This window comes from Tyto alba, unplaced genomic scaffold, assembly GCF_018691265.1.
Source record: "Tyto alba isolate M040663 unplaced genomic scaffold, T.alba_DEE_v4.0 Super-Scaffold_34, whole genome shotgun sequence".
Classification (NCBI taxonomy): Eukaryota; Metazoa; Chordata; class Aves; order Strigiformes; family Tytonidae; genus Tyto; species Tyto alba.
In genome coordinates this window covers 3761936-3834024 of record NW_024881309.1, presented here as the reverse complement: position 1 = coordinate 3834024, position 72089 = coordinate 3761936, and the positions used below count along the sequence as shown (strand labels likewise).

Sequence of the window (72089 nt, the reverse complement as noted above, 5' to 3'; positions counted from 1 at the left end):
GAAATCATGTTCTTCTCATTGAAGCCAGTCTCTGGGGGAAGAGACAACAGACTGAATATGAAATGAAAACAGACTTTCTTCAGATGTGGCAGATGCAGCTTCCAGTTCTTGCTGGAAATTGAAGCTATTTTGGAACATCATTCTTTATTTATGACATTTATTATTTATTGCCTTTATCTTGCATGTGCAGAACAAGCCGATCTTCTACAAATGCACCTCACCCCAGTGAGCTCTGGGTGGCAGCAGCACACAACACAGGAGCATTGGCCCCAGTGCTGCAGGTGTAAATTCGCATCCTTTGCCTGAGCACCGGGACAGGTACCCCAGCATGAGCCCAGCTGAGACAGCGTCGCCTTGTCCCTGCGATTCCCGATGGTTTGACACCTCCCAAACAACCTTTCTACCACTGTGAGAAATGGCATCTGAAGAGGCAATGGAGAGACAATTTTTCCCCTGCTGTGCCAAGCTACTGTAGGAACACCACCACTCATTAACTTTATACAGACATTATCCAAAGCAGTCACTTATAGCGCAAGGGAGCATGTACCCAGCCCTCATACCTGCATTTCACAGACATGATTGTTCAAAAAAAAGAGATTCTCAAGCCACCTCTAAAAGGACAAGCTCCAAGTTTCAGCTTTCGACCACGTCACCCTTGCCTAACCTGTCAAATAAAACTGAACACGAACGTGCAGGGGGCTTGTACTGTAATCACACAGCTTATTGCTCAAAGGCAATATGCTCTGCTTTAGTATCCTCCGTTCCTCAAGGCAGCTGAACCAAATATGACTAATGTATATTTCTTTGTGTGTGTGTGTGCTTTCCACGCATGTCTTTCAAACATAGTTCAACAACTATTTCTGGGAAGGCTTATTTAACATTGGATTATAAGTAGTCAGCAGTCTTCTATCTAGCTCTGGTCACAAACACCAGGTAACGAAAACTGAGTAAGAAGTTAAATAACAGTAACGTCTCCAGTGAGGATAAATTCCTGTTACACTGTGATAAAGTTTATGTCAAAGCTCTCCAATATACTTAGGTTGCTTTAAGGTAAAGCCCACTCTCCACAAAAATATTTAAGTTCTGCTCTTATGTAATGGTCAAAATTTTGACTTTAAAAAATGAATCCATCTCTCCTTGCTTGAAACACTTTAATGAGAAGTGACCTTTTAAGAGTGCTTTAAATCTTCCTCGGTAATGTGAAACCCAGGAGCACACTGGGAAGTTGAGAAGAAGCTTATCTAAAATCAGTTGTACTTGCTTAGTTTCCAAAATGCAGTTGGATCTAAGGTGTCACACAAGTAGGACTGGAAGGGCCCATGGTACCTTTTTTTTTTTTAATTTTTCTTTTTTTTTTTTTTTTTTTTATTGAACAGAACTGATTCACTTGTCTCTAAAGCTGAGGGCACAAATATCACTTTCAGAGTGACTCATCTTGGATTAAATGGAAATGTTGCTACAGACCTGAGTAGGTATCATCTTTTGTTTGGCAGGATTTCTACAGATAATGCTCAAAATTCTTAAGAAAAGCTTTGAGAGAGTATCTCTTGCGTCTCCCTTCTCCTCCCACATCCTTCCTCTCTCCTGACTACTCTATTCTTAGTAGTCACAGAACATTTCCTGGTGCTCCCTTTTTACTCTTTCAGCCTTGTGATAGGTAACACTTGTAGAATTAACTGTCAGAAATTTTGAGATAGGTAAGAGTGAGGTGTGAATGCAAATGTGCTTTTGTGAAAGCACCAGAAAAAACAGTAAGCAAGGGTTAAAAAACTGGCATCCTTTGAGAAATAAGGATACAATCGAGTGCAATTATGCTGGCAAACATCAAGGACAGTATTTTCTGCATCAAGAACACAACACAGACAAATTGTCAGCAGAAGACCTGTGCTTCTTATTGAAGGACAGGAGGATGGCAAAAAAGGAGAATTTTATGTACCGTACCTCTTTCCTGCTACCCTAACAGGAAAAGAGGGTGCAGCTGTAAGGTACCCAAAATGAGGAAATAGGAGACAATTGCCTAAGATGTAGGGAGGGTAAAGTAAACAAGATTCTTCTTGCCATAATAACTGGTGACTTCAAAAGGGTATTAAAAGGCCTATTCAAAACCCAATTAATTGTCACCATTCCAGAGGAACACAGCAGATGTAATGGAGACACAGTAGCTGGCATCCTTTGTTCTCCTTGCCACCGCAAGTAATCCTGCCCGGATTACTGGGACTTGTACATATCGGTGGGTTTGACTATGCAGGTATGAGAATGTGAATAGATAGATACAACTGAGAAAAGTTAAGTACAACAGAAGTCTCTTTTCCCTTCCATAAGGTCTTCCACTGAATTTTTTCAGACATGAATTCCTACACACTTACTTGGGTTGAGTGCTTTGATGACGCAAATATAGTCATTGGCTTGTAACAACTGAACGGCATTACTCAGCAATGTGAAACCTGGCATAGCATAGACCGACAGACTTCAGCAATAAATCGTTATCTTAAGTGCTTCTAAAAAATGTTTAGAGAAAAGAAAGCAGGGAACTGACTTTTTTCACTCTTTAATCACTTCTGCATCTTACTCTCCACTTCTCCTCTGTTTGTCGTGGTACGTATATGAAAGGAAAGGTGCAGTCTGGAGCACTTTTCAGAAGTCTCAAAATACTTCAGAGGCTAAATTTTAGTTTTGCAAAACTGTTCTTCTCTGAAGTGCTTGAGTATCATTGAAATTCCCAAATGACAACAGTTTTGAAGGGTTACGTTTCTGATAGTGTGGTGTGACGGAGAAGCCTAAAATTCTACTGTCACTTTGGGGAAAGAGAAGGATGATGTGGCCTCTAAATCACTCATAAATGTTCCCGCTCTTCCCTCCTCCCCAGCCATTACAACTTGGCTTGTGCTTCCTCGGCATTTGGGCACTGTATTCCCATGGACTCTCTGAAGAACCTGAACTGCAAAGCTTTACTGAGGTGTCTGAGCCCACGCAGCAGACTGAGTGCAGAGTGCAGTTAAAGACCCTGATGCTACCTTTAACCTCACCGACTTGGGTACCAACAGAAACCAAAACCGCAGGGAGCTTGGAGAACAATCTCTGCTGCTCTTCACTTCAGAGCCACCCCTTGTACCTGCCTCTGGATTTCATTACCCATTCCAGCACTGGCACACCCCAGAGTCCATCCCCAGCCCTGACAATAGCATTGTTAATAACTCGGGTAATAGCTTTGCTCTTCTGTTTTCCACCTGGTGAAAAAGATCTAATAATATTTATGTAGCTTTTCAAAATGCTTGGGCAAGCTCATGCAATTTATCACAAAGGCACATTTACTAAAGTACTAATTTAAGCAGCTCAGCATGAGCATTCTGGTGTTACAGCAAAAGCAAGCATGTCTTTAAAAGGTGCAGTGTGGTAACAAAGGCTCATATTTGGGGTCTCCTGGGTAAAACAATGAGTTAGGTCCTCAGCTGATTGCTCTCGGCTAAAAAATCTGGTCCCATGGGTGAGGAGTTCCAAAGCGCTCACAGAAAATTATCATAGGACAAGGGATTAAATATACATTCTGGAATAGAAGAAAATCCCTGTTTATTCTTTTTCATCCTAGAAATTAGAGCTTTCTGCAGCAAGATGATCAACATCTTCTCTGTGTACACGTGCGTGGAAACCTACTTGTCTCTGTGCACCGACGAGTGTATGTGCGTGTTTCTCCATATGTCCCCAAAGCTCCTTTACATTATATCTCCTATAACCCAGTATGGCAGTGGCTGTTAGCAATGCAGAACTGAGGACGTATTTACTGTAAATCATGGCCACTGTATTATTTCCTCTTACAGAGCGGAGCAAAAAGGCTTAGCTTGTATGGGAAGCGGAACGCCGTGTGAATGAGTAAGTGAGCGAATGTGTGTTCATGTATACCTGCATTGTGTGTGAGCAAGAAGTTGGAAGGAAATGTTCAGGAAGTGCATCCCAGCCAAAAATGGATTTCAAAGTGCAAAGCTGCCTTATTTGCACAGCAACTTCTGTTACCATACAGGCAGGGGTATCTCTGGGCAGTATTTATGAGGACAAGTCAGCAAGCACAGGCTACTGAACTGCAAAACTCTTTCATGGCTGCACCCTCTACACTCATTCCACCTGTTCCCTAAACTTTTGGAAGTATAAAGTCACCAGGTTTATTTTAAAAAGGGCACAGTACTGGGGGTTAAATGAAGTTTAAGAGTTTAACAGAAAGAATGACACTGACCTCTATAGCAAGATTTTAATTTCCTGCCAGAACCTTTTGAAGGAAATATGAATCTAATGAGACTAATGAGTGTAAATAACAGGGATGTGGCAGAGATCTCATAGCCTGAATTTTTTTGGCAAATGCTGGTATTGTAGAAATTTGCTTTCATGGCATTCATCAACAGGACACATTTTCTGAAATGTGCTAAATAGATTTAAACTTTTTACAATAACCTATTCTAAGGATCAGATTTGCTCTAATTCAAACTGGGAGATACACAGCAGCTGTGGACATATTGTAAGCTATGTTCCATGCCTGGAATAATTTCCCATCAAATTGCATTCAAACAGGGCAATTTACTGAATAAATTGCAGAATAAACGGACTTGTTTGGATAAGCTGTTATCTTGGCAGTTGTCTTAGTGACCTGGCTCTCGACTTCTTCCTCCCATCAGAAGCTGGCTGCCAGTCCAAGGGGTTTTTGTCCATGAGAATTGATGGGAAAGCCTACCCTGCGGTGAAAGAGATGTCTCTAGAACAGCTAGAGCTCTGGTGAGCTCCATGTCCTGCCTGTCCCTTGTCCCATGCCACCTTCAGACAGCTTCGGAGGGAACTGTAAGGGGTGCCTGCCAGTACCCCGCAGGCTCGTGGGCAGGGACGGCCTCGCAGGTCCGGGAGGGCACGCTGCACATCCCCTGGGGTGCCAGTTCCAGCTTCACAGGAGGACAAGAGGTGAAAAGGATCCACAGCGCAAGACAAGCCGCAATCTGCAGGTGCTATTTCTGCCCTAACTGGCGTAAAAAAGGACACGGAACAGAGGGTGTTCCTGCTTTGTTTATGGGGTAGGCTGCCATCTAAATGTCACCACAAGCACAAGGTTTTCTCACACGCACCACAGAAAAGCTTTTGTTTGAATTTTGCAGCTATTAATGGAGATATTGTACACAGCATTTTCCATTGTGCGTTAGAGTACCATTCCAAGAAGAGGGCTATCCTTCTCTCAGAATAAAGGTGGGTTGCCAGGGTACAAGATTATATGGAATTAGGCAGTGACACCACCAAAAATCGTATTATGTGAGATTAAAAGATGACTAGCCCTGGGCTCTCCCCCACCCCTGAATGTTCTTGCTTGGTCAAAGAATGATGGCATAGAAAACTCTCAATTCAACTTGGAACTGGTCACTTGAAGCAGCAATGTCCTGTGATCTCTGGTTTGAACCAGACGGACACTGCTTCAGGAGCTGTCTACCACACCAAACTCCCTCTCTTAGCAGTAATGTTAAAACCTCCAAAAAGTAAAAACAGAGACTTTTAGAGACCCATATGTGAACTACATATCTGGCTTTCACAGAAAGAAATGACAGGATGGGTACTTAAACCTCCAAGGATCTTCTCACAATATGAATAAATATTACCCGGGGAAGATCCCATCTTTGCCACAATTCCCTTGGCTTTACGTGCTCCAGCTTCTCTGGCCTGACCCCTCTTCAGGTGTCGAGCCGGACTCAGCGCTATCCGCTGTGCGACGTGGCTGAGGAGCAGCTCCTCAAACCTTGGCCCGCTCTTAGCTCAGTCAAAACAATCTCCTCGCAGGATCCCAAATGCCGCAGCCCTCATTTCCCAGGGATTACAAGAACAAAAACTTGATGGCAAGTTCTCATGGACACTGACAGCCACAGTGGTTAAACACCCAGAGTGACTTTCGCCAACAAAGTTCCATTGCATATGGTAGAATATAAAAAAGACTTATGAAAACAAAGAAGTGGATTTTTTTCTTTTGAAATGCAATATAAATTAAAGGGCATACTGATTAAGTAAGGTCATAGCAGTTATTTATGTAGCAGAGTAAGAATCCATTGCAATTCAATAAAATATATAATTTCATTTTATGTTTTTTTTCACATTTATTAATTTTCCTACTGGACTCACCCTAGAATCTTTTGTCAAACTGGGTGCCTTTAACATAAGTAAACATTATAAGGTATTTTTATTAAATTTTTTACTCTGTTCTATAGCCGACAAAAGTTCTTAAAAGTTACAGTGTTCATTTAGTAGAATACTTACGCAATTGTATTCCCAAACATTTTATTCCTGAAATCTTGTAATGTTTCTTTCTCATGAATTTTGTTTTACTACTTCATGGCACTAGTGAGATTGGAAATACTGCAAAATCAGCCTTCCTTGGGGCATTCTGGCACTTTTCGTACAGAACTGACCAATGCCAGGATGCTCAGAAGAAAACAAGAATTAAAAAAAAAAAAAAAAAAAGTTTCCCTGAAGTTTTATGAAACTTTTTTTTTTTAAAAAAAAAAGGTCTGGCTCTAGATCAGTATCTTAACAAGCTTCCAAGGTTACTGTGCCCTTCCCAAATTTTTACGATTGAAAACAAAAAGAGAAAAAAAGTACATTATTTTTCCTAGTCATCAGATCAGAGCTCAAAAATATCTACCAGACTTATTTTAAGAAAGGAACTTGGAAATGTTTAACCAAACCCACTAGAGAAATTGCCACACACACACAAAAGCAGTGATTACATGGGGTATTTACTTAAAAATTTTGTAATCTCATCTGTGCCTATGCACGTTCTCCTCCTCTCTTATCGACATGCAGACACACAAATCAAGACTCTAAATGTTAACATAATGAAGACAGCAGATACATAGCAGAATTTAAGGGTTTTTTTGTTTTGTTTTAATATTTCTTCCTCCATTTGTGCACATGAGTCAAAGCCCATAGTTCTACACCTGAAGACCATGATACCAACACAAACAATCCGTGGGCTGCATGTGGAAGACGAGTGCTGGATGTTCATCCTTGGCAGCACGAATCTGTTAAATTTCTGAGTTTAGGGACGGGGTGCCTCTAGCTGGCAGCACACAGGGAGCAGGTATAACTCTTGTGCAAAATGCATGAGTTACTCTCCCATTATTTCTTTAAATTGGTGCCAAATTTAAACCCATCACCCCGTTTGAATGGAGTTGGGGCAGTGAAAAGGGACTTGCTGAGGTCTTATCTCTCATTTATATCAATGCTCCTATGCCTGTATTTGAACAGTATTAGCAAACACTTAAGTATCTCTGCCACTATTTGTTAACCTGAGTAATTGCTAACAGCACATTAATGTAGTGCAGGGATTTGGGGAATCTTTACCGATACTATCAGTGCTGTCAGAGCCTCAAATAAATGAGGTGAGGAAGAGTGGTAGCTTATAAGAAGTCCAAAAAACCAAAGCCAGGAGCTGTAATAATACAAGGAAAGACCACAACAAGAGCCACTCTATGGCAACTGCCTATCAGCATCAACCGTGGAACTACTGCCATTGTGCATACAAAATACTTCATCCAGTGCTGCTGAGCTCTGCTAGCCTGGAGTACACATTACTCTGTTTGCTATCTTCTTTACAAAATATTTTACTCAGTCTGTTCTTTAAAAATAGTTTTCATTGTTTTCTCAGGATTGAAACAGCAACAATAACAGGAAAGTGTGGATTAGCAGCTCAAAAATAGTCAGCTAATAAATGTACACTATTCTGTAAGATTGACTAACTTTCAATTAAATGCTTTTGGAAGTTTGTTTTACTTGATTTAATTTTCAGAATTTTACCTTTTGCAGGTAATAATTTGAAAGGACCTTTTCTATTTAATGTACCTGTGTACGTTTGGGTTGGCACTCAGTAAACGTACTCTTTAAACAGGATGGTTAAAAACTCCTCCTGTACAAACGTAATTTTAAAGCAGTCTTTACTTTGCCTGCAATTAAAACACTCAAACAGGCCAAAAGTCACACGGAAACCAGGAAAAGATGGTAAATAAGTTTTGGCCGAATGACATCAATTAAAGCCTGGCCATGTTCCAGCTTAGAAAGAAAAATAAATGCCAGTCAGTAAATTTTGAATTAGCTAACGTTTACACGCTGAGTATGGACAGGTTAGGGCAACGGACGAACCTGTTGTCTCTGTTTGGACATGCGGTTGTGGAGAGTGAACACAGGGGTTGGCCAACCTGCCAGGCTCCAGCCACCAAAAGTGTCATTCACAGGGTTGGCTCCTGTCTCTTGTAGCCCTCCTGTATCTCATGTCTTGGCAGCTTTAGAGCAACCACATCCCTACTATACGGCAGGTGCAGTTTTTCTTCCCGGTACCAGATTCCTTCATCCCCCCTCACCAGTTTGTCCTACTTTGTGGGTAAAATCCTGATGCAGGAAAATATACCTAGAGCAAGAGGCACAGCTTAGAGCAGGATGAAACTAGCAGGCACTCTGCATGGGAATCACAGCCAGTTCCCTATCATATGACTTGATGGGGCAGGTACATACCTGGGACAGACGAAACTTGAGAGGTCTGGTGTTTGTCTCATAGCCTCACTTTTTTTCTGGCTGATTTGGATCTGGAAATATTCCACCGTATGGCCACAGGCTTATCTGATCGAAGACAACAGTGCGTGGAGTGAGTAAACAGCCACACTGGGCCTTGCCTTTGTTCCTTCTCCTCTATGCTGAGTGCCTGTCCTTCTCACAGGGCATGTGGAAGGTGGCAGGAGAAACATGATCCGCACAAAATGAGCTCCTGATCACAAGATGAGGGGAGCTGGTAGGCAGGGATCACTTTTTACTGAATTGTATTTTGGGTCTGGGAACTCTCCTTTTAGAACGGATGCCTCCATGACCAAATCATTGAAGCTCTGCTCATTTATACCCAGTCAAGGACTATTTGCAATTTTTTTTTTTTTTTTTTTATTTTTTTATTTTAACTTTAGAAATAGCTCACTCGGAGCTGCTCAGAACCAACACAGCATCATTAGTGGAGGCTGTAGGCTACTTTGCTGCAGAAGACACTTGAGACTTAGAAGATCTGAAATCAGTTCTTTCTGCCACTACAGACTTCCTGTGAGACCTTGAGTTCCTAGTCTCAAACTCTCCAAAGTACTATATCTGTAAGTCAGGATTAAATACATGCTTTAATTCACCTTTTGTCTTTTGACGGCTTGCAGCCTCCTCGGAAAAGGGAATGGCTCAGATCAGGACTCATGTTTGCCAACTCCAAGCATTGAAAACCATCAGCCAGGCCTAAAAAAATAACAAAGAGACCAGGAGATTATTTTTAAAAATAGTAATGCATTTGGAGTTTTTTTATTTGCTTTCTCAGTTTTACATTGCTCATGTTCATGTTTTCAAGCATTTCTCTAGATCCCCGAGACCTAGAAAACTGCCTTTTTAAAAATTAAAATAATAACAACAACAACAACTGAAAGCAGAGACTACGAACTATTCACATGACTCCAGGCATCAAGGCTTTAGGGAAAGCAACAAATGTCCTGAGACTCATCATAAAACCATGGGAATTGGCAAGCTGTACCTCATGTCTACAAGGACGAGGCCCCAGCAAACAGAGCCATTTATAATTTCTATCTTGCCATTGTTAAAAGTGGCCCTCCCTTCTCAGAAGAAAGAAGCATCCTCACATATCACAGGGGGCTTCTGGCGCTGTCCCTACCACTTGCACTGTATATACACCGAGCAGCAATTAGTTTCAGTCTCCAGCTGTGTGGTCCCTGTAGTTTGTCATGGCTCCAGTGGAGTAATTACAGCATAAATATCATTGAAAGGCACATTTGACTGTTCAATACCAGGATTGGAAGCAATACCCTTCACACATCCCACTAGCAATTCAAAGGGACCAAAAATCCTCAACAGTACAGCATTTCAGATACATCATTAACATGCTTGTACCTAAGAAAAGGTTCAGGTACTGCCTGAGAGCAGCTGAAGTACGTAGAGCAGTTTAGAGAAGTAAAATGAGATGATCTGGGTAAGTGCAAAGGCACAATAGATATCCAACTTTAAGAAAACAATGTAGTTCAATCCACTGATCTATCCTATTACACTGATTGGGGGTTGCCTGTTGGCAGCAATACCAAACAAGCACCTTTTTAATGAAGACAACATGAGAAATAATGAAACATATGCAAGTATTGCAAACCCCTGTAGCCAAAGTATCCACAGATGCTCCAGCTCATCAGTGGGTTGTTTTTTTTTTTTTTTTTCTTTTTGCTTTCGTTTTAGTTGCTCACATCAAAATAATATGAAAAACCAGATGACCAGCATCTTGCCCTGAGTGTAAATACCATCCATATTCTCTCTCAAGGTGTGATAGCTCATTGCGAGCTCAGTTTCATACAAACCCACAGATACATGTCTGGTCCAGAAGGTTGTCACCAGACTGGATGGGGAAATATTAACCTTACTGTTAAAGTATTTAAGACCTACTCATGAAAAGCATTATATAAAAGCTAGGTATTATTAGACTGTCGAGGTCTGATTCTTATTAATAAGAAATGGGTGTAAGATGATCTTAAGTGCATTAGCAGCTGCTCAGTGGCCCTTCGATCTTGAAAGGATGGTGTCACAGAATATCTGGGGTCACTCACAGACATGTCTGTTGCTTCAGAGACAGGATTTACTAAAGCCACAAATAATTATAGAAGGCTGCAGTTGAGAGGGAGTGGGTAGAGACCATCTCTGAGAAGTCAGCCTTTCCAAAGGCTCCAGAGGAATAGCACAAAGCCACTCCTGTAGTTCTCCTGGGTTGAGACTCATGAGTAGCTGGAAGCAAAAGGAGGAAGCGGTTAACATAGGAAACAAAAGGCAAATGTTACTTTGGGATACATGCATCACAGCAAGCATTCCTACGAGGAAGTCAGCAGAAGATGGCATGCAACTTAGCCAGTGGCAGTTCCTTCTCACTAGCCTCCCTCCTCAGTGGTCTTAAGAGCATGCACATATGACTAAGTTATTGCAAGGTAATGTAAGGAGTAAACCTGTAGCTCGCCACCTCCTCAGCTACCTCAGCACACGTGCTTCATCTCCGTGTGAAAGAGTGTGCTTGTTCACTGCAGGTCGAGGTGTCTTTCACCGTACGCTAACACATGACCGTAGGTTTTACTGCAGAGTACCTGCCATGCGCTTATTTCTGCACAGCTCTTCTTTTTGTGTGGATTAAGCGGGTTGAGAAATGGCTTCAGCTACCCTGCATTCGTGTGAAGTGTGTACACATTGAATTGCTCACTGTTAATGTTGCTAAGATCATGGAGACCAGGCTAACTTCAGAGAGGTCATTAATGTGTTTGATTTTTGACTGCTTTGTATCTTTTGAAGATAGTTCTCTTAGCCACCAGGAGAATACAAAATCTGCATGTTGGAAGTCAGAGCAGTCTAAAGGTGTTTTGGGGGAGTTCTTTGACAGGATCAAGGCCTTAAAAAACAAAAGGCAGTTACTGAAAATGAACAGTAAAACACACATCTTTTGAGGCAGTAGACTGGGCCAAAAACTCTTAGTCTAGAGACAGAGGAGCTGCAGTTGTTGTAAAAGCCCAGGCTATTTGTAGTACATTATATGTATCACATAAGGATGTTGAATAGCGTAAAGAAACGACCGTTCTGCTAGACATGGCACCCTGACGTAGGCACAATCATACCCGTACCTGGACGACTTGTTTTCCTCAAGTGGAAGGCACCTTCACTCTGCTGGTCCAGAGCAGAGCTTGGCTGGTGGGTAGCCCTGTCCACACTGGGAGCTCTTTGTCAGCAACTACATCAAGTTTCCTAAGCCAGGAAAAATCTCCTGCTGCAGAGGTAGCTCAGGTTGGACAGTTACTTCTTTGTTCATGTTCTTGCCTCAAGCACAGAGGTAAGATGACTCAATAAAATGTTCTCTATGTACTCGATGTGTGTGGGAAGCAACTGGAGTCCATCAGACTGGAGACACTAGGACAGATCATCCAGGCAAAATAGTTCTGCTTCCCCTTCCTTGTTTGCCAGAAGAAAGCTGCGTGCCTTGCCAGCTCTCTCCAAATTCCCCACGAAGGGAAGGAGTTGAGCTGAAAGGCCTGATTGTGGCAAAGCCGGCAGGAGAGCAGGCAGGGCAGGCAGGTGCGAGACCTTCCATGGGCAATGCAGGGGTGAAGGAGGGAGAGGATGAGCAGAGATGAGCTCCAGTTCGTGGAGGTCTAAGGTGTGGACGCATTCCTTGTCATGCACACACACTGCCTTGCACAGCTCCGACACAGACTAGTAGGTCTACCCAGAGCCTTGGGTGGTGTCTCCTCCCTCCTAAAATCCAGCTCCAAGAGTTGAGCCATTCTTTGCCCTCGTGCCTAGCAAGCAGAGCCCCAGGTGGATGCCAGCCAGCAGAGAGTTGTGCTAGATAACACGTCGTGGCAGGCAGGATTCCTCCATCCCTTGGCAAAATCGAGCCAGACCTCACGTACTACAACTATAAACAATGCAATAAGTAACACCTTGAATAAAAGGAACTAAGACCACAGTGCTTAATTCACAATGATCTGCATTGTCACCCATGCTGCTCAGATGGAGAACATTAAACAGCTTGTACGTGTGCACACAATTGCACAACACATGGCTCGGACAGAAATGGGGTTGCATGCGTTTTCTGAGAAGTCTTAACCTTTAAAAAAATCACCTTAATCTTGTTTAAGAAGTTATGAGAAGTTCTTGAGAAATATAGAGAGGTCCTGTACCTTCAGTTAACTACCTGCAGTCTGCATTAGTTTGCTACTGTATACACTACATTACATTGGTGCAGGAGAATTAAGCAAAATGCAGTTAACAATGAGGGATACAAAAGGAAGATGAAGTAACCATTTTTTTGTCCTATGTTTTGAATAAAAGGGAAGGAAAGAAGGAAGCAACATAATTATAACGTACCATATATGTCTATGTTCTTCTCCAAGGCAAAACTGGTGACAGAGATGAAAAAGTTTGTAATGAGGTTTCATTAGTCAGAATCAGATGACAGTCTGTGATCCAATTAGAGCCACAGGAAAAAAACTCTGCTGGTGCTTACTAAGTTAGTTTCAATCACAGTTTAGGTGGAAACATTTTACTTTATATTAAACCCTGGCAATACAAACATAGCCAAATGCTGCACATAAGCTGAGGAGCCGGTAACTAATAGCTAGAAGAGAAGTAACTTTTCCAAACACTCTGAATAGGTCTAAATCAGCCATCTGATTATACCCTTTCAACAGAAACCCGGAAAATAAGGACGAAACATTGTAGACTGGTAGCTGAGGAAGGAAAAGAAGGATAATTCACTTTGGGAATGTGTGAGACAACAGAGTCAAGCACAAGAAAAAGATTTATGTAAAGAGTAGGTTTTAAAGAGGAACTGTAGAGCTGATCCAAGGGCCCTGGAAGGCAATAGAAGGTTTTCTGTTGACTTCAATGGCTTTTGGATCAGCTCTGGAAATGGAGGGGAAGGGCCTGGGGCTGGCACAGAGAGGCAGGCTGTGGGGAGACTGGAATGCAGCTGTGAATACACGGAGGAAGCAAAGCGGAGCGTAGGGCTGGAACACAGATGCAAAAGCCACGGGGTTTTGTTTATATGTCAGAGAAAAATAACCTGCAGGCTGGCTTGGGTTGAAGCTTGGGGAAAAGAAAATGGAGGAAGGCGAAAGGCAGGTTACTATCTGAGCTGAACCAAGAGACCCATGGTCGGTCTGGTGGCAGCTGTGTGTGAAATACCACATTCTTTGCCTGAACATGCTCCCAGGAGGAACGGGTAGGACACTGTGCTAAGAGGCTGAGCTGTTTGCTGAAGCTGTCCCAGGGTTAGGTGGGGGGAAGCAGAAGGGAACAAACGGAGATACATGGAAGAACAAAATTATCTCAGTCAACCACTTATCTCTGTCTGTAGTAGTTATATGGTTGTCCTTACTGGTGTGGCTGAACCTATATCTATTGCAGTGCAGGGGAAACAGATATCTACATTGTTTATACACTCCTGAAAATTCCTGTTAGCTGTGTTAACACCTTTGCAAACCTGGTTCAAAGTGAACTTTAGGACAAGGCGGAAGCAGAGAAGCGATTCGACCCCTGTTTTTTCCAGAGCTCAGTCTAGTGCCCCAGCATAAAACCATCATTTTACTTTTAATACTCAATTTAATCTCACATGAGCACGATTTGTGCAGACTCTCAGTATAGGGATGAATTTGAACCTTTTCTGCTTCCTTCGTTTAATTAAGCAGATAGCACTTGAGTTAAAAATACCAATATTCTAGTTACTAAATGTTGAGACAAATTTGTCAGCCGATTATTGTCCCCCATGAATATGAAAACTGCTCACTTAGACATTGCACAATTGTTAAGGGGTTTCAAAAAGTCGGAAGCAGATTTCCTGTCAGCTGAGACCTCGCAGATACCTCTTTGACCACCTCCGGGGGAAGAAGCTACAATCAGACTATTACGGAATCGCTGAAGCAAGAGCAGAAACATCAAATGCTTCTCAATTCACAAAAGGAAATTACAACCAATTCTCTTTCAAGTCTACCCAAGACCTTCACCACATCACATTCCCTTCTTAATGCCAGCTCTTTGTTGGGATGTTGTGTCTATTCATAAAGTAACCCTCCTTTATATACTGTTCGAAAGCACAGCTTATTAAGAACATTAGTTTAGGAGATTGGTGGGGTCAGTACATGGTTTTCAAGTGCGTCACGCAGAGAGAATGAGCTGAGATAAATGCTTGGATAGCAGCCACTCATTTTCAAAACCAGTTGTTCACAGTTATTTTTCTTAATTATTTTTGTAAGGCAAAAATGTGGTCCAAGAACGCGCTGCTTATTTCCATTCTATCTTTCAGACTAAGCTTTATCTTTACAGAACTAAAAAGACACCGACAGAAATTAAATTGCACAGCTCCTCTCTCAGATGCTTGCTGTGATCAAAATGAATACCTTGGCAGGAGTATGTCCAAATCCTTCACAACGATGCTTCATGAATTCTTTGCCTGAAGCGCTCTTTCATAACCTGGGATGGTGACACGGTTTGATGTGGTATGTGACTTCTCTTACACAAATTAAGCTCACTCTGTCTCCAAGCTTCAGTGTCCCAAAGAAGTTGCTACCAAAAAGCATTCCTGTCCCAGGAGTGTCAGGTTGCAGCCGTGTCCTGGGAAGGCTCAGCTCCCAAGGCACTCGGAGGAGATAGAAGGTCCATCTAGATCGGTGTCCTTTGTCAGAGCACAGTGCTAGATAAAATTCGGGTTGTTATAACAGCAGGTGGAAGACTAATATCAGCCTGAGTTACGATAGTGTTGCTGCAGCTCACCACAGCTCCTGGGTTCCAGCCCTACAGCGGAGAAGAGATCTGAGGGTAGTTACGAGGACTGTGGCAGACAGATGCCCTTTTCCTCTCTCAGGCCCCCTTCCTACCTAAATCCTGCTCCAGGGGCTCTCAAGCACTTGCAGAGACTGCTCAAACCCAACATTACTCATGAAGAACAGTGTTTGCACTAGCACATCTCGGAGTAGGCTTGGAGGCCAGACAATGTGTCTGGTCTGCATTTACTCCTGTGGAGGAGTATATTCTACACTTCCATATCCCCTGTGAAAATGTTGTGCCGCTGCCAAAGCAGAGCATACCCTTCAACAGACCAGAATAAATGATCCATAACACAAATGCTGAAGGAAGACCCAAGTGCTAAACGGCCAGAAAAGTTGCACAAAGGGTTTGTATGGACACCCAGCCCAGCATCGGAGTGACTGAAGCCAAAGTAACGTGCCTGGGGTGCAACACTGGCACAGGGGGTGACAGAAGTTATTCTGCACTCAGCCTCCATTTCCTATACCCCTGCAAACTGATGTGAAGCTCTCCTGCTTCGGTTCAGCAGCACTTTACATCCATTTTAAAATCACTTTGCCTCACTGTAAATGGCCAAGCAAAATAAAGACGCACAGATGATCAGGCTCTTGTCTTAGAATCAAGTTTTACTATTAAACTGCCAGTTCTATACCCAAGCTGATTATTGCAATCAGCACGGCACATACATTGTTATTAATTAGAACCATTCTATCCTTCAAGAAAGCTCAAAGCCCATTTGTTGGTAGTTCCCAATCTGTCTCAGAATGTCCGGAGATTTAGCAAAGTCTAAGAGGAGAGTTTGCATTTACAACTTCAGATTTCAAGGTTCAAAAAATCAGAACTTTTCAACACACACTTGAGACAGAAATAGTTATCCAATAGCAATTATATTAGAAGTGTGAACTTCTGTTAGTTGTGGCAGTAAAAATATTGATGTAGATTTACATATATTTAATTATTTATGAATTAATGTTATAAATTAAAATATATAATACTATGTAATGGGTATTGCTAATATAAATTTATATTCATATAGTGAGGTACAGAGCACGATCCATTCTAGTTCTATGTACTCTGTAATACCTATTCTAACATATGAAAATTTAAACTCCTATAAAGTGATTCTATATTGCTAGCTGTGGCCCTAAGAAGCACATAGTACTATTTTATTACAACTGGCTAAGTCAATGTGATGGGTTTCTAGCAGAGATTTTTAGATTATTATTTGAGAGATCTCACCTTGTTTGCTCACTTGTCTGCATCCCATTTTATCCAGACATTATCACATGAAACTCAAGCAAACATTACTAATATAGATAGAAGGGGCAGAAAAGGACCTACTCAGTGTTGATACTATAGATATGATTCACAGATACAGAATTACATGTACCTTTACTGGTGCTCTAAGCCCTTCCCTTCCGTTGAGATTAAATGGTAAGCAGCAAGAGCTGAAACACATCTTTAACACCAGCCCTGAGTACCTGTTTTACCCTAAACCTCTTGAAAACTTTCCCATTCCTTGAGCCACCAGTGGTACCCACTGCTTCTACTGTAGCTTTAAACCAGCCAGACTATAAAAAGACAAGATTAGGATCACTCCAATCTCCCTATTTACTTATTTATTTATTCATTTATTTATATTTTTCCTGATGAACAGTTCTAGGGAACCTATTTCAAAGAAGTAATCAATACATCACAATTCGTGTGACATTAACTAACCAGCAGGAACTTCCGCTTGCTGTAACACTCTGTGACTTGAAAGTTGTGCAACACCTTTAGTAAACACTTCCTCATATAGGAGCAAGAATAAAGCTGAACAACTCACTCCATCTTATTCACTGCACAAGAGAGGACTGCTCAAAGCAGAGACAGCCTGGGACCCAGCTTTCCCAGACCACGGAGACCACTGCTAGACAAGTGCAACTGAGATGACTCACATACTTCTTGTTTCTATTGTTTTGCTACATTTTCTCCAACAAGGTATGGCTTTTTTTTTTTTTTTTTTTAATCCTTTATCAGTGGTTGCTATGGATAACTTTGCACAGCATTTATAAAATTTTAATTATTAACATGGAGATAATACTGAAGGACAGCAAATTGAAGCCATTGAAAATAATGGTATTGCTGAAGTTAGAACGACTGCTTTTTTTCTCCTTCTGTTCAAAGCAATTATCTAAAATTATCTAGTTAGAGAATTATTTACTTGTGTGAGAACTAGCCATAGATTGCTTAAAGACCCAGAACTGGTTAGTTCTGTGAGCCAGTTAAGAAAGTACTTCGCCTGCAAATGAGCAGACAATTTATCCAATTGGGACAACTTATTAAACTGACAGCGTTTTGGCCGTAAAAGAAAAGACTTATTTGAATTCAAATGATGACATTATCTTAATTAAAATAGTTAGCACCCTTATTATCTGTGTGATACTTCAGGTTATGAGTATTCACATGACTTAAGCTTAACAGACCACACTTTTTTCCATGTGCATTGTTTCTTTCTATTCATGTCAACAGGGAACAGCTTTTTTTCAGAGCCTGGCGTGCACAAGCATGTACAGGTTTTATACACATAATTAGACATGTAATTTGTATTCAGGCAGGTATCTTTACAATTTCATTAGTTGCACAGAATATCTGAAAACATGTACAGTACTAATGCTTAAGGTATTATATATTTTGTTTCTTGACAAAACCAAGCCTTCATTGTCAATGAAATCCTCACCAATGATTTTTCTTCCTAGTATAGGCTCTTGGAAAAATACATCATTATTTGTTCCTTATTAGCACTTTTTCTAGCTGTTGTACGAGGACCAAGGAATTTCTTTCCTCCTTAAAGCAACTGACTCAAGACAATGCCTGAAGCAAGACAAAGACAATATACTGAGTTGATTAAAAAATCTACCTCTAAGGAACTACTCGTTCCAGACAAAGCTAACACATTTTCCTCAAAACGCTGCTGGTATCTGCAAATACTGAAAATACTGCAGGAAAAGGACAAGTTTTGTTCTGAGCCTCAATTCAAATCTAGCCTAAACTTGAACCATCTGGGCTACAGTTGGCCTTGTAAAAAGAGTCTGCAACAGGTATGGGGTAGATAAAATTAGAACCCAGAACTCTCTTCTGAGAGGCCTAAAATATTATGGTTATCATTATGTAAGAACATGCTTTAAGCTCATGGAAAGACTAAGTCTGCAAAGTAAAAGGTTTTTAAAAAGTAAATGTAAATAGTTGCTTAAAAAAACCCCATAAAACATAATTGTAAATTACAGTAACAAACTTGCACTTGGTATTTGCTAACAGCATGTGCATGGATAGTTACTTTGTACTTTGTAATGGCTCAGCTGATGTAAGACAACTTTTTAGGACTTACTACCATTATACCATCATGCCTTTCTCTACAGCCCTCAGCTTTGTCAAGATACAACCAAGTTTATTCTGTAATTATTTTTGGAAAGGGTTTAATCAAATAAACCAGTTATGAAGAATTAATCTGTTTATTTTACTGGAACAATTTGCATGAGGATGTGCTCTGTTGTTCCAGATACAGAAAATTACAGTAATTGGATGCCCCACTCTTGTAAAAATCTGGCCTTGAGGCAGACAATTAAAATGGGAGTTGCACTCTCCCTTTGTTGTTTGTGGTTTGTTTTTTTTTGTTTTTTTTTTTTTTTTTTTCAAATACAGGCTCTTGTGCTTAGTGCTGAGCCCTCAAGAATTTGCCCATTCAGGTGAAATGACCTTTTGTAGGAGATTAAAGATCTTAGGAGGCATATAAAACCTGCTGTTGTCTTGTTGGAAACTAAGACATTTCTTGTACGACCCTGTTTTCTCAAACGCTGTACATCAGTTGCTATTATTAACTTCAAATGATGCAGTGAGTGCTGACCACCCCTGCAAGTCATGCCACAAATTAGATTTTGTCAAGATTCACTGAGACTCAGAAGCAGAAAGCAAAAAGAAACACTTCTCATCAGCACTGTGTTTCCTCAACAAGTTCTTTTATAGCCACTACAGACACAACACACCTTAGAAGTGAGACCGCTAAAAAGGGTTATGTGAGTTAAGGAATCATCCGAATTCCTTACCACCTTCAAAATTTTCCTGCTTTACTGCCTATCACCTATTATTTTTGCCTAGCCTCATTCAAACGCCTTCTGCTGTCACAAGTACGTAACCACCCTCAGTCGTGATTGAATAGGTGAGAGTGTATCTATTACAGTACTGTGACAAGTATTTATGTGAGAAGACCAGCTGAAAGCTTTCTAAAGGAGAAGTCTAGGCTTGGTCCAGACTTGTGGTGAACTGTATGAGTTTACTTGCTTATCTAGAGGCAGTCTTAACTTCTATGTCATCATGTGATAAGGTTAGGAGATCACTAATTTTACAGAACCATATAACTTAATTTGTGTCATCTACAAAATGTGAAGGCAAGGCTGGTCTAGCATGTTGGTACTTGGAACCACTGACCGGTGCTGGGGAAAGAAATACAAAGCAAATTGCACAAAATATTTTGAACACTTGAAGTAGGCAGGTATGTCAACTCATCTGAAATCCAGACTGTAACAAACCTCAAGTTAGGTCACATCGTGACGGTGACTGCTTAGCAGACCAGATGAGCTCATGCCAGAGCAGAGAACACATAAGAAACAAGTGGTGTGACAAACGAATAACTATACAGCCCACAAGAATTGGTCTTGACAGACATGAAATATAGTATTTAATAAGTTAATACTGTGTTTTCATAAATATACATCTGTTTCTCCCTAGGGAGCATGAGCAAGAAATTACCTGGAGTTGAGCAATATGAAATAGTTTATCCACGGAAATTGCACACAGTACATAAAAGAGATGCAGAAACAAACAAAGAGGTATTAAAAGAGATAACATTTTTTTTTTCTGGGAGATGGGGAAAGTTATCTGGAATCAGAATAGCCTTGGTTTTCAAGGGTAAGAGACTTTGGAGCCAGACACTTGATCTTGCAAAATGAAATGAAAAAGAAAACCTGGTAGAGCGATCCCATGTGTAATAAAGACGGGCTGTGAGGTGGGCTCAGTGTGCAGAGCAGTACCTGTCTGCCATCGGTGGGTCTTTTGTACCTGTATCTCTGCAGGGATGTGGGTTTTGATACTACTTGGATTTTGAATGACCTATGGACATTTTAATTTGAAGTAAATTAAATAAAATGCTTTAAATTAAGCATGTTTCTACATACTTTAAAAGTTATGAAAATATTTGAATTTAATCATCCACTTCAGCACTTTCCTGAATATGCATGGTATGTGGTTATGATTGTATAAATACTTCTGCAAAGTTAAATTTGTTTCTCTAATTAAAAAATATGAAACAGAGTGATCTGCTGCTTATTCTCTAACTGCCAGAGTACTTATTTTTGATGGGAAGAGAAGGAAAAGAATGCAATTGGCAACTCAGTAACAGGCAGCTCATAGTGAGGCCAGAAATTGCAACGGTCCATATTCTAACACTTAAATCTCTCTACAGACAAAATACGATGACACAATGGAGTACAGAATCAAAGCCAATGGAGAGGAAGTCATACTGCACCTACAAAAAAATAAGTAGGTTCAGTTCAATTTTTCCCTTAAGCATTGTTCCTTACTGTAAGTGGCTCGGTAGGACATTCAGAATACTATGAAACAGGATTTAGGCTCCTGTAAGACAGAGGTAAATGCAACCTTGCAACTCGAATGAAAGGAATAAGAAAGCATCCTGTCACTATTTTGCTAATGTGAAATAACTACACATGCATATGACATTACTATGGTGGATTGACTTGCCTATACTGCTAACTGCTCTCCATTTATTTCCTAAATGTCTAAATCCACTGAATGTTCAATGTTTTCACGTTATTTCACAAGTTTTCTGTGTTCATGGATAGTCTCTGGGTTATATTTATTTGTTCCATGCTTGTAGAAACTACAGAGAAGAACAAGAGAAATATCCATTAAATGGGGCTGTGTTGGCTCTGTATGCTTTTCAAAAGTGGAAAATATTAGTAAGAAAGGTAATAATCCTTAATAATTTGGCTTCTAGCACTCACTACCTTAGCACTACTGCTTTTGGACTTTGAGTAGCCTAATATGTACTGGCATTCACAAAATGTTTTATGGAAATTGAAAATGAGGAGAGCTCATCTCCTTGGCTGAAGAGATTAACAGCATTTAAACAGGCCATGCAGAGGGTACAGAGAAGCAGTGGGCTTTGTTACAGGACAAAGCATACAAAGAAAAGTCCAAAACTGTGCAGAGCAACACAAAATAAAGTACAGCTGTGATTTCCTGCTTGCTGGCCCTACCATAATATTTAACATGGGATCAAACAAATCTGCTTTAATAGGTACTTTTCTAATGGCTGTGTAAACACAATAGTACTATAATCAGTACATGTTAAATATAGTCTATAATTAACTGTTTGCCCCAGTTTTAATCTAATCTAAATATTTGGAGGGGAGAAGGGAAATTATGTTGTACTAAATCTCACTCTTTAAAAAGCCATGGGACTGTGGCAGTTTGGGGTAGTTGCCCAAACTGAAATGAATGTAGACTTGTTTTGCTGATAGCTTTAGTAAGACTACACTCTGGGCTTAAAGTTAAGCACCTGCTCTGTGCTCTGCTGCACAGGAGCCTGAGCGCACAGAGCCTTGCAGCGTTTGCCCTTCCGTGGCAGATCACAAATGTGTATGCTAACAAGAAACCCAAAGGCACCTTTCCCAGAGGCGGCAGAAATACAGGAATTTATTTCATAGTCACATCGTCCTCCTCAGAAGGTTCAGGAACACGTATGTGTACAAAAACAGAGTTTTATTTAGACAAAAAAGAAAAATCAAGTTTGATTGAATGATTACAGCATGAGAACTTGCGCTAGCAAAGTTCTAAGAAAGCTGTGAGCAAAAGAATTGGACAAATCTATGTTAGTGTGATCTCCACATAGAATCTCTGACCATGTGCACATGTGTACAACATACATGTACGCACGGGCACATGGGAAACAGATGAGGCAGCTTTTCCATTGACCCAGATCTTTGCTAAATATCATCAGCGGGGATGAAATGGGAAGAGAACAGAACAGTACCATTTCCCACACGCTGTGGAGTGGTGGAAATGTCTACACAAATTGGAGGACAAAAGAGGATCAATACTGCATATGTAATTATACATTTGCTTTCAGATCTACTAGGAGATTAGTTTACACCAAATGAAATAAGTAGACTTTAATTGCTTTCTTATTTTAGAAATGTCCCTTTGTTTGAGTAAAGATTATGAACAAGCAGAATTCCCCACCCAGCAGTTTTGTTTCCCTAGATTTTCGATACTAATAATAACCTGAGTAATCATTTGAATTCCCCACATAATTTGCATGTTATGCAATTGCCTCATTTCTAGATGACTACTATTTGTTTTGAATAATAATTGCACTTGACTCTTTGCAGGCATCTGCTAGCTAGAGACTATACTGAAACAGTTTATTCTGATGACGGTCAACAAATAACAACAAGTCCTCAAATCAAGGTAATAAAAAAAGGTTTTCTTCCCCCATACTTGCAGTCTTGAGCAGGTCTGTGTGAGATTCATAGGTCTATGAAATAATAGCATATATCAGATAGAGAGAAAAGATTTTAAATCAAGGTTCTAAGCACTGTACTTTAGAATGCCTCTGAAGGGATAGGGAAGATGTGACTGGTAACTTTGGCAGAGCTACACTGACGTGCACCCACTGACAATTAGACACACAGTTTGTCTTTTGAAAAGACGACCACTCTTCACCTGAGTGGCTGGTGAAGACATTACCTGAGCTGAATTTCTCACTTCAGTCAGGAAAGGGAGCAGAGCCAGGGCAATTCCACTGCTTTCTACCTCCCGACTTTGCCCTCCTGACTTTGCTCATGCTGCGCAATTCCATGACTTGCTCTTCCACCCTAATCGCAGTGAGATCATAGATTCTGATAAAGACACATTTCCTCACTGGCTCACATTACCACCCACGCTCACAGCAAATGCACTGCAGGTTCTGCCAGGTGGTTTCTCTGAGCCATGACGAATCAGTTATTCAGATCCAGACACAGAGGAAGTCACTATAGAAGTGGGTTTTTTTTTTAATTAGCTGTGCACCAGTGGGTCTTATCCTCAACAGAGCTTTCACCTGAAGCTTTTTGTCCAATGTCATGCTATGAGTTTTAACACATGTAATTTGGAATACAAAGCCTAATATTCTTTGTCATGGAGCAATTAGCAGGAACAGGAAGATCTTGAGTGAAATAAATGTGCATAAAGAATTCAGAGTTGTTTTTCTTTGTGGAAAAAGATGCCATTTCTGATTGCTCCAGTTACTTTCGCTCCCTGTGTGGATCCTGTGAAAAGCAAATAGCACCTACGACTAGTTAAAGACAATCTCAAACAGGCCTACCTGTGCAGCTTGCTGAGTAAGGAATTCCTACATTGTGGATAGTTTGTTATGATCTCAGGAGTTGTTTCTCTTCCATCCTCAAAAGATGGAGACTAATTTTCCACTCTATTCTCTAGTTATTTTCACTCTAATAAAGTTAGCACGTTGTGATGGAAGCAAGACAAATAAATGGTAAAGTGAAACCAAACGTCTCTGAGCAAACCAAAGGCACGGTCCATGCAGGTTTGAATACTACCCAGCAGACTGTGTTATAGGTCTCTCTTAAGAAATCTCTTAAGGTAAATGCTATGGGTAAAATTTTCCACAATACCTCAGTGACTTTGAAGTCTCTTTGAACGCAGAAGTGTTCATTAGACCTTAGATCCTTAAGTCAATTAAGTCATGAAAATTTTTCCCCTAATCATACGTTTTAATATAACACATACATTTTAATCTCATTGAAGTTAATGCATTTAATTGTTGGGTTAATATTAAAGGGTGTTTCCTTGAAATTTGGCCACAATAAAATAATTCGTTATGGACCTTAATTCAGCAGAGCACATCAGTATATGCTTAATTTTGAGCACTGAGTATGCATATTCCTGTTTTCATGTACTGTTATGTACCAACCAGAACCCACCATGGTTGGATTTGTCACAATCTGGGTCACTGTGTTGAAGGATAACAGTAACAGTACCATAGCAAACATGGAAACAGTCACCAGCTTTTTTCGTGTTAAGAATCCCCTCTAACAGGACACTTCCTCAGCCAGCATAGTTTGTGGCAGCTTGTAGCTAGTGCAGTTTGTCTTCTGAAATCACTGGACCTAGGCCAATTCACTGCAGTCAATAAGACATGGCCTGATTTGACAATGTATTTTTCTTTCCAAACAGGATCACTGTTATTATGAAGGCTACATTCAGAATGATGTTGATTCCATGGCAAGCATCAGTGCTTGCAAAGGTCTAAGGTAAGGTGGAGGTTTGGTTCCCAAAGGGTACCAATGGCAGAATATGCATACTCTATGAGGATAAATTTTCCAATATAAAAATAATCAGGATGTAAATAAGTGGTGTTATCTTTTATTCATGCTTACAAGGAAACTAGTTTACCAATAAAAGGGGAAAAGGAGAAATAAAGTTACCTTTCTACTTCAGTTTCAGAGTTTACAGATTGGAATCTAAAGAAACATCTATATCAATAAATTTCTATGACTAATTCCATATTAGATCCAGTCATAAATCATAGCATTTGACAGTGCTTACAGTAAACGCTTAGGGTGGATGCTTCTAAGCTGTAGGAAGCTCCACTGACACTTCAAGAGAGGGTTAAGTTATTTTCAGTGCTACAGGAGTTACAGGGTCGGGAAGCTGAAGCTTTTGAATAAAAAGCTCAGTTAAAAGAATTGGCTTGTTTCTAATCACTGAATACACAGTGGTATAAGATAAGAAGGCAAGAGGATGGCTCTTGAGTCTGAGAAACTGTAGCAGAACATTTTCCCAATGGTTAGTGGAGTTTCGCCAAAACCCAGACTGTCTTTGTGAACACTTTTTGCATATCTTGTTGAGTTCACTTGTTAACACTGAACAATTACTTCGACATTTACTGCTCAAAATGATTCAAAACTCTTAATTCCCTTCAATATTTTAGCTTTTCATCTCAATTAAAGTTTAAAACATATCGTTGAATTCCCCACTGAACTGAAATTCACTTTTGAATCACCTCTGTTAGCACAAATCCATGAAATTTAAATCTAATTCACTCCTAAACCAGTTTCTTTTTGACGGACAGTCTCCTACTCTCAGTCAGTGACTTCACTGATTAGCCAAATCTTCTAATTGACTCAGCAGCTTTGATTTCTGCTTTTAAATTGTTGTGCACTCTGCCTGCATGATGCTAAACTATTCCATTGCATCAGTGTGTGCAATGGTCTGTACGCTTGGGCTAAATGCTGTTGGAGATGATGTTGTTATCTTGACTCAGTTCTGTGGATTCAAAAGTTCACAGTCTAACTAATTTTCTTAGTGGATATTTTGAGACCCGTGGTCAGAAGTACCTCATTGAACCCTTGGGAACTTCAGACAGAGATGAACATGCAGTCTATAAGTATGAGAAACTCAAACAAAAGTCCATAAAAACCTGTGGACTAATCAATAACACCTGGGAAGAGGATTCAAATGACCCCATCAATGACATCTTCAAATCCAGCAACAGCCCAGAAGTAAGTACATAGTTAAGTAACGGTCCAGTAAGTAGTACATGTCAGAAATGAAATTGCAGCCTTTGATTAGCACAAGTCCTACTTTGTCTGGTGGCACCCCCAGAAAAGAATTGATCGCAAACAGTGAAACATAATTAGACCTTAAAGAACTAGTGCAAAATCTCACAGATCTGAGATTTCAGAATCAGTACCTGAGTTAAGCCCTCCTGCACGTACCAATGTGCATCTTTAAACATCTAAATACTTCTTAATATCTAGCCTACCTTTCATCATTTTAAAACAAGGCAGTCTCATTCTAAATGACTCGACTAAAGAAATACCATTGTAACTAATACATGAGTATGAAATTGCAAAAGTTTAGACTGAAACAGAACTTAAAAGTTATTTAAATGTATTTTTTTTCTTTAGATGAAAGCATATCTGAAAGCAAAAAAGTATCTGGAAGTTTACATAGTCGCAGACAATACTTTGGTGAGTATTGAAACAATTTTTTCTCATTTAACCAGATAGGGGTGAGCTTTCCAAAGTACTACTCTTATCCCTGGCCTCCTACTACAATTACAGAGCTACAGTATGTTTTACCACTGACTTTGGCTAGGAATAGGATTTCCTAATGTCGACTGATTTAGAAAATCTCAGTTGGAGATGATGAGAATTCAGAAAACACCGTACAGTGTCTGTCCTCTTCTGCACCCTAAACATAGATACACATTTGAAAAGGGCCAGACCTTGAAACACATTGTCTGATAAAATAGTACATCAAAAAGTCAATAATAAGTAGACTAGGCATGGTGTGGTTTGCAATGCAATCTTCCATGGTATATTTATTTTCTGACAAATCACTTCTTTCCCTCTCCTTTTCCTAACATACTATATTCACTTCTTTAGTATAAGAAGTATGAAGAAGATGTTAAAACTGTAAGACAAAGGATATTTGGAATAGTCAATTATATCAACAAGGTAAGAGCAAACACAGCAAAATGAAATTGAAATAGAAGTGATTTATAAGTTTTTTCTTTTGCAAACTTCATGAATTGTCATTATTACATCTAGGAAAGAATGAAAACTGAACCTCATTGTAATTTTTGAAACAAATTTAACACATCTGTTCATATTATCATGTTCTTTGCCTTGAGATATGAGATTTCTGTAAAGGAAGATTTTTACTGTATGTTCTTAACACTTGTTAACATGGATGGAAATTGTTCAAAAAGAATGAAGTGATTCTCAATTCGTGATTTCTTTTGCAAGTAAAATTTCTTCTACAATATTGCTGGAATAGTCAAGTATTTAAAAGCCATTTTTATAATTGTTTTAAATGCGGAGGAAAATAACACTTCATGTTTTGTTTGTTGTTTTGTTGCAACTTCAAAGTACAGAAAAGCTTAAATTTGGACTGGAGTAGACTACATTGCAAATGACAAAAGTGAACCAATTACCAGGACAATTGCTTGTTTCAGAAGTCTTGGTAACTACTTCATTTTTACAGCAACACTGTTTCTCTGCTGCAGGTTTATAAGGCCATAAATATCTACGTGGCTTTAGTTGGCCTAGAGATCTGGACGGATGGTGATAAATGCCTTCTGAGTCCCGCTGCAGGATTTACTCTGGACAGTTTCTCAAAGTGGCGTCTATCAGATTTATTAAAGAGGAAAAGAAACGACAATGCTCAGCTAATCACGTATGTATCATTTTGTTTCCTATTTTCATTTCCAAATACATTCAAGGGATTCGTTCTTTACAAACTGGTCACCAACCAGTCAGAGACACTGTCTATACTGAACTGGATTTCATGCTTTCCAATACTGGGTTGTACTGATTCTAGGATAGAGACATAAATGCAGGCTCTCTTCTCTTGCTTTTATTTCTTCATGGAGTGGAATTATCTGCTAGGACACAGTATCTAATCTTTCTATCTGAATCCCTGCAAAAACAGGCAATGTAACCTTCTGATACCTCTCAGCCTCTCCTTTGCTCTGCTTTGGTCCCGGAACAGTTGAGTGTCCTGAAGACTACTGCATGATCTAACAACCGAAGAGCCATGACATGAAGTTTAATGGCTGGGAAATGCCCGTTGCCAAACTAAACCAGCACTCACTTCACTCTTCTGGCTCCTGTTCAATGGCCCTGATTCATTCAAACACTTTGCTACATTTAGAGCACTTCATCAAGCTCTTTACACGCAAACAGATGCTTTAAGTCTGATGAACTGCAACGTAATTTAAGTAAAAATTTAAAATTAAAAGTGTATTCAATTGTTTTTTGACTTGCCATGATCTTTAGCATGGCCTCAAATATTGTATGAAATCAAGGGTGCAAACCAGAGCTGGAAATGAGTACATGCTTAAAGCCTTCAGCACGGTTATTAAAGCAGATGGATTCAGATCTGCCTCCTGGTCACACCACTGCATTTTACTGTGCCTTTCTTCTCCCTTACAGAGGCTATGACTTCGAGGGGACAACGATTGGATTAGCCTTTCTAAAAGCCATATGCAGTGATACACATTCTGCAGGTATTATTCAGGTCTGATTTATTTTATTTTTTAAAGGCTTTTCTATGTTTTTTACTCAACCAGCAAAGAATGTTTATGAAAATTTTTGGGTGTACCACACTTTCAGTTCTCTGTCTGGTTCATATAATTATTTTATTAGACTAGAAATTCACAGTCAGAGATTTTATTTTAAATGAAGTGCAGAGTGTAAAGAAGGCAGACACAAAGCGTGGTATCTGTGTTAGCTAAATGCCAACATCAAACTGACAGCTGTATTTGGAGTACCAGGCCCCAACAGAGTCAAAGGAGAGAAATCAGTGATTTTATGCCTCTATCTTAAGGTTCCCCATTTTGAACAGGGAATTGGTTCTGAGTGCCGTAATGTATATCGTCAGTTTAGCCACTTAATTATAGCTGCCTAAACTACTGTACTTAAACTTCAGCCTAAACAGGAACACAGATCCAAAGCTTTACCGAAAACATCGTGAATTCAACAGCTGCACCCAGCTTCAGAGGCTGGGCTTGTTGGTAAGAGGAATAAATTCCAGCTTTCCCACACCGTAGGGAAATCCTAGGACGACTGTAGATCCAGAGTGCTTTTTGAGGTGGGGGGATGTATTTTGTAACAGCGTGATTTGCAATGCCATGCTGGAAGAATATGACCAGTAGACCGTGTCTCATGCTTTATGAGTTTCCATTACTACCCACTATTTCTACACCTGGATTTCACTCTGAAGAGCAGGATTTCTCCTTTCCTCCCTCCCACCAAGCAACACAAACCACCAGGCTAAGAGCAAAGATGGGAGCACAGCATCTGCCTTTCCTTTTGCACGCACAACGCTGTACACAATAGTTACTTTGGTGTAATGAGTAATAATTATATTGCACCCACGTAATTACCCTAAGCACAGAGACAGCTATCCAGAGAGAGGATTAAGAGTTTCAGATGTTCAGTTCCCCTTAACATTCGGTTGTTACTTGGCAGCCTAACTTCATGTTTATTTAAAAACTAATTATAGCAATTTACTCATGTTCGTTAGTGGTATTATCTCATTGCTATTATAATATAAGCCAGTATAAACTTTGGAATATATGCATGGATGGATTGAACAACATATTAATCCTTAGGTAGCAGTGAGGATAATTTCACTAGAAGAAAAATGGTCCTAGTTCTTAGCCACATGGCCTCTCTGCTGTTCCTACTTGTTCTAAAATACTCGTAGAAATAATAGCCTGCTCTCATCTCTACAGGATCATAACAGAAACGAAATTGCAGTTGCAGCTACCATGGCACATGAGATGGGACACAACCTTGGCATGAGTCATGACACCAAAGCCTGCACGTGTAATGCTGAAGTTTGTATCATGACAGATACTGTCAGGTAGGAGTTTGGATAAAAAAGGCAAGGGCATTAATGCATGGGGCAGTTAAAGATGGTCTTTGAATATGCTGTCAGGGTCCAAAATGGAGTAGAAATTATTTGTGTTCTCTGAGATAATTCCATTCAAATTAAACAAAAAGAAGAGAAAAATGAAGAAATTCCAGGCACCTGTAAGATATTCCCAGACAGATACACACACCCCCCAGAGCATCACACCCCCCAAAAATCATCCCAAACCAACACAAACAAAAACCTTATTCACTTTTGGACATTAGCTTTGCATGTGTGGTGGTGGCCTTCACATTAAACCATCAATAGTTTCTTCCTTACAATGACGACAATATGTAACTGGTGTGGTATCTCAGATGAAAGAGCTTCCCCAAGATTTACATAAAGTATAGTTTTGTTTTCTACCCTGAAAATGTCTCCTGTGAAAACTACACAAAGTGCTTGCACCTTCCAGAAACACCCATTAGAGAGGAATTTAGTTCAATTTTCATCTCTAGTTGAACACCCTGAGCCTCTGCCGAACAACCCAATGGAAAACTCCTAATGCCTGAATAGTGTAGACCAGGCTTAAAACTTTGGGATGAGGGATTTATTATATACAGTGTTTACATTTAGTACATTTTTTTTTTCTGATGTTTGTTTCCACTTTTTTTTTTTTTTTTTTTGATCTGCTATAGACAGGAGATAGCCATTGTATTTATTAATATACGTATTTGGAAAAATGGTTGCAAACAATAGTTCGGGGGATGGTCACTTGTTTAATTTCTCTTGTGAAGGGTGTTGCTTCTCCTTGCCTATACTCACCCTGATGTAAATCCTCCTGTTTTCTCAATATAGTTCTATCATCCCCAAGAAATTCAGCTCTTGCAGCCTCCAAAGTTTTGAGAAATACATGTTGAGTGACATGCCAAAATGCTTAACAAACATCCCAGATATAAGTAGCATCATAGCACCTCCAACCTGTGGAAATGGCTTTGTGGAAAAAGGAGAGGAATGCGACTGTGGTACTCCTGAGGTATCTGCATAACCGGGAATAAAATAATACTTGGAAGAAGCAAAGAGTTTTATTCGGGCTTTACAGTAGCTGGTTTCTGTTAGTGTCTGAGGTGGCCAGTTCAAAGCTAGCTGAAATATCTCTGTAGAAACTGTGGTCATCAAATTGCTGATCTGCAATGTAGACACCCCTATAAAGTGCATGCGAGATGGTGGGAGAGACGACTGCATGGTTTGTCATGCTGTGCTGACAGAGGAACTGAAAATGGGGAAAAGCCACGCATGAAAAACCATCCCAGCAGAAATAAGCAAGTTCCCTGCACAACTTCTGTCAGTGCTTTTGCAAACAAACGCACTTTGTATTCTTTATGCGCTCACTCACAATGGCTGGCATGGCTTCTAGTGAAAATGGCTTTCAGAAAAGCGAAGTGCAGGTCCAAGACATCCTTCCCTCCCTCAGTAACCAAGTGCAGGACGGTTTGTTAAGAATGCAGTAGAGAGGGGACCGAACCCTGCAGCAGTGTACCAGAGCTCTGACGGCCGATTCTGTCACAGGAATGCACAAATGACTGCTGCGACCCCGAGACGTGCAAACTGACAGCGGGTTCCACATGTGCACACGGAGAGTGCTGTGAAAACTGCCAAGTAAGGCTCCTCTTAATCTCTAGCTTCTCAGATTTTCTGGGGTATATATTGTTTTTCCTTTGAGAAACCAGTAATACACTTTTCAAAAGGACCAAGCCTCTTTACTTGTAATTACCGACGCAGCACTGTCATGACAAGTGCGCTTTGTCCATCCCAAACCACACCACAACTATCAATTCACTCAATCTTTCAACATCCTAGTGAAATGAGCATTTTGATTACTCATTTTCTCCTGGAAAGAAAAGCTGGGGCACAACCAGGCAAAAATCTTGTCAACTGACAAAATCTACTTTAAATTAAGTACAGATCTGGCCTCTCCTGCAACTTATACAGTGAGGATGGGATTAGCCTCCCCTACCTTTAGCTCTTCAGTTCAATGTGATTTTTTAAATGGCACAGAAGAGCGGTGTGTTAAGTGTGGCATTGCTTTTCCCCCACGTCAGTATAAAAAATCAGGAGCTATTTGCCGAGCAGTTAAGCATGACTGTGACCTGGCTGAGATGTGCACGGGCTTCTCTGCGAATTGCCCAGCGGATCGATTCCGTGTGAACGGACACCCCTGCAACTACGGCGAAGGCTATTGCTACATGGGAGACTGTCCCACCCGAGAAAACCAGTGCAAAGCTGCTTTTGGACCACGTGAGTACAAGTTGGCATTGAAAAGATAAGATTGCCTAGGACAAAGGAGAGAGACAGAGGTAAGCTTTGTCTGCTAACAAATCATCAAAGACCTTCTGTTAATCAGGAACAGGATATCTATATAAATGACTTCTAGTTTCTAGCATACAGTTTATAATTTTTATATTTACACTGTAAGTGATTATAATCATGTGAGCTGAAGCTCAGAGCATACAAGGAAATGCATTTATAGAGAAATGGGAAGTGGTAAATGTGTTTCTCATTTGCACAGTTCTTTTAAGATGACTTTGAAATGGAGCTGGGTGAGTATTCTTTGCTTGATAACAAGAGGAAATATATGTATTTCAAATTAATGTCCAAATTTAGTATGCCTTTATGTTTCTGAAGGTGCGTGGTGGCTCACCTTCTTCTCAGTCCTAAACCATCTCCAGACCTGGCTATGCCCCTTCTCTTCAGCAAGGTCTATTGGTTTGTACTGGAATAGAGAGAGAACACACAGGATAGGTTCTGCTGTGTGTACACAGCAATATTGCAGAATTAATGCATGAAGTGCCAGAGAGAGTCATTTAAGCCCATGGGTAACTTCACTGGGAAAGGCCATTTCCTAAACAAGTAAAGGAGAATGAATATTATTAGTTCTTAGAGGCAAAGAACCTAAACTAATCCCACCGCATTTTCCTCTTTCACAGAGGCTACTGAAGGTGCAGCTTCCTGTTACCGGATGAATGAGAAAGGGGTATATTATGGGTACTGCAAAAAAGAAAAAGGTAGTCACGTCCCATGTAAAAAAAGGTATGCACTGTGTTACAGAATTTTCTGGGATTTGGGAAGAGAGACCATTCCTGTTCAAAGACAGATACAAAGAGCGCCTTATTTTAGATGGCGCGTATGTTGATGTGTCCCTTCTTGTTCAGTTGAAATATTGTGGGAAAGTCAATTGTAAGAAAACTAGTTTCTAAATCATGAGATCAGTCTGTGAAATAGCAAGTGTGTGCACATATATGTGCAAGCCTGTTTGTGAGGATGACTGTGTGTGTGTGCATGCATGTGCAGTTAAGTACAGGGAAGGGATTTTTGCATAGGGAACTTGAACCTCAGAAGTTGAAGACAGGTCAGTTAAATTTCTGGAAGTTACTGTGGGCTCCCTAGTAAGCTGAAGAGGAATTAAGAACCTGCCAGCTTCTACTCACAAACCAACCTGAAAACATCAGAAACCAAAATTCCTTTCTGCAACTTTTTCTCCGGAGTTCCTGTACACAACAAATTCAAGCTGGAGGAAAGACCAAACAGATCGTTTTGTTGTGCCATGCTGTTGTTCTAGCAGCTCTTGTTCTCCTTCCAGAGATATAATGTGCGGAAAGTTGTTCTGTACTGGGGGGAAGGAGATGCCTCGGGATGGGAGCCTGGTGACTTTTGAGTCCTGCAAAGCAAGTTTTCCTAGAAATGGAGAAGTAGACCCAGGAATGATTCTCAATGGAACCAAGTGTGGGAATGGCATGGTTAGTAGAGAATAGCTTTTCTCATTTTTTCCCTTCTTTTGGTCTTGCTGTCTTATATCATTAGCTCTTACCAGACAAGAAAGTTTTTGAACAGGGAAGATTGAAGAGGATAGTAATCTTCTGCTGATCTGATTTGCCATACTTTCTGCCTTACACCTATCACAAATCAGTAGTAAAGCAAACAGGAACTGCTATCATCCAATTTTCTTGTGCTTGAACACTGTCTTACCATTTTTTACTGACACAAATATACGTGGCAATGGAAACACACCCTCGTATGAAGAGTTAAAAGATCATACATGTATTACTATTTTTAATTATTTCCATAATGGATGTGCCAGGCATCACCGAGTGCTATTTCTAATTTCTCTACTATATTTTTCTACTTGGCGGGGAGAGAGAAGGATGAAGGATTCAAGAGGAGTGGAAAGCAGTGATGTCCGTACACCTTTGTCACCCCTCTTTGCTATAAAATGCCTACAGGTCGAATGAAAAATTATATCCACATATCAAACTCCTAATGTAGGTTTAAGTGATTTGCAGACCTGTTCCTATGCCTCCTTTGACTCTTCATCATTTTACACAATAATGTGAAAACTCTGCATGTTCTGAAAGCAGTAAATCACTTTGTTAACATTTGCCCTGTACATTGCAGGTGTGCAGCAATGGAGAATGTGTCTATGCTGAAGATGTCTTTAGATCAGCCAACTGCTCTGCCAAGTGTACTGGACATGCTGTAAGATACAAGCATTTGATGCTATTAACTTAAAAAAAAAATGCATATCATCTACAGCCCCTATTGATGACAGTGTTTGGGACAGGAATTTGCAAAAACTGTGGAGTCAGCAGCTTCCTATATTTTTATGAAAACAAATCTAACCTGATATAGCATCTATATTTTTGCTAAAGAGATGACAGGAGATGGAGACAGATTCCTCATCTGGCCCTGTCTCTGAGACACAGTATCACAGGTCATCTTCTGTTTTGGGAAAAAAATTGTGCTCACCTTATTTGAGCATTCAGAGACCTACAGATGTAAAGACTAACTCTGCTCCTTTGTGCCTTGTACTGAAGCTTTCACCGCAGAAACACCTGCAAAAGGTTCATGATAGCAATCAGGCCTGTCCTTTACTGTACAAAACTGCTACTCTCGGTGCTAAATTTTAATCCAAGAGAAATGAGAGGGGGTTTACAGACCTAGCTTCAATAAGCTTATCACATTCAGAGCCACGGAAAATTTATGGCATCGCAGCTTCGCTCATATTTCCAACCTGAGGATATTGCTGGCTCTGTTTTGCTATTCCCGGCTTTGTTTTGCTGTTCCCTAGGTGTGCGACCACGAGTTGCAATGCCAGTGTGAAGAAGGCTGGGCACCACCAACCTGCGACAGCGCGTCAGCCGTTACCAGTAAGTGCTGTACGGCCCCTCACCGGGCACTGGCAGGTACCAGTGAGTGCTGTACGGCCCTGCACCGGGCACTGGCAGGTACCAGTCAGTGCTGTACGGCCCCGCACCGGGCACTGGCAGGTACCAGTCAGTGCTGTACGGCCCCGCACCGGGCACTGGCAGGTACCAGTCAGTGCTGTACGGCCCCGCACCGGGCACTGGCAGGTACCAGTCAGTGCTGTATGGCCCCGCACCGGGCACTGGCAGGTACCAGTGAGTGCTGTACGGCCCCGCACCGGGCACTGGCAGGTACCAGTCAGTGCTGTACGGCCCCGCACCGGGCACTGGCAGGTACCAGTGAGTGCTGTACGGCCCCGCACCGGGCACTGGCAGGTACCAGTGAGTGCTGTACGGCTCCGCACCGGGCACTGGCAGGTACCAGTGAGTGCTGTACGGCTCCGCACCGGGCACTGGCAGGTACCGGTCAGTGCTGTACGGCCCCGCACCGGGCACTGGCAGGTACCAGTGAGTGCTGTACGGCTCCGCACCGGGCACTGGCAGGTACCAGTCAGTGCTGTACGGCTCCGCACCGGGCACTGGCAGGTACCAGTCAGTGCTGTACGGCCCCGCACCGGGCACTGGCAGGTACCAGTGAGTGCTGTACGGCCCCTCACCGGGCACTGACAGGTACCAGTCAGTGCTGTACGGCCCCGCACCGGGCACTGGCATCCGCTGGCTGCTGCAGGCTGCCCGAGCTCCACTCGAACAGCCCTGACTTGCTCTGGGTCCCAGACTGTTGCAAATATTGCATATCTAGGGCTCTGATTTCTGCACATAGTTGAGTCGCTGGAGCTGGTATGAATGACTGGAGCAAGCTATTTTTCTTTCTAAGTTGACAGAAGTGATACACCCCGGAGTTTATTTCGAGTAGCAGGCTGCTGCTTCCTCCATCCAGGGATGAGCACACCGTATTAGCTCACTGTCAAATTTGAGTGGAGGCAAGCTCCCAGAGGTTTTTACTGTGAGGGAGGTGGGCAAGTTCTGTTCTTTACCACCTGCATGGAGATGGGTTTTAACTGATCTACCTCTGAGGGAAAACACTTTGTGTACAGATTTCCACGTGTTTGGGGGAAAAAAATTTTAAGCCTTTGTTATTAAATACTTTTGTCTTCTCTCCATACTCACTAGAGCACCATCATCTCTCAACATTGTGGCTTGGTTGAGGCTTCAGAATAGCTTTGCTGAAGGAAAATTATGAAGCCTTTACTTGTATACAATGCCAAAGGCCTGCACCCAGTTTTGGGTAACACCCTTTGAGAAAGAGGAGAGGAATGACAATTAAATGATCTTTGAGGATGGATGGAAAGGGCTAGGTTTGTTTAGCCCAAGGACAACTCAGGCAATAACCACAGTCTTCAAATATGGCAAAAAAGGCAGGAATACATTCCTTTCCATCACCATTTGTGGCAGGAGAAGCAGCCATAAAGCTTGAGCAATAGCGAGGACAAATAGGTCTAGACCTTGTGAAAAAAATTACTTTGCCAATGGTTGTGATGGGAAACTGCTTAGTAATAGGGGATCTTTTAAGAAATAACAACTTGTGTTCTCTCTCCCTGACAGGCTTCGCTATTGTTGCCAGTGTGCTGGTTGTCCTCGCTGTCACAGCAATTGCAGCAGTGTTACTTGTCCACTTCCGAGTATTCAAGAAGAGGTAAAATGCTTACCCCCATTGAGGAAAAAAACACTAAAGCCGAGAAATTACTGGATAGATTTTCAAAGAGGGTGGAGGGAATTAGACTCTGGAAAGCCAAGGAAGTTGGTCCATGACCTTTGTTGAGCTGTTTCAGAAAACCCATAGTTGGAAGAGGACTGAAGACTTGAAACTCTAGCTTTCAAGATTAATTCTAAATAATTAAAATAAGGGGGAGAAATAAAGAAATAGAGAAAGGACATGGCTATGTAACACATCAATAAGAGTAAAGCAGGCATTCAACTTCAGCAAGTTTTTTTTTTTTACTTCAGTCAGGGTAAGATTTACAGTTTTATGTAATATTTGCATAGCAGCCAGACCAGAAGGGGACCTGGAGCCACAAACCAAATCTTTGTGGATCAAGAACAAAGACGCAGAGAATACCCTATCCTAGCAGCACCAGCCCAGAAGGTAAGAGCAGGGAGGTGCTGGGACAGCTGTAGTCTCCCTGGGACTGTAACCAAGGGGTGGAAACATCAGTACTCATCAGCCAGAGTACTACACTTCCCTGAGAGTTTCCAAACACTTATCTGGGGCTGAGAGGACAGTGCTGCAAATCCGGGCATGGGGAGGAAGTGGGGAAAGCACATGGTAATAACCCTCTGAGTAATCTGTCTGCAGTAAAGGGGCATACAAATATAATGCACAGAAAAGCTCTGATTTAACCGTTTCCTGTTTTCAGATGAATGATAAGAAACTTCTCCTCCCTGTACCTCCACTGCAGGAGAACAAACCACAGCTCCAGAGCGTAAGTACTTCTAGGGAATTTCTTTGCTTTTATGTTGGCTTTGGGGAAGAGAACACAGACCAGTTCATGCCATGGTGGAGACCCGCAATGACAATCTGATCCCAGGGCTGGGGAATTCACTGCGCTCCGGATGAGGCCCTGTGTGCTTTCTCAGGACCAGATAGCATAAAGCATCCCTGCTTCTGAACTGAATGCATCCTTTCACTCCTATTAATGCACTTTATATACAGAACACAAGCCTGTATGTTCCTACAGGAACATATAGTATATAGGGTCGATATGTTTTATATTCTCTTATTTTACAGCCAGCCTTAAAGCCAAAAGGTCCCCCACCTCCTATTCCTTCTACCAAACCAACCTCTTCGCACACAGGAGTGATTTTTGTAAGTACAACCCTGCAACTTTTCACATCTTACATGAGTTGCAAATGACTATCAGATGCCAATCGGTATTTTCAGTTTCTGATGATGAATAAAAAAAAAAAAAAATCACAGAGATTCAAAGCACATATTATTTAAGGTAGGAGTCACCTTTTTTGCCACGTAATCCTAAACAGCACAAGATACTCTTAATCTGTGCCAAGGAGTCCTGTAAACCATCACAAGCACATCTCACTGGCAATAGTACATGGAGTCCAAACCAACAGGGATTTCAGGTGTAAACACAAAGCAAACAATGAGCTACTACAGATGTCTGCAACAATGGAGATGTGGTAGTCTCTGAAGATGCCACCTGTGAGGTGATGTTCATTAATGTGCATGCATATATATATATATTTTTTTTGAATTCTTAAAAAAAAATTTGGGAACCAGCCATTAATAAACCCAATGCGCCCTACATAAACGAAAATGCCTCCCTCAAATATTTACCCTCTCGGCATTTAAACCCCCTGCCCACCTGATACAAGGGTGTAGAAATCATCTTCACACTAGCAACATAATTACGTGGTACTGCCTTCATAAAGCATGATGGATCAGGACTAAATAAAAAAAAAAAATAACACCCCCCCCCCCCCCCATATCAACTTGATTATAAAACCACATTTAAATCCTCCTCCTGTCTTTAGGAATGCTTTTCTCAACATGCACCTTGAGCATGTGATCACCTTTAGCTTCCTAAACAGTCTATTTGAGCATGGATATTTGATACAGATGAATTTAATCATTGAGAATAGCTCAGCGGTCTTTTGAAACAGGAGATCTATACCCCTTGTGTATTTGTATTATTGTGCTTTCTTCTATGTGGGCAGATTAATCTAACTCACCCCGAGCATTTCTGCTAGAAAAATGCTGTAGTAAATACATGAGATAAGAGGAGCAGCAGCTGAGATCCGTGGAGGTTCTGCAGCTGCTCAGACAGGAAAGCCTAATGACGTTTAAACTACATTTTTGTCCTAGGCACCAGAGAGAAAGCCCGCTCATCTCCCAGTTCCCAAAGGCAAACCTCCACCTCCACCAAAGGTAACTTGAGTTCAAATGTGAATAGCAACTCTCCTGGGATGTAATTTGTTGAAACTGCATTTGCTTAACTTTCTTTTTCGTGCAGGCTTTAAAACCTCCAGTTAATCCCAGAGTGTGAAGCTTCTGAAGTAGGGCTGATCGAGACACCTGAAATTTTCAGGGACAATTTGTTTGTCCCTTGATTCCTCCACTTTTGTCAAAGGCAACCAAAATAGTCTTCCTGTTCTCTTTAAAAAAAGAACAACTGACAGCTGCTTTGAAAGAAAAATCTGGTTTTCAAACAGCAAGGAACTCTTCGGCGATGACATCAATCTACTGTCCAAAAGGAAACAAAGCAGAATCGCTACTTGCACTGAGGTGTAGACTGGGAGTAAGTTTTGAAAGCTGCTTAACACATCCTGACTGCTAGGCCACCACCACAAAATGTGGCTGCACTGAGAAGCCCTGCACCTACCCTGCTTTTCTGGGTACAGACCTGAGAAGATCAGGGAAAGTATGGCTACTACAGGTTTGTAAATTGTAAACTTTTTGTTACATTTCTGGATCTTTGCCAGCCCTCTCCATCAACAGACCAGACCTTCTCCTTCATGTGCAAGTTCCAAGTTCTGCAAAAAGAAAAAATCCTTCCAGCCCTTTGGAGAAAAGTTTGTGTTCTCAAGGCCTGAACTAGCCTTGGAATAATAAGATGACACACTAGAAACGCATTGATTCTGGAAGGATCCTTTTGGATCAGATTCTCTCAGTAATGCTTAGATTACCTGTTAAAAAAGATTTCTTTTGAGTAGGTAGAACTGAAGATACGCTCAAAAGCAATGCATGCAGAAGTCAAACCACTTGCTGCTTGCAAGTGCTCCCAGAGCTCAGGCTGTGCCAGTTTAAAAAGAGCTCCAGCTGCCACCACTGCACTTAGAAAAGTTTAGAAAAGCACAGTCAACAAAATCCTTAATCATTTATTTCATTTGCCCCTCAGCTCCAGAAATATCCGAGTATTTCTCCCTTCCAGGATATACATGCCTTGGTGTTTTTGTTTAATTGCTCTTGCACCGGGGTGTGTTATTGTAAAGTTGCTAATGAGAACTAGGCTGGGCCCAGGGGTTTGTTATTGTGGGACAGCATCACAGCATGAGGCTCTGCACACCAGTTTATTACTGAGGGGTTCTTCATTCGTTCTGGCCTGTTGGCATCAGTGTTGTTGACTCTATTGGCCTGCTGGCATAGATCTTCATGATACTGTTGGCATTGATGTTAATAATACTGTGAGAGTGCTGGCACTGATGCTATTGTTACCGTTGGCACTGATATTATTCATGTGGTTGGCATCAATATTATTAAGTTTAAGCTCACAGAAGTGTTTTTCAAGGAACAAAAAAAAAAAAAAAAAAAAAAGAGAGAAAGAAACAAAGTTGTTCTGGACCCAAAGTACTCAAGATTTTATAGAGGTTCCAGTTTGAACTGGATTTGGGTTTGGATCAGGATCAACATCGGAACACAGATTCAAATTGATTACGCGGTGGCTGAGGAAGGCAGTTTCCAGCCCTTGGGCATAGTGGCTTTGCTAGGGAAGACCACATGGCTGCCAAACTCCCAAAACAAGATCTGGGGCCAGCATTGTGCACACTAACCTTCACCTGCACTTGGTTCTGACTGGGGCCTATTAGGACTTTTAAAAAAGCCCGATCTTCAGGGGGCCCGAAGCCTTCTACTCAAGTTTGTGAACCAGCTCATTCCTGCTGAAATCCTGATCCACGCAATCCTCTTCGGATATGGAACACGTCTCCAAAGTACAGTCACTTTTCAGATGCAAAGCCTCATTATTTACAGTGACCGTTACTGCAGCTGCACGCTGCAGATCCATCGTCTCTGATACAGAAATGCAGATAAAAAAACAATTCTTCTTTTGGGCTAGGCTTGATTTGATGTTGCCAATCAAGTACTGTATGCTCTGCAAAACACAGATGTGGTGAAATTACAGTCTTCAGTTTGAGGAGTGAGGTGGGGGTTTTGTTTTAGGGTAGATTTTAATGGAAGAGCATAGCTTTCTTCCACTTTGGATAACTGCTTATTTGAGTCAGAAATGGATTTTAATCTATCTGTATTTGACTATGGTGTAAAGATTCGGAACTTATTTTTTATTAACTGTAATTATTGTATTTACAAAGATTTCTGTGTTAGAAGTATTCTATCTAAACTGGAGGTAGTTGTTTTGTTTTTAAAAGATCATCATTTGCACATGACACACATAACAATAACATAAAGTGGGATCATTTATAACATTGCCAAATCCCTAAAACTCCCAATTTGGACTAAAAAGATAATGCACAGGTATTGCCAAACCCTGACAAGTTATCCAGTAAAGCTGAGTTAAATTTATAATAAGGGTTGACAAGATACTATAATTTTTCTGGCACCTTAAAATCATGGTTTCCATTCATGGTTTCCAACCTTTTCCACTTTGTGAGCATTCAAGAATTTTCCACGGATATAGAGATTTGAAGCAAGCTGAAGTCTAGAGACTTGTTTTTTCTTAATTACCTTTCTAAGATTCAACTCCCAAACCATGGTGCCCAGGCTTGTTTTCTGCAAGAGAAAGTCAGTATTCTGACCTGTACAGGCTCAAACTTCCTCAATATCTGAACTTTCAGCAAGCAAAGCCTGCACGCCAGCGCACAAGCAGAGTGCGAGTGCTGTACTGAGATCAAGCGTCCACCTTCAGCAGTGACTTGCTGGAGAAACCGAAGAAAAATATGTGAGCACACCCCTATAGCAGTTCATGATTTACAGCTTTTCTTGGCCGCAGCTTCCATAGGACAGGTGACAGCATCTCCTGCGATGGAGCACATGTTCTGTCTTGCCAGCTGGCCTTGCACAAAAGGGCTCAGTCTGTAGGGACAATCTATTGTTCCGTTATGCAAACCTGACATCTACTGTCAAAAACCCTCTACTGCAAGAGGAAAATGAACCCAGGAAAACGGGACATCTTCAGCACTCCAACTGTGAGGAGCCTGCAGCAGGTAGCCCCAGAGGGCTAGCACTTCGTCACATGCATTTCCCTCCCTAGTCTCACACTTTTCACCAAACTGCAGTAGTTTGATCCGGGTCCGGCTGTTCCCTACTCCTGGTTCAGGGCCCCCTGCTCAGCACGATTCACCGCACACGCAGTACAGCAGAGCAGCAAGCCCACCCGCTGGCACCAGGCAGTAGGGTAGAGAAGGGATTTGGGCACAGTGCAATCACCACCTGGGAACTGGCACTGATGGAATTTGCATTTCCTGCGCAGGAGCCATGTGCCGGACCCTTGTCTTGCTCCCAGCCCAAAAGCAAAGCTGTTTACGACTGGTTTGGGGGTGATATTTTTTAGTATGAGTGAGCACTCCAGTCCTCTATCTCCCCTTACTCCATGGGAAAATGAAAATATGGTTTTTGCTGTTCAGTCTCTGAATTTACCACCCTCTTTCGCCCCTCTTTTCCCTCCCTCTGTCTGTCTCAGAGGGATGGTGCTACCAAGAGAGAGCAGACCTTTTGTTCTTTGTACAGCCAAACCAAATTTCACTGTGAACAATTTTGTGGGGTTCTTGAAAATAAGGCACACACTGCACCATCACAACAGACGAATTTCCTCAGTAGTCCCTACCTGGCCCTCTGAATTGTCCACTTTGCTGTGCAAATTCAACACTGGCCATTAGAGGGCAATGGGGCATGGAAAAGAAGTTTCTCTTGCTTGCTATCGGATGACTGCTATCACCTCAAACGAATCAATTCTGAATTTACTGCATCCTCTGACCTTGGGCCATAGATTCGGGAGACATTAACACGGACGCCAGCAGCCAGGAAGAGTGGGGAGGTTGGAGCACGTTCAGGTTTTCAGACACAGAGGCACCAGACAACTAATAAATAGGCTAAACCCAACCCTTCAAACATGACACTGTAGACAGTACATGCTTTAAGCACTACACAGCAAGAGGCAGTCCTAATTGATTCAGGTTTTACTGACCAGAAAACAAAATGTTGTCCTACCAGCCCTTATCAAAATGAATAATAAATGCCACCTGTAACTTCAAATTAAAAATTTTCTTCCCCTTTTGCTTCCTTCTGCCAGTAGATCTTTCACAGAATCATAGCACTGCATAAATCATTACCAGCTTAACAAGCAAGTGAACAAAAGGCTGCAGGTTGAATCCACTGTTGTGCAAATCAGTAAAAACTCATGTCAATATTGAAGATTTCCTAGCTGACAGACCTTAAGAATTCAGACCTTGCTGTATGTCTACCACCCAACTGGGCCTAATGGCTCTCCAGTGCTATGAAACAAATGGTTCTTACTGTGACAGCCGTTGCCATTGGCTGATAATATCAGTAAATGTGAACCTCAGCCATCAGCCACTTACTGTTATTTACCAGTGGCTGAGGAGTGCCAGTCTTTAATCATCAGTTTATTGATAAATTCCCAGGTATGGCATTGCTGGATGCTTCTAATCCTCCTCTGGTGGCGATGAAACGGGAGGCCCTGGGAAAGGAGCAGGGGTGGCTGTCAGGTTGCCAGCAACTGCCCTGGCCCCTGGATCACTTCAAAGCAATCTTCAGAAAAGTGGCACAGATATTAGCAGGCTGTTACTGACATTAGATCCATAAATAATTCCACATAATGCACAGCCCTGGCCTTTAGAAGGTCTAGGGGAAAAAAAGTAGAGGCTAAAATATTGATAGATGTGTCTGCAAGAGCTATTAAAAAAGTGAAAGCAGTCTCCATGGGATTGGTCTAAGCCACGGCACCCAGGACTAGAGGGAACCCTTGGTCACACGCCTGACAAAATATATCTGAGTGCATGGCACCAAGTAACAGGCTAAATGAAAAGAATAACACAACTTCAGCAGGACTTCAGAAATGGAGGCATCCCCTCTCCCTTCAGCAGTCAAAAACCACCATGAAAGGTTGGAGATCTTTTCTAGCAAGCCTCAGTACAGGTGAGGACCGAGCTCAGGTGTGCTTATTCTGTCCTGCAGATACAGAAAAGATCGCTCTCTTACATCTGTTCATGCCTGGAGAGAGAAATGAGCTGTTCTCTGCCATACACTGAATCTATTTTTTCATGTCCTTAAGTGCACTGGAGTAATGTATTTTCCATGTTACTTTTTGCAGCTAACACTGAGAGACAAGTCCCTGAATCCCATCAGTGGGTACGTACTGTTAAAGTGCTGCAGTGAATTGCCCAACATGTTTTATAAATTAGCTCATCCAAAAATCCCTGCTAACCAGCCCCATTCTGTGATGAGGCTTCATAACAGTAGAAAGCCCGTGAGATGACTTGAGGAGGAGAAAATAAAAAAAAAAAAAAAAACCAAACACCATACTGTAGCCTCTCAGTCAAGATACTGAAACAGATGAACAGCATTCACCCCCCCCAGAGATCACCTCCATGTCTTGCTGCAGGCGTCTAACTGCTATGAGTCTATCTCTCACCATTCCCTGCTTATAACACCTTTGCTCCTGACACACACACCTGAGAACAGCCAGAAAATTCCCACTGCCTAGGTGACATTTCTCATGTAGCTTTGAGCCAGATTTCAAGGCAAGAGTCCCTCTTCAATTCTCAGATGGTGCTACGGGACTGACTCCTGCAATCAAGGGTTGGCTTTTTAGAAAAGTTTAGCATCTTCCACGCACCCAGCAGGTCAAGCTCACTCACCTGGAAACTCAATTCCAGCCTTATGTTCCTTGTGTATCAGCTTTGCATGTTCAAAATAAGAGTACTGGCTCCTCTTTCCTCTCCCTGTCCGCCTCATCTCAAAACTCAGAGGCCCTCACGTGCTTCCGCTGGCTGCAGAGGGGATGCCCAACCCCATTTTTGGGCTGAGCCCACTGGGACCAGTTATCTAACCTCCACGCTGCGTGTACCTTTCTGCATCCCCACTCTTTTTTTGTGCATTTATAGTAGCCCACACAAAGGGGACTGTATTGGCCTTTTCTAGGCTATAATAGCAAGAATGACTTGCAGTAACAAGACTAAAGTGTATATTAAAAGCCTCTGATGCCACCACCTCTCAACACGTAATCTACTGATGCACAGCTCTTCTGGGATTGATCTTTGTTTGTCAGTCCCTATGCTGAAGCCCTGAAAAGGAAAACAAATAACCCTGCACAGGTCCAAGCACACCGCAGCGGCCCAGCACCCAAAAAAAGAGGAGAGGGGAAAAACAGCAGTGGGACTCTGGGCCTGACTCATCCGGCAACCACCGGATCTCCGGATAGCTGTAATTTGCTATGAATTTTTCATGCTAGAATCAGCTGTGTGCTGCAGGCACGTAGCCGAATGGAAAATAAACCTGAAATATTAATGATCCACTGCAGAGTGCAGGCAGGAAAAGATCTACAAATGAGGACAGGGAACCTCAGATAGCCGAGCGGAATCGCTCCCTTTTTGTCCCAAACACAGGTGAGTTAAAGCAAACACGCACTGTCCCAGAGGCGCTGGAAAGACCACCGCTGGATTCCAGGTTTCGGGGTGTTCAGCAGTGGATTCTGTGCCATGCAGGGAACCCGGGCTGGCTAAACCTTCCAGGCTGTCAGTGGAGGTTTTTGGCCATGTCTTGGCGTAAGTTAACACCCCATGTGCCAAAAGTAGCCTCCTTCCTGACCGTGGGTCTGAGCAGCACAAGTCAGAGGGGTGGACAAAGCCCACAGAAAAGGGGAAGGGGCTTGTCAATATATCTCGGCAGCTGTCTAGACATTATAAACCAGCAGACAGACTTCCCTCTCTCACTGATAAGACCTGACTCAAAACTCTGTAAATTTAACCAGAGTGGAAACACAAGACCTCTGTCAGAAATGAACAAGAGCTCTAATTCATCCCAACATCATGTTTTTTGTTTCCCTTGAATGATTACGTTACTAATTTCACACCTATTCCTTATTCATGTCACCATTTCCTTGCCTTAAAAGCCATCGTGCCATGGGGTTAAAGTCATTTACTTAATCACCGCCATCATTAGGAATGCTGCAATCAGAAGAATAGTGCCTTCTCATTACTTATTTAAAATGTGCCAAGCAGCACAGACATTTGTGAAATATATGCCAAATTATGCCCAATGGAAAAGGGAGGGGGACGGGACGCAGAGAGAAACGCAGTTACATCTATGCATCTTCTGAGCATCTGCCGAGTACCCCATGGCACGTAGGAGTAGCATCAAAGCTTCAATATTAGTTCAAAAAAAACTATCATGGGCCAGCAGTTGCCTCTCTACACCAGAAATAAACCTGTTAGTAAGTGTTACTCAGAATGAAAAAAAGGTGGTAATATTTGGCCTGCTGAGTTTATGCATCATGTCTTGTTCAGGAAGTCATGATATGATCTTGGGTAGAGGAAACTGTCTCAAAGTTGCATAGCATCGCTCACTCAGATTGATTCTGACATGTTTAGCAAACTGTATTTATGCAAACCGTATCTCAGGAGCTGAAGGAGAAGGCAGATAGTGGGAGGTTTTGCAAAAGCTGGGGATTTGGACCACCCTTGCTCTGTAAAGTGAGAGCTGCTGGTGCTTGACCCTGCTGTGTGTGGGTGGTGCAGTGGGTCCTGTCACTGCGAAACTTGGAAGAAAGAAGCCCCAGCTGGCAATGCTAACATTGCTCATTTTCCAGTGAGCTGTGGCTACCACAAAGGGCAGATCCCATCACCTTCAGCCAGGGTTTGCTTTGCAAATCCACCCAGTTTTGGAGCAGGTCTAATCTAGGACTTCGACATGACCCACCTTCCTATCTGAAATTGATAGTCACAAAAAGAGACACAAATGCCTGTCCGTTCCCCAGCAAGTTTTCCTCTTCTGTGCAGGATTCAACCTTTGACAGCTTCTGGAGCCACAGAACTGGGCTGCACACAAGCGAGTTTTAAGCTGACACCCTGCGATACACGAAATGTTGCCCTGGAACAGCGCAGGCCTCCCCACAAGCTGCAGTGTTCCCCAAAATATGGTGGTAGGAGACAGCCCCAGCTGTGCAGGCTGCTGTGCTGGTCCCCAGCTCCTGGCTGCAGCTGGGAAAGCGACTCCTCTCCCCCCCCGGGCAGCGCTGGAGCAGCCTCGTCCCTCCCCGCAGCCCCGAGGTACTGGCTGGGCTCCGCTCACCCAGGGCCTGGAACACACCAAGACACACTCCCTCTATTCCACGAGCTGAGACAGCAGCAAGTACTGCTCTTATTACTAAGTATTACCCTGTTCTGGAGAGTGCTGTGTATCCCCAGGCTTTGAAAGACTCAAAAGGTGCTTTGTGTATTCCTGGGGAACGCGTATTCACATTTATATATGAATATGTGTCGACCATGAGAAGAATGCTGTGTTCACTCAGAGGATACTTTGGTGCAGGAAGATAAAGGCTGTTGCATGCCTTAACTGCGACATACACATGCATAACTGCTGCAGACACTAACATGCCTATATAAACCATATGGAACCGCACATGAAAGTGCAGCACGCTGAGTATTTAACGCCGTCTCTATGCATAGAAGATAATTTAGAAAATATTCAGCACAACATGGAAATCTTCATTTCAGAATGGTTTTATAGTGCTATGGTTTTGTGTCAACCTTATTTATTTCTACCACATGTATTATTCAAGTTATTAATTTCACCTTTATAACCAGCTATTATTTCTTCCAGCCAGTTCTTTGAAATCTGCCCAGAGGGACCTGGTGTGTTTTGCACACGACATTCTTCAAAAGCCTTCCACAGAATTTATTTTAAATTATTCTGTATTTGATTTCTCTGAAAAGAAAAATCTATAATCAGTTCTAAACCTGATGAGCAACAGAAGGAATTGTTGCACTTAAAAAAAAAAATGGTCAGAAGGTTTTCTTTACTTATTTACCCCATGCGAATGCTTTGGCTCACTATATTCAGCTGGACAAAACTTACTTCATCTTGTGTTATTTCTGAAATTAATATGGCTACTGATTTTTATCCAGTGAAAAAATGGTCCTTTTTTTCAACATGATTGTTGAGGCATTTTTCAATTGTTGTAGACATTCTCTATTTTGAGGGGAGAATAACAGCAGTTTTATTCCCATTTTCCCAGTCTCCTCTATTTCCCGTTCCTTGGTGTCGATATTTCTGCTTTATTTCTTTTACACAAAGAAAAGAAAGGAGAAGGGAGGAAAGAAAAAAGTAGAACTCTTTTCTCCTCCCCAAAATGATCTCTTTTCATTAGATCAATTGGAAAACTCTAAGTACTTTTATGATGAAGTTTTTTAAAACTACATTTCCTTCCTGCTTTTATGCTTTTCCAACCAGCTCTAGAAACTCTCTAACACGGGTCTGGCTTTGCATCATGAACAGGGAAGCAGAGGCCAGGGAGGAAAGTTGATCCAGCATTAAAACACAAACCCACTAGTAGAAAACCAGCACAGGGTCTCCATCTCTGCCACACGTTACAGTGAATCCAACGAAGCCAATGCCCTTGAATCTCAATATATGCGTACTTTTAAGTATGTCCTTAGATCCTATAAGTCTTCTCATTCTCTAGGGTATCATTGCTTTCATTTGTCTTACTTTTTTTGCTTGTTTTACAGAGCAACCCCAGCCCTGACTGTATCCTGCCAAGCCCACGGTCACAGCCAGGAAAGCTACGTGAGAAGTGGAACAAGACACGTCCAGACACTCCAGTATCTCCAGAAAGAGCCACCAGACACAGGCAAAGAACATTAGGGCAAACGTAAGGATCTTGTTACACATTAAACATACAACTTCAACCAAAATCAGAAATATTTGCAGTATTATTCCCTGACCATATTTGCAACCCAGTCCAATCCCTGCTGATGTTAGTGGCAATGTTTCCATAGATTTAATGTGACCTTCACAAACCCTATTTGTCTCCCAACCAAAGCATTCATCCTGTTTTCTATTTTTATTGTAACAGTAAAATTTCATTTTCTGACTGAGCTTGTGTTGAGCTGCCTGATGGACAATAAATATAATCACACTTAAGTTAATGGGCAGGACACCAAACCCAAAAGCTTTTATTTTCATTAAACATCATTAGATGTGGCATGTCTTTTATCAAATCTGTCTCCAATATTCACTTTGTTAAGTCCATCCACCCCAGACTGCATAATGTAATCTGCAAGGACAGACAGTGAATTTATATTAAACACGTTAGCAGGTGGGGACACCAACTCCTGAAAAAAATAAATATAATCAAAACCACTCTTTAGAAAGTGTCTCGAAAGGACATGCAAAAGGAAGAAAAATTAACAATTCAAAGTGTGTAGGGACATTATTTTGCAAACAGTGAGAAGAAAAGACTATTCTAGCAAAAAAACCACCCTCAAAACTACGAAGTCTTACAAAACCTAAATCAAGGGTATTTAGATAAATACGGTAGTGTGACATTTAGATGTCTTTGAATATCTGACCACAGGACACAGGTTATAACCAGCTTCCAACTCTGCAAACTACCACACATCAACAGGCACAACCCAGGGCCCCAGGGTTTCTCAGGACAGCTACAAGAGTTACGCGAAACACATGGCTGCACCGAAAATTCACTTACCCTCACCACGCTATGCCGGCTTTAGGAGCCGTGGTTGGGACATATAGAAAATAAAAAGTTTTGTTTACCTTAGACTATACTCATGTTTTGAGCATTTAATTTCAGGACATATAAAGGCACACTTTCCAAGGCTGCAGAGACGCTACTGATCGGAAACACTTTGGCTGAGTTTAAGGGTGTTCAGGCAACAGAAACTCCTCCTGAATCATGTCGCTCATTTTCTACACAGCTTTGTGACTCCAAAAGCGAAGACCTGACTTCTTGTAGCTTCAAACTGCCTAGGTCTGCATGACTGTTAAGTCTGTCTGCATACGGAGAGAAAGACAGGAGAAAGATCAGGAGAACTCTGACCTTCCACTCCTGAACTCCCATAGGCATAGGGAGACTCTTGGCTCTAAGATGTTAAGACTAGTCCAAAGCTTTATTTAGTTTTTTCCGTGCAGCTTTGAATTCTGCACTTTTATGTTCAATTTAAAAGCCTTGGGTGCAGGTAAGGTAATATCTCTATGCAAGTACCCCATCTAACCCCAGCTTGGAAGAGAACAACATAAGCTGCCACATCCTGAGGACGGCTGCTTTCTCTGCGCAAGCCAGCTTGTCCTCTCTTCCACTCCTGCTGATGGTACCATTTGCCAGCAGGCAGCACTGCCTCACACGTCAGTCGGTCCTGTGAGACCTCAGTCCATCGTGCTGGTGCTGCGAGTCAGCGGAGCACGTCTCGCCCGGGGCCAGGGAACCCGGGCGGTGCTGCAGAGCTCCCCTGCAGCTCCGGGGCTTCAGCGGGAAGGAAGCGCTCTGCACGTGGATGGCGCCCGAATGGTCTCAGGGCTGACCTTTAGGCAAGTTGTACATGCCAACACTCCAAATCTTCGGCATTTGACTTGGAGCAACCTCAGGAATTTCACTAGCTGATGGCTGCTCCGACGGGTGCAGGGAGCTGTGATCTCGCACCGCCCTCAGCTCCACACCGGCGGGATTCAATCTGAAAATCACAGATGCGCGGGTATAATGCGAGTCTAAGAAGCAGAATCTGTTCTCTGTCATTTTAAATCAGAGACACAACTTCAGAGCCGAGCTGGTCTGTACTTAGATGACTTGGTGCCTTGGCAAAAGAGCTTGAATCTTGTCCACAAGTGATGCACACAAAGGGTCGCCTGTCCGTAAACTTCAGCACGCTGAAGTACAGCATTTGCTGCGCCAGCCAGTAATTGCACTTGTGACTATAGACCGATCTTCAGGAAAATATCTCCATTCAAAAAATGTAATTAAATAGCATCAATTTCTCTTCACCCATGCTTTACTTTGTATTGTTTAAGAGTGTTAGTTGAAAAGAAAAGACAGATTTTGTTACAAAATTACATTGTATTTCCTTCTTTGGCAAAAAGCAACCCCCTCATCTTTTCCTGTCAGTTTGCCAAAAAAAAAATTCAAACCCAGCAACGCAGAAATTCAAAGCACTTCACACTCATGTCACAGTTTTTAATCTCTGAAAACCAGTTTTGTAAGTGAATAAGGATAATCTGTGCCAGCTTCGATTTACTTGACAAGCCATTTGCTGTTTAAAAACAGGAATGTTTTCACAGGAACTTGCGAACCAACCCTCTTCATGGAGCCCTTGCTGACTAATACAGCAGCAGCCATTGCACAAGGCTGCTTCTTGGTCTGAGGAAGAGAGACAGCTCCTGATGCAAGATGCAAGTGTGACCCAATGGCATACAGAAAACCAGCTGGACTCTGCATATGGAGGGATGTCTCCCTTTGGTTAAGATTAACCCTTGCAGTCTGCCAGGCATGGTCTCTTCGGAAGGATGCTATTATCTAGGGCATGTTCTGTTCCAGTCCCACCATGAAATTTCAATTAAAACTGTATCACAAGTTTTCTATCACACAGCTTTCAGATCCTCAGCTTATTCCACTCTCAGAAATAAAGTGTCCCAGCACTGCCTTTCTCAGTCATATGTGATAGCAACATGGGCTTCTTTGCACACAAGCTGGAACCCAATTGAGATGTCAGGCTCCAGAAATTAAGTGATGATTTAGCAATCAAAACTCATCTCAGTCCTGAACTGTTATGTCCTATAAACATCAGTGTAAACTAGGTGTGTGAAGAGAGGAGGAGAAACTACTGTGCATCCTGGCAGATGTAAAAAGTTACAAAAGAACAACTCCATAATGGAGTAACACAGACTGAAGAAATCACAGGCTACTGCTTGCTTTTGCATTGTCTGACTAGTGCATGGGATTTACAAAACACTTTGAAGACATTAACTAATCCTCCAGATAGGCTGTGCAGTCAGCACATTAGAGTTTAGTGGTTTAGTCTTCCAGATGGGGAAAGCGAGGCAGCAACTTTATGCAATCTTTCCAAAATCACGAGGGAAGCAGCTGTCAAAGGCAAAATGGGAACTTGTTAAAACCCAGGTTTATATAACTATGCCCTGTGCAGCGTGAGGAAGAAGCCTTTCAATGCCAATGAAATCTCTGCTCACAAGACCATTTTCTTATACAATCCCAAATCCTTGTTCCTTCAGCCCATGGGAAACAAAAGTCTGTTCCCAAATCTCCACATCTGGTAAGAGCAAGAAGGGTGCTATCTGCTGTTGCTTGCTTTCTGAGTTTGATTAAGAGCTATTAACATTAGCCTCTGAGAAAATCCTTTACTTTGCGAGAAAGAAATGCCGAGTTGGGTATTTGCCTGGTGTTGTGTTCACCTGCAAGCACAGGACAAGAGGGTGCTTTTCAGTAAGGTCAGCTCTTTGGAGAAATGCTGAACTGCACAGTAGCAGTGGCGTGACCTTTCCAGCCATCAGTTAACCAACCAACAAGCTGCCTATACTGTCAATTAAGAGGGTAATGTTCTGTGACATCAGCTTTTGAACAAGATATCAGCGGCACTTCCTTGTCTGGAAAAAAAAAAAAAAAAGTCTCACTGTGGAACCCATCTAAAAATTACTTAAAACAGTAGAAAAGGCTGCAGTGGATTTTTGATTGAAGTCTGACAGAAAAGGAACTGAGCAACAGAACGAGTATTGTTTTCTAATCAGTTACCCTAGGGAGCTGCTAGTATTAATTTATTTTGTATGATATTTGTAAGTGATCTTATCTGCAGGCATTAGTAAATATTATGAGTTAAGTAATGATGTATTTAAATTAAAATACACAACAGGCTGTCCTTTTGATCTGCAGCCTGCTCTTGAAATGGAAGCCTTGTAAGTAAAAGTAAATACATGTAATACTCAAGCTGTAAATATCACCATATGGACAAAAGGGAAGAGCACAAGGAGATACTGTGCCATTGTGCTGAACGCCCGGGCGCTATCCACAGTTAGAGCTAAGCTGAGGGTGGCACGCTGCAGGGAGCCAATCTTGGATGACTTCAAAATAAGTTCAGAGACACCCTCTTGGTGACCTCTGTCTGTCAGTGCACTTGAGGATGGGCTCAGTTCACAAAGCTTAAGTGCTCGGCTGACGAGAGAGAGATGTCCAAGCACAAGATGAGGTTTATCTGCAATTCCCTGTTTATTACAGCCTTTAATTCAGACTGGTAATCATCCCCAGGAACGGCCTTACAGCCTGCACAGGACTAGATCCTCTCAAAAACAGTCCAGTGTCAAATCAGCAGCAGGTCACGCTAAGGCAGCCTGCATCATTTCTGAATGCCTCCAACCAAATGAAACTCCTGCTGTTATTCAAATCTAGGACTCCACACGCCAACTTTATTTTGCATAACAGGGCTCACTTGACTACAGAATCTATTCCCCAACTTGCATAACCTTACTACATTACTGCATGATTTGATATAACTTCCTTCCACCTTTTCACTGATTATATTGTCAGAAAGAGGAGTGTGAGTAGCTGAGCAATCCTGGGCTGAGGAGCTCCAGCAAAAAGCACTTACATCAGGGACACCTCAAAATAGAGGTTTCACAGGCAGCCTTACACCTCTCTCTTGGCAGATGTTTCAACTTCTACAGAAATAACACATCAGTCACAGCAGGAAGGAGAGGGCTCCAAACAGATGGTTTAGAAATATAAGGTCTGTCAGTGTAGATAGAGTCCCAATCCTCAGAGGAGGTTGTAGCCAAAAATACTATAAAGATCAGGGCATTCAGAGAGAAATATTAAATCCAATAAGTTAGAAACCTCTGCAAAGCTGTGCACGAGGATAACGAGAGATCGTTCCACTGCAAAGAATTACTTAACTTCCTGAAGCATTCGATTATCATATATAGCATGATCGATCACACTCAAGAAAACAAGTACATTTAATTTCACACAGCAGAGAATCCCACATCTTCCCTATACAGAATTTAAAATACAGTGCTTTGTCTGACATGATGCTCCACCCACCCATCTGGGTGACACATCCAGCATCACTGTCAGTGTGTCAGTACGGTGGGAGCTGCTACCTTGATCAAATTATCCAGCCTGGAATGTTGCCATGTGCAGTGGCCAAGCCCTGCATCTCCAGAAGCAGCAAAGAGCCCTGCTGCAGGCAGCGGTGGAGGAACACACTGACAAAGAAAAAACCTCTTCCAGTTCCCGATCATTTTGCAGCCAACACACATGGGTTTGAATTCCAAGCGGTAGTCCAAACTTAAAATCTTAACATTATTTTAATTCCAGGTATGTTAATTATTTACAATAAACGTCCATTCTACAAGCAGCACTTGATCTCTACAGTATCTTGTGGCAAATCTCAATAGAAGGAAAACTGATGCCTAACAAATCCTACACATCAAGAACTTTAGCTTTGGCAGAGCCAGAGATGTTGAAGTGGAGATATACTGGAGCTAATCCTTAGTGCTTCAGTGAAACAAGGAGATAGGTAGAATAATTATTATTATCTTACAAGTACTTCTGTAACAAAGAGGCTGAGTTTATGTCCTATAAATCTTAAGAAGGTTTGTCTTTAACAAAATACATGCTACAGAAGGAGCATGCATATACCGTAGGCTGCTCCAGGTCTGAGATGAAATGTCCCCTGATTCAATCCAACACTTTAAGACTCTTTATTAATGTCTCAAAACAACACAATTGATGAGAATCCTTCCACAGCAGGTATCGGAAACCTTTGAGAACAGAAGCTGATTCAAAGAGTTAATCTTTCTGAAATTTATCACATTATGTGTCAAAGCTGAAGATGTTTGTGCTGCTCTAAGCTTATGTGGTTCACTCTCCATTCCTTCTTAAAAACAGTTTCACGTTTTAAACAGGATTTTTTACAAGGAGTGATATGAAACAAAAAGGACAAAACTATTTTTTGTTGTTATATAATTCAGGACTTAGTGTGACATCTTTGATTATTTTACAAGAATATGTAATAAAATAAGAAACAAAAAGTAGGTTCCAAATAACCAAGCAACCCTTTAACACCATCTAAGATAATTTTCTTTTCAAGACACCCAGGGAGAGACAGGATTTCAAGGCAAACTTGTCCTTCCTATATGCAGTAAATAAAAAAAGAAAAGTGGCAATGTAACCTCAAGGCATGCACCTCTTATGTTAACCTCAGTATATCTGCTTTATTTTCAGAAAGGCTGACTCTGCAGAAACCTTTGTTGAAACATTCCCGGAGGGTATTGTAGATTACACTGGGACAGCTGAAATGTCCTGCTGCCAAGATAAGCAATTAAGAAAAACTAACAGAAAGCAGGAGAAAAGCAGCATCAAGAAACTTCATGTCAAGGTTAAAAATAATGGATGGATTAAATGGAACCACACTCCAATTACTTCATTCAGAGAATTTATGGTACTTGATTTCACAGTGTAGAGTGATAGATGAAGATTTACACAGATAAACACAGCAGGCTTATTTTCCCATAATATTTGTTTTGTTTTATGCATTAATCAAAGGCGTGTGGACACTCAGCTGACAAATGGAAATGTTTCCCAACATTTCCATTTAAAAGACCCACTTAATTGGCAGCAATTTTATTGCAAACCTCTTTCAACTGAGCCACAGTTTTAAAAGCCACTTCTTTACTTACTACGTAAAGGCAACTTGTAGTATATGAATGGTCTGGAATTGCTTCCCCATGCTCTGTAGCTGCCTCCTGGCCTCTTACTAGACAGTGGGATCTCATTTCCCCCCTAAATGGGCACCCGTGTCCCATAAGAAGTGACCCAAGTAGAGAGTGCAGCCTGCCCAGATTAATCGACAGGGAATGTGTTTATTCAGCATGGCAGCACAGTGTAATAAAACAAAAGGGCCCGGGATCAGAAGCTCATGGGAGTCCACAGCAGACTGTGTGTGACTGGAAAGAAGTCACTGTCTGAATGACATGCACTTTTCCTTGCCTATGACACGAGAAACACCACACCCAGCTTCCCTCTGGCAGAGGTCATAAGGGCTTTGCTTGTGTTGGGGTTGTAAATGCAAAGCACTGGGTGCAAATACTGTCCCGGTTCCCTGAAACTGCTCGACAGTCTGATTGGGTTTTAATCCCAGATGCCTCTTCTATGAGCGCACCCTTTTCCTTGGACTCACTGGTTCTCTCCTTCCAACCACATCCTAACCCTGAAACTAGACTACAGTCAGTTTGCCTTTAAACTGAAACTTCTGAAGTCAGTGGAGCACCGTACCATGGATTCAGCTTTTAATTAACCTGTAACCTCACCCACCCTCAGGTACCCTTCATCTTACTGCGTTTCTCCAACTGCATCTCAGCGACGCAGAGAGATAGCAATGCACCAGCTAAACAATGGCATCAGCACTTGTCTCTCACACCACCAAGGCAAATGACGTCATAATTGCACAGTCTGACCTTCCTAAACTACTTACTATTCTCAAATACATAGAACAGCATTTTCTTCTCCCAGAAGGGGAGTGAAAAAAGAAACCTACTGATGCCAAATCATGCATTAATGTAAAATACTCTGCGTTATAGATAGAGGAAGATACAGATGTAAATTAATTCTGAATAATGTATCATAAATCATGGATTTTTTTTCCCCCTCCACTGAATTTTATTTCTTCTGCATTGCAGTTGAATCCTTGCTATAACACATTACATTGCTGCCTGCAACTCCAGGCAGCCCACTCCAGCTGTTCATTTAATTAATAATATTCTTAATGGGATTTAGAAACAAGACATTTTAATTAGAGGTCAATTATGAAGAACCAAGTATTAATTCTGAAAGATACACAAAAATATTTTAAAGTTCATGAATCAGCTGCACTATATACTCCAGAAAGCTGAAGAACAGACAGTGAGGTCTAAAAGATAAAAATCAACATTTACTTTCTAAACACTCTTCTCTAGGTAGGGATTGAACATCCTTACCGCTCTGTGCAGGGCCTGGGGTCCTCTGCAATGTAAATGCTCTACAGCAACTGTACAGTCTAATCTCACTTGCTGTAAAAGCCACGATTCCTAAATGAGTCTCAGTGTGTTCATTAAATCTTTACACATTGAGTCTTTACCTAAATATTTCCTCTTAGATTAGACTTCCTTCCTGTTTCATCTTTCATGTGCACATCATATTTACATCAATATTTACTATACTGAAAATAAACGCTCATGAGTATCATATTAAAAGGTGCAATACTGAAGATACTGAAAGGCATGGAAGGATATGGGGGAGAACACAAATATGGAAGGCTCATTATGACAACAGTTTGGATTGTATAAAAAGTGGTATTGTTTAAAAATGTTAAGATTGAAATTTATTTTTAAGATTACTTTTTCAATGTAGACCTGTATATATTGTGAAAGTATTCTCTCATGTAAATACATATGTATATACAATACCCTCATCTGATTATATATATAATGCTAGAAGCTACTATCACTGTCACCTATTTTCCCAGTAAGTCAGGCTGAAGTAGGTGACCCTGCTGCACCTCTGGCTCTGCCTTTTACCAGCTCCACGCAGGAGCAGCTCCAGAGGCCCTTGGCTTGCCTCTGTGTCCCCAAAGGGGATGACCACCTTTATTTTCTCTTTACCATTCCCAGAAACACTGGGATGAGAAATGCTACGAACAGATTATTTTAAGTAGTTTCAGTGCGGAATTAACTTTGTTTACCAAATACACCTTAAATAGGAGCATATTCTGAATTATTAACAAAACCTCCAAGTCCTTCTCTCAGCTATTTCCAGACAATTCCCAAACTACGAGAAATACAAATGACGGTCAAGCACTAGCACTGGACACTGTCACGTCTTCCTTGCAGGCACATGAGATGTGGAGCCAAGGAGCCCTCAGGTGCCAAGTTTCTGTCTCTCCAACCAGGGTAAAGCAAACCAGACAGAAAAGCCTCTGTCTTCTGTCTCCTTCACCATTTAAACTGGCGTCACGCCTAGAGGCGACCTGGCAAGGGACTGCTGCACGAAACAATTCTACGGACTGACCGAAAATTACAGTCGCTGCCATACAGAAATCACAAGCTGATGAGAGAAGCTGGGAATTGACCTTTCTCCTCCCCACTTGAGGGGCAAAAAGCTCAGATGAACTTCAATTAGCACAAAACAATACCTGTGCTGCCAGCAACAGAGCAGTGCAGTTGTACAGACTTGGAAAGACATTGTGATAGCGAACACTGAACTTAGCAGAGCAGCAACATACAGGTCCCCTTCGGCCCTGTGTCACCAGAAAACAGATCTGCTCTGGCAGCCAGCACGCAGGCTCAACACTGAGATATTCAGGTATCGAGATCCCCACTGTCTTGACTCCTGCAGTCGCTTCTGGACTTGCAGCTGCCCTTTGACTTTTTATGTTTTAAATGGATGTTTGCTGTCAGACACACTAATGGTTTATGCTGGGGTCAAACCACTACTGGACTTCCTTGTCAAGCTGGTTACGAGCTGTCTTGTCATCAACTTGAGCAAATACATGGGAACAGCAGAGTGCTCAGTGTTAAATCAACATGTCATTGATCCTCTGGGTGGTTTTTATCCTTTTCCTCTTGATACCTGACAAAATGGGCTGTCATAAATGCTGGTATCTTCAGCAAAAACACCTGCAATAAAAGACCAGGCCACTGAACGAGGGCTTGGGTTACCAGATCAAACCCTGGATTTTCAACCTTTACATTTGCATTGCTAGGCACTTTGGCCCAGCACCAATACGGATAAGAGACAGACTCCCATTAAGGCCAATGAGAAGTGTCCTGTTAATTTTAGGGGATAGGATGCACGTTTTAAAAAGGCACGAGCAAGTTGTAGAGGGTATTTTCTAGTGCCTTTCCTCTGGGAGACAGCAAAGTCCTTTGCTCAGTGCCAACTACCTCAGATTCACCTGTCCCAGCACTGGCAAAATCCACAACTTTGCTTACCCAGTTATGACCAGCTCCTGTGCTCCAAGTCTTAGTTCAAAAGTTAACCAAAATGTGTCAAGTCTCACTGGTTTTTTTTGTTTTTGTTTTTGTTTTTTTTTTTTGTTTTTGTTTTTTTTTTTTTTTTGTGAAACAGCATTGCCTACATTATATGTTAAGATGAAACAGTGCAGTACAGACTGAGCAGAGTGAAAATTTATCACCCTTTCAGAGCAGGTTTTGGCAAGCAACTTGCAGGAGCAGAGCTTTAAAAGGCAAAGCAGACTGGAATCCAGTAACTAACTGCCTTACCAATTTTCTGCTAAGGGTGGTATAGGTGGGAAAGAATAACATGTATTAATTTTCTTAACAAAACATGATCACAAATTACCCTTCTGATGTTTTGTCTTTCTTAGTAGAAACTGAGATAGTATTTACTGAATTGATGATACTAGAAAATTTAAAAAACCTGTTCTGAACAGCTAGAACCACTTCCACCAATTCATAAGGGTTTGTCTGAACATGGAACCTGATAAGGAAATACTGCCTGGATCTTTAGTTTCCTTTCAGGCTGATGGACTGAATGAATGTTTTTAAATACCAGGTTCTGATTTTACTGATTATTTGGTTTAACAAAATAATTTTAGATTGTAGTCTATAAGCAATAAAAGATGATTTACCTGTTTATTTTATTAAACTTTTTAAAATATATTAATGCTGTGAAACTCAATTATACTAGACACATTTGTAAAGTAAGGGAATGTCACCTGAAGGGCAACTGCAGTAATTTTGCTATATAGGCCACATCAAGAAAGTTAGAAAATCTTTGCCATTTTCCAAATAAGGGCTTCCAAATCAGTAGGAGTCAAGAGTAATAAACTTCATTTATTGAGCTAGAAGTATCTGAAATTATGAGACATCTCAGTCCATAAATGACAAGCCAGCAAGGTCAAAGCCACATACAATCCTACTGACAGCTATTTTTTCTCTCAGACACAGAAACGTCTAGTCTTTAAACTAAAATAATATGAGATACAACCCAGCAATTACTTTTACTCCAAAGTTCGGGTAGCTACATACTCTATTTGCATGAAGTTAGATGCTGACACTCTGCTACTATGACTGCAGAGATGTTTATACATTGAACTGCGATTTAGACTGGCAGGAAACTGAAACCAAATGTTGCAACACATTAGTAGGACAGCACACAGCTTTGTCCTACTTTTGGATACTCTTGACAAGCTCTTGAAGGTTGAAGAGATCTGTGTTAGACAGAAGGTCCAGCCTTATGTACAAGAAGAGATGAATAATAAGTATTGGCACCGTGGCAAGAGAAAGTCTCAGTTGCAGAAACAAGACAGTTGCATATCGCAATGTTGTCAAATACATTAAGTTATTCTGTAAAAGTTCTCTCACTTGTAAGCAATCTGGCAATCTGTTAAAATTACCATGCAAAGTTGACCTAACGCATGTTCAGACTGTGAAATCTCACGTACCTCCCCTCTTTAAATTTAAGTCTTATAAACTGATTTCACTATAAATTCAATTAAACCTATCGACTAAATATCAACCTGCAACTCCCCATCACAGGAACACAGGAGTATTTCACTAGGCAACAGAGGGGGGTTTCAGCTAGTAGTGGCTCCAAGGATGTCTTCATTACAGTACTAAGCAGAAACAATCAATTTCTCACAAAGTTATAGTGGGTATCAGAAGCCATTATACCCTGGAGAAGCTACATGCATCTAATAAATTAGGTTTTTTTCAAAGCTAGCTCAGCTATCCTTGCCTGGCACAATGTTGTACCGCACAGACAATAGCCCCTTTGTCTGCAGAGAGCAGAAAAAACAATCACCCCTGCTAGGAAGGGAAATGGACACTGAGCCTCAAAGATGAATTGAGCCGCAAATATCAATGGCAAATTTTGTCACTAGCTTGGCTTTTTTTTTTTTTTTTTTTTAAGAGATTGAGCAGTTTCCCTAGTAATGGCAAAAGTACATCAAAGACAGGCTTTCTTTACAGAAATGAATAGCACATTTTGAAGACGTGGATGAATTAGACAACTTTCCATAACATTTTTTGTTAGAAAAGAGTTTGAAAAAGAGAGCAAATTCTCTGCAGCAGAGAACATTTAAACTGAGTGGGTTACGAGACAGCTCACTCTCTACTAGAACTAAAGGCATTCAAATTGGAAGGTTATTCAGCTAAAATATCAGTTTAATTCAGGAGTATGGCCTGCAATTTTTACACACAGCTCTGCTTCTTTGAGGGATTGCACAGCAAAATATCAGGTATAGATATCAATTGATTAATGCTTTGTTGCTGTAGCTAATTTTAGCACATGGTTAATTGCGGTAAATACGTCAGGGATATTTTTAAAACAACACATGATAAACACAGGCTTAGTGCATACCCAGAGTAAACAGTACATGGTATGGGGAAAGCAGTCTATCAAACACTGAAAGAGGCAGGTAGGTTAGAACAAAGAAGTTGCTCAATAGCACTGCTGAAAATCAAATTCTTGTCAAAAATGAAAGCAAATTATATTCTTAGCTGAAACAGCAGCATAAATGTACTTCGGCATTCAGACCCACAATTCATTTTCTTCACTTTTTAGTCTGCTATCTCCTTGGCCACCCAAGAGCCATTTCCCATTCCCACCCGTGCCAGCAGTTGTCTTTTTTGTGACTTCAAAACAGATGAGCCCACAGGTTTTAATTTTTTAATTATTAGAAAGCACTATCGTGAGTTCAAAGTCGTCTTTCCAATGCTTCTTACTAATGCTTGGATTTCATTACAAATATTTACATCAAGCAACAATCCTAAATTATATTTCATATTTCCCAGCAGTTCTGGGACAACTAACACTCACATAAGATCTTTTTTTTCCTCTACTCTTGTTGGATGTTCAATTTGCACACATTTAATAACAGGACAACAATCCATTAGGGATGGAGTTAAAACGACTGCCATTAGTTATTTATTGATTTACTATACAGAGTAGCAGGGTATGAGAAATAGACTTTTTGCTTTTCACTGGCCCATAAAATTGCAGTAATAATCTAAAACAACATTGCTTGAAGCTTTTATATGTTCCTCAGCTATTCTGAAGCTGAGAATCTTCCCCATCTTATTTTGTCAATGAGCAGTTTAAAAGACGCTGTATCTATTTGTTATCCACTTAACAGCTGCCAACGCTAACTAAGGATATACATGAATATATATATCCTAAAATGACCAGAAAAATCATTCCTGCTATCAAAGGCAATGCAGAGCAGAACTGAAAAGATAACTAAGATGACCTGCTCCTACTGAATTAGGTTTTTCATTATTCACACTGAAGAGCTCTTTACTTTTTAATATTAATACATGGGAACCTAATCACTATATTGACTTTGATGCTGACTCAAATCTGTGCCACTGACAAACTAAATAAAAGCTCCTTTACCATTTACCTTTATAGTTTCAAGATCCTTTCTTAAACAATAACAGGCTCTGTTTCCTCACTTATCCTGTCAAAGAAAGTTTACTCATTGCTATTTTTCATCTTTTTTTAACCTAAGGGAGTTTTACAATCATGCCTTAGTGAAAACATCATTATCAAACATCCCTGGTACTTAACATGCATTTTATGGGGCATGAAAGTTGCATAAAGCAGTACAAGCAAAATTAATGTTGAACATGTTGATAACTTGGCTATGAAGAACATCAAACACTTAATCATGCGATTAATAATTATACCAAGCACATCATAAGATAGCATAGCATTTATAATATCTCCCTAAACTAAATGCCGATCTCCCCTGTGTCCACTCCTTTTATCTTCTAAGACTTTAGGGGAAAATTCTTCCCCATGCAGAGGGTTTGTGCAATGGCTACAGCCCCTTATTCTCACTTTTTCATCTGCATTCACCAGGGTCCCCCATCAGCTTCAAGAGCTTTTTTTAGCATGAGTTCCTCCCCGGCCTGATTCTGTTGAAATGAAAGCTTTGCCAGTGCAGACAAACCGAGGAGCTGAGTGTTCTGGGAGCATGAAAGCACTGAAAATTTTCAGCAGAGCACCTTAGTGCATACGACTAAACCAGCTGCAGTCATGAAGTACCATTTCATGGCCTTCCACCACGGCTTATCCCAAGATAAACCAGGTCATTCACTAGGAGGAGAGGGTACAAGATCTTGTCAAAGGGAAGCACCACTCTGTTAAGGCTCCTCAGCACTTCAGCTGGGCTGCACTTTCAAGTTTTTTAGACTCAGCTGCAAGTGTCCGCCTTAAAAAGAAAACCATGAAAACCCCATGCAGATGTGCAGCAACACTTCCTCCCCAGAATTATAAACCATACTGATTTTGGTAACTGTTTTACAGCTCCATGGTTTTACAAAATATCTATTACTAGCTTGTATCAGGGGTTACCTAGACTCCCCTTGTGTCCTGAACAAGTCCTAGTGGAAGGTCCAATTTGCAAATGCAAAATTAACTGGACAGAGCAGCAGGTCACACATGCTCAGTGGAGAAAGAAAATGTTCATTCAGTACATTATTACAGTGCTCCAAAGATAAACTTGCTCAGGACACAGAGGAATTCAACATATTCTGAGGAAGCCCATTAATTATTTCTGGAGGTTTTCCAAGCTTATCAGAAAAAAAGAGCCAGGACTAAAACTCATTCAAAGGCAAACCCCGGCTGAAGTTTTAAGATGTTATCATCATTTACTTCCTTAATGGGACAATATTTGTCTGGAAAGAACACGAAGTTCCAGGCAGCCTGAATTCCTCTGCAAGTGGCTTTTAAATCAGTCACTGTAGCAAGTGCCTGAGTGTCAGCGTCCAGCTGGGCAGACCCTGCGTGTACACTCTGCGTCAGGCCTGCAGGTGCAGAAATTGGCCCATGTCCTCAAGTGTGCGGATTTACACTCATTTACACTGATTTACACTGGAGATTTGGTTTCATGGGCTTGGCTCTCCACTGCATTGCACGGGTATAATTCTGAGTCATGCCTGCCGAGCTCAACTAATGTGAGAGCAGCTAGATGACTCTTGACTAATACGAATATGAAAAAACAGCCAGAAGGAAAAAAAAAAAAATAAAAATCATAAACTCAGCTACTCAGCTAAGGAAGCTTAGATATAGGGTGGTGGTTCTTGCCAAACCATATTCAAGATAAATCATTCCCAACATTCTGTCACAGATGTATCATTACATTATACATTGCATGTATCATGTGTGGATTCCAGCAGGTATTTAACCTCACTGAATTAGCTATATTCCTTCACATCACTTTTTTCCAAACTATTTTTTTTTTGACACACTATGTTTCCTTTTGATCTTCAATTTTGACTAGATTCAAATTAATCCCTAGGCTGAAATCTAAAAGACACCATGAAGACAAGGACAACTGTGTGCACAAATCGAGTTCAAGGATCAGGAACCATGTAATCTTGTTACACTAACTTTATGATGTTAAGGGCTGATACCCATTAAACCGAAACTACTAGACCAGACAACTCCAGATCTACCCCCACTAATTTCATAGACCGGCTCAAACTTTTAAGCAGATAATATATTAAGTTTCATGTTGAATAAGGCCCACATGGGTTTGTCTTCAACATGACAACCAAAGCAATTTAAGTGGCGGTGCTGTTTCAAGATGATTAAATATTGCCCTTGAATCTACAATGCAGAGGTTACATCATCTATTTCAGTGGAACATGCTTCTTACAAACACTGCAGTGATGAAATCAGAGTGTGATGCAACCACAAATTAGTGTCACTTCCAAAACAATTGGCCAACCTGAGACATTGCTGTCATGTGGCTAAAGCTTTAGAACTGAAGGAACAAGCCGTGGCCTCTCCCCCTGCAGCCTGTGCTGCTCAGGGCTTGAACCTTTTCCTTTCGACCCTCCGGCTGCCCAGTCCAGCAGCTGCCCGGGGCAGGCACTGCTTTTGCACAGTGACTAGTATAACTGGGCTCCTGCTGCTTGGTATTTATTCTGGCCTAATTGTAAAAACTCTAGCTCTACTAGAGTTAACAGAGCTATCTGCTAAGTGACAGAGTCCAGAGAGAAACATTATTCCAAATGAAATTATCTTCAGCCCTAAAAATGCAAATAAATCACATGCTCAAAGTCTTCTTGGTTGCAATAAAAAACAACAACAACAAAAAACCCCAACCTTTTCTATTGAGCTACTGAAGCAATAGCAGCCCCAGCTGGTTGCTGTCATAGCATCGTTTCCCTCTTTCCACTGCAGAGACTCAGCGCAGCCTACTAGGAAGGTGGCAGGGATGGCCACGTTACCTCATGGACTACTACTCTGCACACCTTCTGGATTCACACACCAGTCTGGGGCACCTTATTGTCCTTCAGATTGTGTCTGAGCACATCCCAGCTCCCTCCTGTAGTGTTGTGAGGGTTTGTTTGTTGTTTGGTTTGTTGGTTGTTTTTTTTTTTTTAAATTGCATTCTGTCAGCAGTGGTGATCTTTGGGCCAAAGAAAGAACACTGTTATGGACTCCAGGTTCATTTTTTAATGTAAAACCGTTCCTGTTCCTATTAAACAGTTTTTTAAACAAAATGGTTAAACTCCAGAGTTGGGAGCTGGAGTACAGCACTAAGAGCTCACACAGAATTTAGGACTCCTTTGGCGCGATTCCCAGTTCTAAGCTCTGTGGTTGTCTTCATATATAGTGAGCAGGACTGGAAATCAGTCCCACTGCAGCTCTGGGTATAAGCTGTTTTTTTTTGATTCTCTCTGCTAGCTCACTCAGCTCCAGATTTAGTTATAATTCCAAATACGAACTTAAGAGGGAGGCTGAGTGCATAAAAGCCCTCAAGATCCTGGGATGAGAAGGTTGCTTAATTCCCACCTGTGTACCATGTTTGCTCAGAACACATCTGCAAACTAAGAGCACTGCTTTCAAATGATTTTGAAATGTCAATCTTCAGGTCCTGCTGCATCTTGGCTTTGCCAAATACAACTCACAGGGGCAAAAGAGACTAAATTGATGTCCCATTATTGTCAGGGAAGCATCGACTGATCTGCCATAGCTTGGAGAGGGCTGATAGGAACAGTCCTGTGCCTTGGAACACAGAAGCCCCTTAGTAGAGGGTATAATTGTAGCTGCATCGTGCTAATTGGGAGAAAATTACTCATTACTAGTTAATAATCTAATCAGGTCCTTAATGTTGTATCTGTCAATATAGTATCTTCTTTAGGCATATTAATCCCGACAGTCTTTAATACTGCAAACTGCTCTGCATTCATAAGAGAAAGGTGCTTTAATTAATGAAGTTTCAGAATATGAAACGGAAAATGAATTAATAGTCATACATCAATAAAAGCAAATGCAAACACTTCCCAGCATGGCCCAAAGTTCCAGGTGAGCCTAGGCACTTTATTCTAATTGCATCTATTAGACAGGTGCTGCAAAATTAGATAATCCGTATTAATTGTAGGTCAAATTCTCCCAAAGCCTGGGAGCCCCAGGACTCTTACTTAAGTCACAGTGCCTTAAAGAAGCCTTAAAAGGGAAAACTAAAGATACAGATTGTTCCAAGGATTGCCAGTTCTACCACCTTTTCACTGCTCTACAGCAGGAAGACTCATTCACCTGCACGCAGAATTAGCGGCTTCATTCTCCAGGCTCGTGTGCTCGGCACTGCACAGGCAGTTGTGCTTCACACCCGCAGGATTAGTCAGGAGGCACAGAGGAACCATGCTGTTGCTGCTCTACAGTTGCACAGCAACTGAGGCAGCCTTGTCAGGGTGCTAACTCACACTCCTCTCTCACCCTCATCCCAAAACTATCTCCTTCCCTCTTCCAGTACCTGGATCCAAAACAGCTACATTTCCATTCAGAAGTAATACTTATGCTGATACCCTAGCTCTTGTGCAAGCTTTTCTGGACCAATTATTGCTACAAAATTATGTAGTTGATCTCCTTACATTTAAGTGGAGGAATCTAAGATTTTTGCTGAAGGACTCAAAGTCATTGAAGACAGATTTCCTGTTTGATCTAGGCATACAGAAGCTACATCAAGGTAGCAACTTTTGCCCTCCTGCGTTTCCATTACTGGCATGTAATGTGCAATGCATTGCAAGAAAAATCTGCTAAAGAAAGTCTTTTGCAATCATATTCAATGCTTTTATTTCCCCTCCCAAACCATAATTGCAAAAAAAGAGGTTAGAAGAGAAGCATTAGCATAATTTGCTAGCTGTTCTTCAGCTGCCATCTTTTTGATGTCATCCCAGAATTTCCAAAAGAGGAAAAAAGCAAGGATAAAATTAGTGTGTTACATTTATAAAAGCAGAAAAACTTAAAAATATTTATCTTCTCATAGGACAGAAAGGTTGTGGCTTTTAGAAGGATATTTAATAATTTTTTACTCTGTTCTTCCACAGAGCTTTCTATTCCAATATACTTCAGAACTTAGAATTATGTCCCAATTTTCTCTCTAAATGTCATTTTTACTGCATTCAAGCACTGGAAGGTGTTCAAATCAGGCAAATAATAAAAGAAAGTACTTATAGTCATCTCTATCAGACAATAAAGTCTGCAACCAAGTCCTCAAAGACAGACAGTTTTGCCCGCAGGAAGCTAATGGGACTCTGCAGGGGAACAAAGGTTCCTCTGGACAGTAATCCAAGCATGTCACCATTCAAGTGAGAGAAAGGGCCTGTCCAGTGCTGGCCTTTGATTAAGAAACAGCCATCCCATCTGGCTTTGATTTATTATTTATCCTTCTATCAGCACAGCAGCATCAGTCTCTGCAGCTTAAATCCGGCTCTGCTGTTCTGCATCTAGCAGCAGAAAATGACACCAGAATACCCCACTGGTTAATCAATACTGCTGAAATACAACAGATTAAGCCACACTTGTTTCACAGACTGACATGAAATCACCCAGGTTTCCCTGTGCTGTCAGTGCATGAGCATGCTTAAGCTTATTGTGCCCAGATTCAGGCATGCAGGTACAGATTTACTGGCCCATCACCAGGGTTTAAGGTCACTAGAAATGCAGACATCTCTTGCAGCTTGTTGAAAGGACACAGCTATTCACCAGGTGACACACGGGTGGTAGGATACAATCCAGACTTTCTGTACTGGAAAATAATGGTTTGTGATTAGATGGGAAATGCTACCTGCACTGTGCAAAATCTCCCTGTGAAAAAATGGATTTTCTTCTACTAAGGAGGGTGACTTGGACACTGGATGTGAATTGTATTTCCAGAACTGCCACTGGTCTGCAGAACGACCCTGAGCAAATCTTTTGACTTCTTTCTGCATCAGTTACCTTCCTTTCCCAGTCTCTGCCTGTCAGCTCTACTTAAGCCAGCTCTCAGGCATGTCTCCACTTTATTCCATTTTCAGATGGCCCATAGTGAAAGTATAACACAAGTTCCCATTCTATAGGGAATACAGAAATCTTTAAGATTTCCACCTCACTTCAAAGCAAGTTGCTAGGGAACACAACTATTCCCAGCTGCTTTAACAACATCCTGAGAGATAAATTTTATCCCAAGGTACAACGTAGTAAATTAAGGTTAATTCCAGTGAATTACACCAATGTATAATTGGCCTTAGAATTGGGGAGCTTGAGTTTAGTTTTACCATAGGCATAATACATCAGGCATAATTCCACTGAGGCCAGCATAATTAGAGTATTGTAAAAATAGCACAAGGATGTAAGAAACGGCCCCTGAGGTTGTGAAAAGCACAGGAAATTGAAGAATTCAGAACTGTATCTTAATATACAAATCTAAGGGGGGTGGGGGGAGTAAAATGTAGGCAGGGCCTGCTTGGCAGACAGGGGGCAGAAGCAAGAAGTGGTATTTTGATATAGCTTTGCCAAATCAGGACAAAACATTTATAGATGTAGACAGAGCAATTCTGTGAAGCTGGAGTAGCAGCTCTCATTAGACAGAAACGCAACTGAGCTCTGAATCTGGCCGCCGGTTCTGTTGCTGAAAGCTCTTACTATCAGATAACACAGTTTCATTTTTCCTCTCTGCAACATCATCAGCTTTCAGCTTCCTTCTATCTCTCTGCTGGGTTCCTGAATTCCAGTCAATACTGCATTAGCAAATATGCATTATTGGATTATATATATTCTCTACACACAAGGCATGGAAGGTTTTTCTGATGCAGAGAATGGCATTTTGACAAGACTGTCTGTAGAGGCATTTTAACATTTCTTAGAATTGCCATTTGAGAATAATTTTTGCCTAGTACAAAGAGGGGGAGGAAAGAAAAACAACTGCAGCACTGTTGATTGTGGGCATAATCTGCAGGCTGATGTCAGATCTGCTCATGCTGACCTAGATGTCCCAATGGACTTTCTAATTCATGCTGCAGATACTGCAGAGATATGGGTGGGGTTTTCTATATGGGAAAAAAAAAATCTACTGTAGAATAAAGAGATTTAAAGATATAATCACACCACTGCCCGATTAGAGAAAGCTCATGGGTCTGCTGTGCCTTTGAAGGAATTTACTTAAATTAGACATGTTTTATGCAGATGAACTTTTAAAATCACTCTAGGAACTGCTTTTTTACTCCTGTTTCATATGTCTCAAAATAAATTTGTAGCACTTAGCAAACAAGAGGTACAACCGAGCATGGTAGAGCAATCCCATACATTCACCTTCTGCAACAAGCAGAAGAAACAACCCAACCATGCTACAGCACTTTCAGTTTTAATACATTTTTAGTAGGGGATTTTTGTTTGTTTATTTTAAAACAAATGAGGCTTATGCAACCATGCTGTGAGCACAGCCCTACAGCTAGCAGGTCTGCCTGTCAGACACCAAACTATGTGGTGTCTCTAAAATATCCTAGCCCAGGACTAGCAACTTATGAGAATGATTAACCTGCAATTTTTCTCATATTATTGGCTTAAAAACTTTCTGTACTCTGGGGTATGGAAATGCATGGAGCACTCAGCTCCCTGGGTGCAAAGCATTCCTGTGTGTAGGGACATCGCTCTCCTGCCATCTCGCCTGGATTCTCAGTGCTACCAACTGCACGGTACCGTTGCCACACCTCAAAACCCAGACTGCCTGGGTTAAACCTGAGTCTATTAACTCTATTGGCCAGTTGGCAGATTCGGCAAAAGGTGCCCATTCCTACAAATTTTCAACATAATGTTAGGCGGAGATGAAAGATCGTATTATAACGCCTACCCTGAGAGGCTGACTACAGGCACGAGCACAACACAAGATCTCACAGAACCTGCATAAAAGGTGCAGCCACGAAGACAACACAGAGGAAACCAGGCTTCCTTAGCTAATCAAAAACCCGTACTTTTTTTCATGTAGTAATGATTTAATTTCCCAAAGCATCCTATAAAACTGAATGCAGCTTCTAGATTCCTTCAGCATAACAAATCAAAACCCTCAAACAAGCTCAGTCTTGCTTAAGCTTAACTACTCACCAGAAACCCTGGCTGGGACTTGCTCCTCAGGTGCTGAGCCACAGTGAGTGTTACCCAGAGCAGCTGTTGGAACATAAAAGTAGATGCATCTTCTACACAGTATAAATGGTCCTGGGACTGATCACAGGTGAGCATCAACTTTAATCTCACAAGATTCAAATTTCTTCTCAAAGCTAAAATTGATCTGTGGGCAACTTCTCTGTTTTTCTTGTTTTGCCAGTGTTGTTTGCTAGCCTTAAGAGTTCTTCCCCTACCAAGCTTATCTCCATTCCATAGAGAGGACATATTTGTATGCACTCATATCCTTAAATTTCGTTGGTTAAGTAAGCAGGGACTTGACTAGCACAACTTAAGATCTAAGCTTTTCATAGAACAAGATCTCCGTTCCCTTGATTTACTTCATAGCCCCTTTCTGAACCTTCTCCACGTGGCCTACGGAGTGAAGTGAAAGCAGTATACCATGAATATCAGTGACTGCAGGGCATGACCCAGAATTTGTCAGCACATAGTCCCATCAGTTTCAAAAGACACTGAATGAAGCTCTTACAAAACCTTCTAGATACTTCACCGCCAGACACGAAGACATTGCCAGTAAAGATATGAGCAGGTAAGCAGAGTTTGCACCTTCTTGTTTGGGCAATAGCAAGTTCCCATTTCTCATTCCCTGCACTGGTGTTCCAGTTTGGGCTGTGTATCTCCTTTCACATTTCCACTGGCACCCCATGGAACCAGCACCCATTAGCACAAATGCAAAACAAAAATATAACACTGCCTTCAGAACAGCAACATCCAGCATCGCATTAGGGTTTCATCTTACCAGATAAACAGAATTCTACTTGCTGACACTCAGGACTGATCTGAGCCCACGAGAACTTATTGGCAGGACCATGCTATGTTAATAACTGTGCAGTCCTAATTATAATAACTAATGAGCTGACACCACACTGCCTTTGTGTTCCAATTAAATTCTACCGCCACTTTGTTTTTTAGCACATAAAAATTCACACTGTATTTTTTTGAAAACAAAATGCCAGCAAACAAACAGGTCCACACTAACGTATGATGAGGAAAAAAATACCATTAGTAAACCCCCAGGATCACCAAATGGAAACACTACTTTAAAGCAGAATAACCTTATAAACCCAAGCAATGCAGGAGCACTGATGTTTGGTATAGTTTACTGTGATAGAGACTTTTTCTTGTTCCACTGCAGAAAAGAGATCCTGCTGGAGTGATGCAGCAGGTACAGAACATGGTCAGAATAAACCAGGCTGCTTCTTCAGCCCATTCACTTTCCACACTCAGACAATGCATTTTAAAAAGTAGAGTTTAGTGATTATTGCAATTAATGCAGCTGAAGTGATCACTCACTGTCTCTAAGATTGAACTGAGTTATGATGTCAGGGTATCCAGAGCCTTATGGAGTGTTGTTTCATGCCTTTATAGTTAAGTAATGGTAATTAAAACCTACCTCATGTTTGTTTTAACATAGCTGATCACTGATTTTGTGTGTGTGAAAAAACTGGGCAGACAGATGAGAAACAGTATGCTTGATTTTTTTGTTGGTTTTTTTTTTTTTTTTTTTTTTTTTTGGTGCAGCTAAATCCCACTTTGCCAAGAGAAATTATTTTTAAAAATTGCAATGCAATGTCCCAATCATCCCCATGTTATAATCCAGTGTGCAAATTGCCATCAAGAACATATGGTAGGAACAGATGGGAGGGAACTTCCTGTAAGCCACAGGAGGGGGAAAAAAACCCGAAAGATTAAAAAAAAAAAAACAAAAAACACTTATTGACAATTTACACTTACAAACCAGCTAAAAAAAAAAAAAAAAGTAGGGAGCAGGCAAGGAGACATCTGTATATGGATGTGCAAGTAGAAG

At 41.3% G+C, this 72089-nt stretch overlaps 1 protein-coding gene across 2 annotated transcripts; it reads left to right on the top strand.

Annotated features, from left to right (window-relative positions):
• The first annotated feature begins 17205 nt into the window (after positions 1-17205).
• On the top strand, positions 17206-41355 carry ADAM28 (ADAM metallopeptidase domain 28). Of its 2 annotated transcripts, none has more exons than XM_032990003.2 (24): positions 17206-17343; positions 20128-20228; positions 20861-20937; positions 22809-22887; positions 24655-24731; positions 25787-25982; positions 26391-26453; positions 26871-26942; positions 27494-27663; positions 28422-28506; positions 29726-29856; positions 30703-30880; positions 31414-31503; positions 31947-32142; positions 32832-32934; positions 33485-33641; positions 34297-34377; positions 34970-35048; positions 36648-36738; positions 37092-37188; positions 37460-37525; positions 37831-37908; positions 38923-38985; positions 39071-41355. In XM_032990003.2, exons 1-24 carry the CDS (start codon positions 17292-17294, stop codon positions 39101-39103), a joined length of 2415 nt encoding a protein of 804 aa, XP_032845894.1. In that variant the 5' UTR covers positions 17206-17291; the 3' UTR covers positions 39104-41355. The 2 variants fall into 2 exon arrangements, with proteins under 2 accessions (XP_032845894.1, XP_032845893.1); XM_032990002.2 differs by having other exon boundaries at positions 37089-37188.
• The last annotated feature ends 30734 nt before the right edge of the window (positions 41356-72089 follow it).

What these genes read in the sequence shown, in the direction of transcription:
- ADAM28 (XM_032990002.2), top strand. Translation starts at nt 17,292, where the DNA reads ATGACTCACATACTTCTTGTTTCTATTGTTTTGCTACATTTTCTCCAA. An exon ending in ATGCAGAAACAAACAAAGAG is followed by an intron (nt 20,229 to 20,860) that starts GTATTAAAAGAG and finishes ATCTCTCTACAG; the next exon opens with ACAAAATACGATGACACAAT. An exon ending in TTCCGAGTATTCAAGAAGAG is followed by an intron (nt 36,739 to 37,088) that starts GTAAAATGCTTA and finishes ATATTTGCATAG; the next exon opens with CAGCCAGACCAGAAGGGGAC.